This window comes from Cynocephalus volans, chromosome 10, assembly GCF_027409185.1.
Source record: "Cynocephalus volans isolate mCynVol1 chromosome 10, mCynVol1.pri, whole genome shotgun sequence".
NCBI lineage: Eukaryota > Metazoa > Chordata > Mammalia > Dermoptera > Cynocephalidae > Cynocephalus > Cynocephalus volans.
In genome coordinates this window covers 107391529-107461696 of record NC_084469.1, presented here as the reverse complement: position 1 = coordinate 107461696, position 70168 = coordinate 107391529, and the positions used below count along the sequence as shown (strand labels likewise).

At 48.9% G+C, this 70168-nt stretch overlaps 3 protein-coding genes and 1 pseudogene across 7 annotated transcripts; 1 reads left to right on the top strand and 3 right to left on the bottom strand.

Annotated features, from left to right (window-relative positions):
- Positions 1-27816: 27816 nt before the first annotated feature.
- Positions 27817-37237, top strand: ILVBL (ilvB acetolactate synthase like). Of its 4 annotated transcripts, none has more exons than XM_063109741.1 (16): positions 27817-28116; positions 28400-28544; positions 30067-30154; positions 30370-30497; positions 30584-30722; positions 30823-30934; positions 32591-32690; positions 32831-32928; positions 33046-33182; positions 34305-34439; positions 35484-35598; positions 35686-35855; positions 35932-36002; positions 36084-36155; positions 36322-36427; positions 36556-37237. In XM_063109741.1, exons 2-16 carry the CDS (start codon positions 28410-28412, stop codon positions 36732-36734), a joined length of 1785 nt encoding a protein of 594 aa, XP_062965811.1. In that variant the 5' UTR covers positions 27817-28116; positions 28400-28409; the 3' UTR covers positions 36735-37237. The 4 variants fall into 4 exon arrangements, with proteins under 4 accessions (XP_062965811.1, XP_062965810.1, XP_062965808.1 ...); XM_063109740.1 differs by having other exon boundaries at positions 30067-30268; positions 30376-30497; XM_063109738.1 differs by having other exon boundaries at positions 30067-30268.
- On the bottom strand, positions 37038-43884 carry SYDE1 (synapse defective Rho GTPase homolog 1). 2 transcript variants are annotated; one of them, XM_063109737.1, is made up of 8 exons: positions 43786-43884; positions 41828-41978; positions 41080-41724; positions 40694-40908; positions 39937-40063; positions 39538-39698; positions 38737-38962; positions 37038-38381 (listed from the first exon to the last, which is right to left on the bottom strand). In XM_063109737.1, the coding sequence occupies exons 1-8, from the start codon at positions 43882-43884 to the stop codon at positions 37984-37986; spliced, it is 2022 nt and encodes a 673-aa protein (XP_062965807.1). In that variant the 3' UTR covers positions 37038-37983. The 2 variants fall into 2 exon arrangements, with proteins under 2 accessions (XP_062965807.1, XP_062965806.1); XM_063109736.1 differs by having other exon boundaries at positions 41828-42169; positions 43797-43884.
- An 8525-nt stretch (positions 43885-52409) lies between these two features.
- LOC134387651 (olfactory receptor 1I1) lies at positions 52410-54752 on the bottom strand. The gene is given in 5 exon segments (XM_063110053.1): positions 52410-52515; positions 53685-53730; positions 53733-53823; positions 53825-54595; positions 54597-54752. Coding segments are annotated over 5 exon segments (1170 nt in total).
- An 8345-nt stretch (positions 54753-63097) lies between these two features.
- LOC134387650 (elongation factor 1-delta-like) lies at positions 63098-64584 on the bottom strand (annotated as a pseudogene).
- Positions 64585-70168: the final 5584 nt, after the last annotated feature.

The window sequence follows — 70168 nt, the reverse complement described above, 5'->3', positions numbered from 1 at the left end:
GCATTTTAACCAGAAGTCTAGATTCGTACTGGGATAGCTTATATTCTCTTTGGTAAATGCCAAAAGAGAGATAGATGTAAGATGTGTAGATCTAGTTCTAGGTATGGATACATATAAATATACACATCCTTAGACATATCTACAACACATTTTGCTGATTTTATTCCCCAAAATTCACAAATAGACTTGCTGTGCAAGCCACATCATACCAAGAAAAAAGCATTTGAATGAATGGCATGTTGTTTCTGGCTAACTTTATCCAAGGGACTTTTTATTATATTTCAATTCCCAAAGTGGCTGTACTATAATCATGCAAATTGCATGGAAAACTACCTTTAATTATACTTCAGAGCTTGCTGGTGCAATTTTTCACATCAATAGGAGCATTATATTCAAAGATTAAAAAAAAAAGGCTGGGGAGGAGGGAAGTTTTGTGATATTAGGTATTGGCTTATTCTTTAGAAAGCAAAGGGACATTTAAATTTATCATCACAGTCCAGGATACCATGTCCATTCTAGTTTTCTACGAGATTTCTGGGCCTTTTATAATCTTCTATGCCTTTTTAAGGGCAGAAGAATGAGACATGATTGTGTGTATGTGTGTATAATAATTTTTAAAAATTGCACTGAAAGAATAAAGTTTTAGTGAATTTTGATGGATAAAAGGTAGATGAAAAATGCCATTGGGTACCAGATCATGTTTTAAAAGCTTCAGTTTACAAATAAATCAAACAGAAAATCACTAGTATACACTATGAGAATAAAAATGAATTATGAAAGAACAGCAAAGGACATAGTGAGAAACTCCAAACATAATGTATGCATGGAGTAGAAGATGCTTCCAAAGCAAGAACAGGGAGGGCACAGAAGCAAATTAGCTTTGCTAAAAAGTCCTTTATCTTCCAGTTAAGTGTAAGGGCTGAAACTTCATGTAAGGGTTGAAACTTCTCTAACTGATAAACAAGTAATTGGTACATTAAGCAAATAGATTTATATACTAGAGAGACATCTAAGTCAACCTTAGGTAGTTTTATTAGTGAGTACTGAATTTTGTTTTAAATAGTTAAACGTTGTCCACGTGGAGCAATCAGGGGTTATTTACCTTCGTTAGCAGAAAAAACACAAAGCAAAATCACTGGGTTGAAATCTCCCCCCTCCACCCCCATGAACTTCATGACGAGAATTACCCGGGGAAATCAACTTGACCAAGGAATTCAGACTGTGAGGTAGTACCACTGACTATCATCTATCTCTTTTTTTCCTCTTAATTTTTAAGAAATCTGTGAACAATTTAGGCTTATTTGGTTATCTGTTGCTTATTTATAATTAGTTGTGGAAATGAGCCGTGTTGGGGGAGGGATCCTGCAGATTCCAGGAACCTCTGGAAGTGACTTGAGATCAACTGAAGGAATGACTCCTCTGGATACCCACTGTGGTGCTTAGCAATAGACATTTCCAAGGCTCCTTCTTTTGTTCATAAAAGCTCCTCACAAGGAAGTCTTTGGGGAGCCACACATTATTGCTTAGAAAGTAGTTACCTTTGGGAGACAATGTCTTTGGGAGACATCACATCAGAAAATCATTATGTATATGACCCCATCTTTCATCATGATTCAATTTTATGAATTATTTTATTCTGATACAGTTCCTTTGAGGTTTTTGCAACCTGAGCACAGACCCTATTTATGGTAACTGCAATTATTTCTGAGTCCTCTTTCTTCTCTCCAGTCATTAATTCTTTCTTCTCCCTCCCGATCCGATATTAACAATTACAGTTCTGCCTAGGTCTTTGCTGTAGCACTTATTAGCATCTGATGTTCTCTGAAAGAGGCTGTTAACCTGCCTCATACGTTTAGTCTTTGTACAAGCATTTCCCAGTCTTTCTGGGATCCTTTCAGAGATTGGAACCCTACTGTGAAACCTCTATCCAAGGGCTGGGATCTTGCTACTCACAAACCTATCACCTTGCATCCAGTTCCCCAATTGCCAAGTATTCTTTTCCTCTCCCCCATTCCAGTTCCCTGATATTTTATTTTTAATCCTTACATTGCTTACCTGAGTCTAGGCTGCAACCACCTATTGCCTGCGTATGTTGACTACCCCTTTGCACATGAGTTTTAACCATCTCCCAAATGGAAATGCCTCTCTCAGTCCTGTGCAAATCTGTGCCAGATCTCACCCACCCCCTGTCTTCTCTGTCATCAAATTCCTAATGGTTATTGTCATGCAAATGATGTCAGAGGAAGGGTCTGGAGGACTGGTAGTTAGCCTCAACCCACCGTGTTCTCTTACCAGTTTCTCGACTCTGCCACAAGAAAGAATTCAAGAGCAGAGTCACGGTAGAAGATGAGAACATGTTTAATAAAACGAGTAAGAGATACAGATTTCACAGAGAGAGAGTGTGGCATTAAATCCAGAGACTGAGCAGGTCCCACATCAAGTTTAATAGAAAGTAACAAATATATAAAGTTTAGTACAGAGTGCAGGCTGTCTCAAGAGAGTGAGCAGCTGCTTGGTGAAAGTGAGTTTGATACCAAGACAAAGAAATACCCACTCCACAGGCAGAGTACAGGCTGGCTCTAGGAGAGTGAGCAACAGCCTGCCTTCTGCTGGGATTTGGCTTTTATAGTTTTGCTATCTAATGAATATTCAGTTAAGGGGGTGGTTCCCAGTTATGTGACATAGTCTTGCACATGCTCAGTTGGTCTCTTTCTGGAGCATGTTCGTTGGTCAGATCCCATCACATGCACCAGACATATTCAAGAACATTCTGTGCTTTTTAACACCCCTAGTGGAAGATCATTCAGCTACCAGAATTATATAGCCCTTCTCTACTGCGCATGCCCAGACGCTGGATTTACATAAGCCAGCCTCTTGTGGTCTCATTTTCCCCATGTTGGTGGCGAAAATAGGTCTAACTAGCAACAGTAAATTTCCTCCAGTGGAGGGCCTAGAGGAGATGCCTTGGGGAATGGCTTGTGACCCAGAGGTGTGTCCTGTAACCCAAGCCTGGGGAAATTGAGCACCTCCTATCTCATAAATATATAGTTTATTGAGAGAAAGTACAAGAAGAGAAGCAGTCAAGTGCACAAATTTCCACAGGATCTTAGCTTTGGTCGAGCATAGCCAGTCAGCTGACACCACAGCCAAGATTCCAGGAGAGAGGTGCCTGCAATTGTAATGCTCTACATAATTATAGAGGCAGGAGCCAGAAAAGTTGCCTTGTTAGAAAAGGGGAGCCACTGGAATCCAGCTCCCCACATTGTGTTTGCTCAGACCTGCTGAGCCAAGGTTGGAAAAAATGAGGCTCAAGGGCCATCCAGATGTGTCCCTCATCTAATCCTGAGGTCTTGATGATGACTATGACAATAGATAGTGGCTATTGAATGCTTACACTGTGCTTGTCACTGTGCTAAATTCTTTGTATTAATTATCTTGCTTAAGGCTCTGATAACCTTGTAAGTTAGGTACTATTGAGAAACCTTCTTTCCAACTTATTTATATCAATTCTTCTAGTGACTCAAGTTCAAAACGTTGAGAAAAATCAAATTTTGTTCTCCATCTTTGTCTGGCACAAATAATGATTTAATAATTATCACTATTTCTTTTGAAGTGCCTTACCCATCCATTGTCTCTGAATCTAATGTAGAAACTCATTGCTCAGAAAGATAATCAAGGCCATCTCAATTGCCACAAAAAATGTTTCTTTTCAATCATTGACCTATTTATCATGGTATAGTAGTTATGAGTGTGGGCTCTGGAGCTAGATTGCCCAATGGCTGATGCTGATTGAGTTCTTTCTCAGTTCCAGTCACTGTTAAAACAAAGATAATGTGCACAAATGTATCAAGTCATTTAATTCTCTCAACGATTCCCCAGGATAAAGGCCATTATCATCTGCATTTTATAGATGAAGGAACAGAGGCATAGAGATGTGTCACTTACCTGGGCTTCTATGGTGATATCCAACCCTTCTAAAATTTTAAATCACTCTCATTGTTTTCAATTGTTTGACGTTATGTATTATATTCAGACATATGACTACTGTATTTGAAAATGCTTAATCTCCTAAAGCTTTTTAAGGACAATAATCCTGCTCTCACTTTTGCCTGTTTACTTCTGAGCCTAGCACAAAGTCTTACATGTGGCATGTTTCCAATATCCAGTTGATTTGTTTTAATCAGCTGATACCAAGATGTTATAAACTGCAACTATATAATTCCACTGTCTTCATCAGTTTGTACAAACTGAATTCATTATGAAATGAGAGTAGCAAATGTCTCAGAGGAAATAATCCCTTAACTGTGGGAGGCTAAAGTGTGTGAAATTGATCAAGACCTCAGTTTTGATTTGATACCTTTACAGTAAGAAGAATTGTTTTTTTAAGATATTGAACCCTAGAGCTGTAGTAGGTAAACTATTTTATAAATAAAATAAAATCATATATACATTTGCTGAAAAATTCATTCTCTGGAGCATGACATGAAGTAAAACCATAAAATTAGTCATATTCCGTTTGTATATATTTCTTTCACATGGAATACAAAAATAGAAATGGGCACGATTAAAATTAATTTAGCTTTATTCTCTTTGTCAGGCTTGGGAATGCATTTGACATGATAACTCCAGGGAAAAATAAAGGAATCAACTTTTTTTCTTCCTTCTACTTAAGGCCTCCGATCTCTAGTCAGTTCTATGCTTGGTTAAAATACAGACTGTCCATTTACTGTAGAAGCCTAATCTGACTTTCTTCTTCAAGAGAAATGATGTCTGGGTGATGAAGTCATGTTGTCTCTGACTTCCTCTATTTGGTAACTCCAGCAATAACATTATTGTTTAGGTAACTAAACAATAAAACACGAACCTCAGAGTAACTTCATAGGAGACAATCTATATAGAATTGGTGGAGTAAATCTTACCTTCGCTGTTCTTCTATCCCAACCCCAGCACGTTTATCCTCTGTTTATATAAGACCATCCAGCAAATACTACACTTCCAGCACACTTCATTTAGCTATGGCACTGTTAAAGTCAAATAAAAGTATAGAGACAAATCTCTAAAGAAAACATTTTATTTGGGAAAAGAATTGCAATTTGGGGGTATACACACAGACTGGCATAGCCTCTGATATGTCCAAAATACCAAGAAAGGATTGTAAGTTTTATTAGAGAGGAAAATGCTACCTGTTGTATTGAAAGAAAGCTCATTGGCACTGTGAAATTGGCAAGCTCTGATTGATGAGTGACAACAGTAGGTAAAACTAGTTGTAGAGTCATAACAGGTGGTTTCAGCAGCTACTAGGTAAAACTAGTCTTAGGGGTACAGAAAGCCATTATTTTAGGAGTTAGGCTCACAGAAGATTCTTGCAGCAGGTGCCCTTAGTCTTTTTCCCCCCAGCCCCTCGACTTTAATTTAATTTGGGTATGACAAGAATGACCCATTTTTTTATAACCAACTTTCACAGTGGGAAGAACAGAGCTTAAAATTCTCTGCTTTTCTACACATTATTTATAATACAATGCTATGTAAAGAAATATGAAATCTGGATCATATATTTTAGATCTATTGGCAGGTAAGTTTCCAACTTTTTCTACCCAAAAAGCTACTAGACCCTATTTTATGCAGGAAAATCAATGCCAAAGGCATACACAGCAAATGGTTTGTTCATAAAAAACTTGATGAGAGAAATAAACCCTTGATAGTCTCTATAAGAAATATTTCCCATAGGAAACTGAAAGTAAAAGAGGATGCTCTGTATCTATTGTTTTACTGCCTGGAGCAGTTTTGTAATACACAATACAATTTATTACATAGAACAGCCAATAGTCATCACTATTGAAAAGAACTAATGAATGTGAGCTCTGTTACTGTGAATGAATGTGTCCCCCAGCAACATTACATGACTGATAAGTATTGTGTGAGTGGGTGTGTGTAAGTGTCTGTGCATTCTTTAAAAAAAAAAAAACTTTAATCTTTAATGAAGTCAAAATCTTAAAATTCAATAATTCTATTTCTGATCAAGTGCTATAATGTCCCCGTTTGCCATGTTTGAATGATTTAGAGTGGAAAACAATGAGTTGGTAAGATGATATGACATTTAAACAAGTCAGAATTATAGCTCACGCAGAACTTGTATAAACCATTTGGTTTCTTTCATTTTCTTTTCTCAAAGGTTTGAGCATTTACTATTAAGCAACAAGAAGTAACATTTCCTAGCTTTTGTAATTTCTTTTTTTCCTCTTAATGAATCTATGGTAAGTAACACAGGGAAGTGGGGAGAGGAGATCTTGAGGGACACATTCTCTAAAGCAGTGGTTCTCAATGAGGAAATCCCTTTTAGGTCCAATTATAGTTTTTCTCCTCTGTATCATTTTGCTCTATGTTGTTATAGTTTCCTTTTTCCCTTTCCCAACATGTATCTTTGAAAAACCCCAGATGCCTCCCCTTTTTTTTCACTTTTGCTTTCTTTGTGGAACCTTTGCACTTGGAAATAATGAAGAGACATTGTCGATCCTTCTCTGGTGTGGTCAGAACTAACCGTGCAAAGAGGTAAGAACTCTTGTGCACTATTCTAAACCATACTTTGCTCTTTTTTTCCTACAGACCCCAAACCCTATTTTTTCTAAATATCTGGCCTTTCTAGTACCTTGCTTCACTACAACCTGTGCCTGCTGTCTTTACCAGTAATGGGAGCAAACATAAGTGATGTGTCTGTGTGTGAGCTTGGCGTGAGGCATTAGGTAATTATCTCAATGGTCAAAAGAGTTGATTGTCAATATTAGATTCAGGTGTTCTGAACATGTCATTAACGATGTTCATGGTAAGAGAAAGATAGAATTTTAGGGCAGAAAAGAGCCTCAACTAGCATCTATCAGTTTGCAGTGTGTTCCTCAGAGCTCTAAGTGGAAAGACAAAAAAAGGTAGCTGAGACGTGAAGCAGAAAGTGGGAGGGTGGGTGCGGAATACCTTTGTGCCTCTGCAGCACAGCTTTTTTCTTATACTCCTTACTTCTCTCTACACCTCTCAGCCTCACCCCCACCTCCGTCCTTCCTTTTCCTCTAGTGCCCCTGACCAGTAGAAGATGTTCTGAGAGTCAGCTGGGGATGCGGCAAATAAGAGGGGTCTGCTGGGTGCAGGAAATATTCTGGGAAGGTTTGATTGCTGGTGCCTCATCACCTGCTGTACTATGGGGGGTGGTATCTTCTGGCTTGTCAATGCTACTGTTGTCTTCCATGTCCTGAGTAGAGTCCCCAACATTTCTTAGGAAAGACGATATTTGGTTTAATGGGGCTCTTATCAATCTGTAACTTGGGAACAGAGATATCTGTATTGCAAGGGGGGGGGGGCTGAAGAGTTGCTGTTGGGGCACAGGTTGTTCCTTGTGTTTGGGATGAGGGAGGGGTCACCGTGGAGGAAGTCATCTCATTTTGAGAAAGATTTGAGGATTTACATCTGGCTTCCCTCCTCATTTGTATTGAGAGCATTGCTTGCTGATGCTTCTGTCAACTCTTATTTTGGGATAATGGGAACAGAAGAGAGAGTTTTCTGGGGATCTCTTTGTCACTTTTGTTACAGAGTGTTACACTTCGGTTGCCTGTTGAGATTCTGATCATTGCTTGTCTTAGTGTGTAATTGCTGGAGGTACTTAAAAAAGAATGGAAAGACAAGGGATGCAAGTTGGGATTTGTGTTGGGTGCCCACATGGGGGTGCCTCTGATGGTAGCTGTCACTCCCCATTCCAGGCTGCTGTGACTCAGAGCTGTACCCTCCTGAGCGTGTGAGCAGCATGAAGGGGCTGGTCAGAGATGAGGTGGACTTGGGAGATAATGCACAGCATGGCTCAGGGCTCAGGGCAGGAGACCACTCACTGGCTGCCTCTTCCCAGGGTACTACGATGAAGGGCTCAACGCCATCATCGTCTTTGCCACCTGCTTTCATCTCCTGGACAGCAGCTCCCCTGATTACCACTACCTGCAAGTGGTGGAGAAGTTCTTCCTGTAAGTTGCTCGCCCACTGTGGGAAGCCTGGGCCCAGCCACCGACAGCTCTGGGGTGTCCGGGCTGGTGGAGGTACCAGGCTGCAAGAACCATGCCAAAGGAATACTTATTTTCTAGGATATGCTTTTTGATTTCCCTAGAGTTGGTAAACGCCTGGAGTTTTTGTGTCTGCGACTCCTTTTCCCCCACAGCCTGTCCAGCAGAACTGACTTCTCCACTCCTGTGGCTGCTGCCACCCAGCTGTGGTCTTGGCCTCTCTCTTCTTCAGTCCATGGGGATTCCTGGGATGTAGTTCCTATTTCTTGGGTCCAGGTTTCCCTGTTTCTTGGTTTACTCCCTTTTTGGGGGGGGGAATGTGTGCCCCCTAGGGTTTCCAGAGAAAGTGTTTTCCTCCTACCCTCCTGTGTAAAATTGGTGGTTTGGCTGAGAACAGTATTCTGGGAGGTGGATAATTTCCTTTGCCCTATGTCTTTCAGCTTCCAGTCTTGGGCAGCTGAATGTTCTGAAACTGTCCAGCTCTCTCATCCTCTGCTTGTCACATGTTCTCTCTCTCTCTCTCTCTGGAAGCTTGTAGAATCTTCTTACCCACAGCCTACAGTCTCATGGTCTTGGGCTTTGTATGGGGCTATTTTCACCCACTGCTTGGGCACTTGGTGGGCTCTGTCATGTGTTCTCTTCCTGGCAAACTTCTTTGAATGATATAATTGGTGATTTTTCCACTTTGGTTTCTATGTTCTCTCTTTCTGGAACACTTTCTTGTCATATGTTGCATTTCCTGGGTGGAGACTCTCATTTTCTTGCTTTTTTCCCCTTCCCTTTTGTCGTTTTGGGAAATTTCCTTTACTTTTTCTTCCAACCCTTCTGTTGACATTTTGACCATCAGATTTTTGGTTTCCAAGGGCTTGCTCTGGTTCTTTGATTGTTCCTCTTTAAAAGGCCAACCTATACTTGCTTCCTGGCTGTTGTATCTTCTATTATCTCTTTGAAGATAATACACATAAGAGTTATTTTTTTTTTTCTGAAACTGTTCTCTCTTCTCCAAGTTATTTTTATTTTCTCTTTGTGGGTTTTGGTCTCTTTGTTGGCTAACATTTATGAGTGGAGTGCTACAGAGGTGACAGAAAGCTCCTCAGCTCGGGGGCAGCTCCCCTCTGGGGGCATTATGGGGGAGCCGGCCACTGTAGAGGAATCCCCAAACACCAACAGCCTCTGTAGGTTTTTTCTCATAGCCTGGTGGCCAGTGTTCTGGAAGTAAAGAGAAGGATGACATCTGAGGTCACCATTCTGTGTATGCCTTTCATTTCATTTTTATTTTATTTTATTGTTTTGGTGACTGGCTAGCACAGGGATCCTCTAACCGAGTGAGCTAACCAGCCAGCCCATGACTATTATCAGGTGGTGAGTGTTTGCTGATTTTCTATTGAACACATTTCAACATTCTCAATGGGATAAATATAGAAACCCCATGAGTGATGGCCCAGGACACAACATAGGTGTTCAATAAGCATATGTTGAATGAATGAGAAGATGAAAGAGAGGTTGAGAAGACATCCCAGAAAGAAACCTAACTGTTAAACTCATATCCATGTGCAGAAAAGCATTTTTAAAATGAGCACAGTCCTAACCTGGGAGCAGAGAATAAGGGCCCTTCATTTGCAATGACAGGGAAACTGGCAAAGCTCATTTGGAAGGCAATTTATTGCATGTAAGTTTCACACGCCTTAATATGTTCATGCCCTTTGGTCAAGAAATTCCATTCTTGGGCATCTATTGGAGTGACAGAATCCCAACTGCTTAGGAACAGTCTGTTGTGGTGTAATTTATAATACAAAAACAATCTAAATGTCCACTAGTAGGGGAATAGTTAAGCAATGTTCCCCAGAACATTCATTTGATGGAATATTATGCAGCTATCAAAAATTCTATCTCTTGATAATAGCTGAAAAGTGGAAACAACTCAAGTGTCCACCAACTCATGAATGGGTAAACACAATGTGGAATATTACTCAGCCGTGAAAAGGAGTGAGGCTCTGACACATGCTACAGTGTAGATGAAACTTGAATATGTCATGCTCAGTGACAGATGCCAGACACAAAAGGCCACACAGTGTATGATTCCATTTATATGAAATGTCCAGAACAGCCCAATCCACAGAGACAGACAGTGGATTTGTGGTTGCTGGGGGCTGAGGGAGGGGCTGAGGAGCAATTGCTGATGGGGACAGGGCTTCCTTTTGGGGTGATAGAATGTTCTGGAATTAGATAGTGATGGTTACAAAGCATTGTGAATGTACTGACAGTGAATTATGCACTTTGAAATGGTCGAAGTGGTGAATTTTATGTGTATTTTACCACTTTAAAAAAATGATGTCTCATAAGGTTGTCAAAAGAATTAAATTAGATCAAGTATAAATGTAAAGCACACAGTAAACAGGTGATAAATCAAAGTTGTTATAATGTCAAGTGGAGAAAAGCAGGAATACAAATGGTATAAACGGTCCACCCATAACCGAGGGTGCATTTTAAAACAAACAAACAAAGAAACAGCTGGAGGGAGATAGAGCGTTAATAGCAGTTGACTGTTTTGTTTTCCTTTTTTTATTTTTCTGAATTTTCCAAGTTTTTTATAAGGGGAAAAACCAGTACATCAAAAGAAGTTTATCGTGGTAAAAAGCATGTAACATAAAATTCACCTTCTCAGCCACGTTTAGTGCACAGCTCAGTGGCTTTAAGCACATTCACACTATTGTGCAACCATCACCACCATCATCTCCAGAACTTTCTCATCTTCCCAAACTGAAACTCTGTCCCCATTAAACACTCACTGCCCATCTGTCCCCAAACCCTGACAGCCCCCATTCTACTTTCTGTCTCTATGGATCTGATGACTCTAGGGACCTCCTGTGAGTGGAATCATACAGTGTTTGTCCTTTTGTGTCTGGCCTCTGTCACTGAGCACAATGTCCTCAAAGTCCACCCATGTTGTAGTGTGTGTCAGAGCTTCCTTCCTTTTCAAGGCTGAGTAGTATTCCAGTGTGCAATGGACATGTTGTGTTTGTCCATCCACTGAGGGACACTTGGGTTGTTCCAGCTTTTAACTAGTGTGAATCATGCTGCTGTGAACATGGATGTACAAATATCTGTTTCCCAATACATTTCATTTTTAAAACTGGGGCAGACATGAACAGGAAGGCACCCCCAGATGCCTCCTCCACCTTAGTGAGAAACATGGGTCCTCTGGCTTGTTCACTCAGCAGAGCCACAATCTGGTTTCCTGAGACATCTTTCAGCCCCAGAAGCTCAGCTAAGGAGCCCACTAGGGAGACGATGGAGCCAACACTTCCCCTAGCAAGCCGCGGAACCATCCGAGCCTTGAAGATGCTCCCTGAACCGCCGATTGGGACCTGCTGGGGCTGGGGCATGCGGTGCATCTTGGTGGCTATCCTTCCATGCTATCAGTGACCTTGCAGATGCAGGTGACAGATCTGCCCTTCCCTTCCATCTCTCCTGCCAGATTCAGCTCCAGCCCTGCCCGCACGGCCACGTCACCCCTCCCAAACTCACCAACGTCTCCTAGGAACTGGCTTGCCGCCTGCATTCCACAGCCTGAGGTCCCCGCTCATTCGGGTTCTCTGGGGCGGCTTCTCCACCCGAGCAGTCTGGTGTCTTCCTGCCACCACCGGCCAGCGCTTGGGTCTGCTGCCTGGTGGGACGAGGGCTGTGGTGGGGTGGGTGGGAGGGAGACAGCCAGAGTGACTGCTCTTTAGGCCTTTAGTGCGTGGCACTGCCCACAAGGCCCACTAATCTGGACCAGATCTTTCCTAACCAGCTGCTTGGTTTTGCTGTTGCGTCGCTGGAACTTGGCATTTTGGAGTTGCTAGGAGGGCTGACTTAACTCTTTGTCACTTAGTTGGTTTTCAGTCACCTGGTGGGGAGGGAGAATGTCTGCCCTCCCTGGGAGCCCAGGACAGGAACATAGACAGGGGTGGGAAGGCTTTCGAGAGCTGCCCCGCCAGGATGCGAGGGAGGGAACCAGTTTGCAAATGTGGCCAGTGGTTCTGCTACACCTGCCATGTCCCTCTCCTTGTCACCAAGGCGAGCCCCTCCTCCCTTCCCTTTCCCTTCTCCCCACCGTCCTAGCTGGAGTCTCTCTCCCACATTGAGATGGAAACAAACAGTGTCCTCTTCACTGCTGGGAAGGGACTCTCTAGGTGTCAGAGCAGGGCTCGAAGCATCAAACCAAGATGTGACCAGCTGCCAGTGTGTGCCTGGCCTGTTCCAAAACTGCAGATACAGTGGTGAGCAAGGCAGACACGCTTCCTGCCTGTGCAGAAGTCATGTTCTCAAGAGGAAGGCAGATAAGCCATTTTAATTGGTGATATGTGGTATAACGACAGCAAATAGGATTCATGACAGGCTGAGGCAGTCAGGGAGCCCTCTCTGGGGAGGTGACCTTTGAGCTGAGACCTGAAGGAGGGGAGGAGGAGTAGGCCACCAGGTCAGAGGAAGAGCTCACCAAGCAGAGGGAGCTGCATGTGCAAAGGCCCTGGGGTAGCTCAGCAGAGACAGTGAGTCTGAAGTGGAGAGGTCAAGGGAAAGGGCGGCAGATGGACTCTGTATTTTTTTTGTTGTTGTTGTTGTTTTTAAATATCTGTACCTCTCCAGTCAACATTTTATTTATCATTATTATTTTTGTGCCTGGCCAGTACAGGGACAGAACCTTGGACTTTGGTGTTATCAGCACCATGCTCTAACCACCTTACAACCAGCGAGCCCACAGATTGGTTCTTGTGGGGGCCTTGTTTGGATCTGGGGTCTTACACGCAGTGCAGTGTGGCCTCTCAAGGGTGTAAGAAGCAATTGCTGCTGGGGATGGAGAGACTAGAAGGAAGCGATAGGATTTCTAGATGAGACCCTGGGAAGGAGGCAGAGGGCTTGGCATCCAGGGTCACCTGCCCCCCGAGTGAAGGAGTGAATGGCCTATACCAGAGGACAAGTAGATCTCCTTTATTCCCCACCCCTCCATTTCCAGGTAGCTATACAAAAACATCCAGATGCTGGCCACACATGGGTGTCCTTGAAACATGTAGAAATGGAACAGAATGAATCAAATGACCACAGACCATGTCTGTCCAAGGATGGACTTTTCTTTGTCAAAGAAACTCCTCACAAAGGGAGAGATTAGGGCGAGGTGGGACTGTGGCTGGGCAGGGGTCCCCCACATCCACCTGTGCCAGGAGGTGCCTGCCCACCCTGAACCCTGCTCCCATGAGGGGGAGCACTGGGACCCCCTGCCCCAGCATGGCCAAGACCTATGTCAGGGAGGGAGGGAGAGAGGTAGAGAGGGAAGGCGGATGACAGAATCTAGGCCTCAATGACAGTCACAGAGCAGCTCCTCTCTGTAGAAAGCATTCAGTAGTATGGGGTGGGGTGGGGCAGGGTGGGAAGCTCTTGGGTCAGGGTCAGACTGTGGGGTCACAGATGATTCAAAGGGGGGACTTAGCAGTGTCCTGGGGGGGACACTGGCCCTGTGGCCCTCCCCAGGCTTTGGAGCTTCAGGTTGGTGGGGGTCTGTTTGGAGCAAGCTGGGTTTGGGGTCTGGGGACCCAGGCCCGGGTGCTCCCTTGGGCTTGTCTGCACACCAGGGGGGGATGGGGACGTGATGCTGGCCCCCTTACTCCACCCAGCTCCCAACACCCCACCCTCCTTGGCCTGCCTCCTGTGGCCTCCTCCTGAATCTCTGACATAGGGCTCACATCATTTCAAATCCACCCAGCACAGGGGCATCCCAAGGAAGCAGTGTAAACACCCAAACCCTCCATGCACCATAGGGTGAGTTAAAGCTCTCAGGAAATACCACAGTTTGGGATATTGTCTTACACTGTCTGCCTGGCCAGCCATGGGGGACCAGGGCCTGCTGTGGTGGTGGTGGTGGAGCTGCTCCGAGGCGCTCATGGTGCTGGGTGGTGAGATTCTATGAACAAGTCAAGTGCAAGTGTTTTAAAGAATCCTACAGAACATTACTCAAAAGGAAAACACCATTGTCCAATGCTGGGGGCGGGGAAGGTCACAGCAGCTCATCAACATGCACCTGTGCAGGTGTGCAGATGTGCAGATGTGCAGGTGTGCAGAGTGTGCAGGCCCATGGGGAAGCATCAGCTCACGTGAGCTCCTCTCCACCCCAGCGGCACCTTTTGCTCTCCCCAGTGACCTCCTCAGCCTTGTCCCCCTCCTCCTGCCTCTTCTGGAAGTGGGCCTCAGGCCTGCTCCAGGGCAGCAGCAGGGGGCCCATGCCCAGGATCCTTTTGGATCTGCTGGAAGGCCAGGATGCTCAGGGCATGCTGCAGGAGACAAGGCCATCAGCACCCCCCTCCCTGCCACTCCCTAGGATACCAAGGACCCAAGAAGGCTTGTGAATGGGGTTGCACATGGTCCAGCTGGGCCTGTTCTGGGCCCTTTGGGACAACCCTTCTTGCAAATGCTGAACTCCAGTCACCACAGGGCAAGAGGAATTTCACTGGGAGTCCCTTGGTGCCCTGATGCTTCTCAGAGCACCAGCTTTTCCTGCCTCACTAGAGGGACCCAGATTCTGCAGTGCATGCAATTTGACTTTTCCCATTAAAGGCAATTCACAAATGTCAGACCCAATGTGATTTGATTTTTGTACCGCTGGAAGACTTCTTATCCACAAATTTGCAGACAAGGAACCCACAGGGGGCCCTGGCCGTGCCCCGCCCGGGTGTTTGAGGCTGGCCATGCCAGGTATTTATGGACCACAGTGAAGGGTGGAGGGGCTCCCAGGACAGTCCCAGCCAGTGAAACCCTCTGAGATGGCCCTGAGCTGTCAGTCCAAGGCCTGGTCCTGCTACCCACAGTCACTCTCCTGTCCCCTCTGCAAGGAGGGAAGGGGAGCCCTAGACCACTTCAGGAGAAGCTGCTCATCTGCAAACAGAGTTTGGGACCTGGGTGCAACCCCTGCCTGGAGTTGGGCTGCCTTGGGGGGCCTGGCCTTCCTATCTGGGCTCTGGCTGTCACATCATCCCACTCCTGGAGGGTCATGGGCTTGAGGGCATCCATCTGGTCTCTCTCACAGGGATCCTGGAGCCTGGGCCCTTTGTCATGGGGGGAAGTGGAGGCAGCAAAGAACGAGAGAACACCCTCGTGAGAAAATGCCAATGACACGGTCACTCTGCCATGCCGGGGGACCCCAGGGGGGTCTGCCCCTGTGCCCATGGCACCCCTGATCCACAGGCCATACTGGGCTAGCCCACCCTCAGCCGGCACAAGGTCCCACCTGGGGGCATGCGGGAGTTCCCCATGGCCCCACCAGACATGCTGGGCAGGGCTCCTCCTGGCTGTGTGTGCATGTGCCCATTTGTGCAAGAGCACACCTGTGTGTATGCATAGATACATGGCTCCTGCAAGGGGCCCAATGCTTTATCTTCCTTTTTCACTTAATGTCATCCCGTGTCACTAGCAATTACTGGAAAGTGCCATTTTGATTGTGTGACTTCCACCTGCCCCGAGTGCACTGTGATGCTCTCTCTTCCTTCTGCTGTTGTGACGAGACACACCGTGTTGACCAGCTGTGCACACGCCCATCATTTGAGTTTCTGGCTATTTCCTTTGCATGTTCTTGGGAAGGTGCTCACCTGAGCAGCTCTGGGTGGCCGCAGCGGGAGCGGCCATCTAGAACAACCTGCTGTGCTCACAGACAGAGGGCAGATCCCCTTCCTGCTATGACTGGCTGTTTTACTCCGTTTTGTGTTGCTATAATAGAAATAACAGAGACTGGGTAATTTATAAAGGAAAGAGGTTTATTTGGCTTACGATTCTGGGGCAGCTGCATCTGGTACAGGCCTCAAGCTGCTTCTACTCATGGCAGAAAAGCGGCAGGGAGCCAGCGGGTACAAGCAGATCACATGGCGAGAGGAAAGCAAGAGAGAGAGAGAGAGAGAGAGAGAGAGAGAAAGAGGAGGTGCCAGGGTCCTTTAAACAATCAGCTCTCATGGGAACTAATAGAGCGAGAACTCACTCATTAATCCCCCCTCCCCGAGGGAGAGCATTAATCCATTCATGAGGAATCTGCCCCATGACTCAATCAGTTTCCACCACTGCCACATTGGGGATCAGATTTCCACATGAGTTTTGGAGGGGACAACACATCCAAACTCCATCACTGGCCTTCCTCTGCCCTCCCTAGTGTGAATGTGTCCCAGTGCCACCACACATCTGCTTTTCATGTGTGAGGCCCATGCCTGGCATGGGGAACCGTCTTCTCGAGTGTCCATGACGGTGGCCCTCTGTGTACCATGGCTACCATCCTGGGCCTCTGTGAGTTGCTGCCAACATGCCAGGTTCTCCTTCCACAGTGACTGATCTGTCAGGAGCATCCCTGTGGTCACACACTCCAGGACATGACTCATGGCATCCCCAGGGCTCAGGGGCCCAGTCGTGCTGCTCAGGGCCTTCACCACCAGCAGCTCCATGGCCTGGGCAGTGGGGCACAGAGTAGATGTGGTGCTTTTGGGGAGGCCACGGCCAGTCCCCTCCCTCTGGAAGTGACTCTACTGTGGCTCAGCCTGGGGAGGGTTTGGGGGCCCTGGGACAGGAGGCCCTTCCCAGCTCTTTCCCTAACCATTTGAACTTCCACAGAGGAGGGTGACCACGGGGCTTCTGTGGAATGTGGCTGTGACCTGGCATGGCTGTGGGCAGGTTTCTTCACCTCTGTAAGCCTCCATTTCCCCACCTGTGCCCCACGGGACATCTAGTTGAGGTCACACCCCCTCAGCCACAGTGTGCCAACATTTCCTCTGGACACGGACATTTCCCCTTGACACTGGGCAGACACTGAGGCCCGGGTTGTGGATAACGTCAAGGGTAGGCCGGCCAGGATGTGTGGGGGCTGTGTGTATGAGAACTGGGCTCTGGCGGGAGAGGGGCCTCCAGCCCCCACTGCGTGCAGCCTCCAGACCTTCCTTCCTTCTCATGCTGGGCCTCAGCCGCCTGCCCCAGAGTGGACGCCAGGGTTAAGTGGCTTACAGACCTACACGCAGTGTCATGTTCTGGACTGAGCAGGGTGTGTGTGTGAATGATCAGAAAAGAGATTGGTAAGGGGCGCAGGGACAAGATGCAATCCCTCGACAGATGGGGACCCTGGGAGCAGGGAGGAGACCGAGCAGGGGTGGCTGGTATGGCTGGTGGGAAGGTGTGGGGGTCAGGCAGGGACTTGGGGGTGTCACTTGGGGGCATGGGGGCTGCTCCATGAGCCTCTCGGGGGTCCTCGCATCCTCTCTTCTCTCCTCTTTCCATAGGGATGGGCTCAGGAGCCTATCAAATGGGGGGTGTTAGGGCCACAGAGCAGGTGGGTCCAGGCCAGGCCTCCCAGAAGTCACTTGGCTCCCTGCCCTCTGTCTTGCCCCCCCCACCCCTCTCTGGTGTCAACAGGTCTCGGCAAACACCGCACATTCCCATGGACACGCATTTGCATGTGATCCTGGCTTCTTCTGCCAGCTTTGGGATTTCCAGTAATGACAGGCAAATGGGGCCCCAGTAGAGGCCTGGTCCCCTCCCACGGGGCTCCATGATTCCCCACCCTTGTTGCCCTCTCTTGGGCTAAAGCATATTCTGGCCCCTTCATGCAGAGCTGCACTCAGGAGGGAGGGCATTTTTCTCTAGGCCATTGGGGCTGCAGAGCCCCTCAGGGATGGTAGAAGGGACCAGCCACCATAAGCTGCCTTACCCAGGCCGGCAGGACCCCCCAGGTGGGCACATGCTGGCAGAGGTCCCAGAGGACCCTGAGGACAGTCACACATGGCTGCAGGCTGCTGGTTTGTGCCTTTGTGGGGGAAGCACACTGTTAGTGCTTGGGCACCGTGACCCACAGAACCCAGGTAACGTGGCCACAGGCGGGAAGAAGGCTGACTCACGGGGCAGCAGACTCCGATGCAGGGGAAGGCCAGGGAGGGACACAGGGACCCGGCCTGGCTGGCCTCGAGGGCAGTGGGTGTAAGTGGAGTACACTTCCCCACGAGCACAACTGAACTAGTGCCAGGCCAGGTGCTGGCCATCTGGTGGCCGCAGGATGCAGTGTCTCCACCTGAAGAGCAGCAGTCCCTCCTTCCAAGTTTCCTGACCCGATCAGCCAAGCACTAAGTGGGTTAGTGCTCAGCAGGAACAAGCGGGCTGAGCAACGAGGAGCCGAGGAGTCGCCCAGGGACGCCCTGTCTGTGCTCAGAGCCCATGCAGCTGCGGGTGCAGTGCAGGTGGCACTAGTGTCTCTGAGCTCCGTTCAGGGACGTCGCCCCTCCACCCCACACCTGGAACCACTTGGCACAGCAGAGGGCAGCCAGGACTCAAGGCACTTCTCCAGGCTCAGGACATCTCTGGGGTCTGGCTGAGATTCCTCCATTCCTTTTAGAAGAAACAAGAGTGACCAGGGAAACCATTCCTGCAAAAACCTCATGTCCCATGGAGTCCCCTGCTCCAATGAGAAAGGCCTTTACTGATTGCTACTGAGTTCAGCACCCACTCTCTTGGTCAGCAATTAAGGTAAAGAGGTAAAACTGTGCATGAAGCCAGATTTCCAGAAACTTCCAAATGCATCACGACGAGGGAGAAAGTGGATCAGATTTCAGCACGCCCTGTCACTGATGACAAAGGCCCCAGTGTCAGGAGCAGTGCAGGTGTATTTTCCTTTTCTTCTCATCACTGCTTCGAGAACATTCTTCCCATTTCATTATAGAAAGTATGACAACAGGCCCTGGTTTATTTGGGGCATGTGACGTCACTATAATCCATAAATACCCTTGTTGATCTCTGTCCATCTGTCCGTCCGTCTGTCCATCATGGGCAATTTCCTCCTCAGGGACGAGATGGAAGTGGGGTGTACATATGGGAGGGGGTCGCAAAAGCTGACCCTGCCACGCTGGGTTGGGGAGAGGAAACCTAGGGAAAAAGTAGCTGACAGGAAGTGTGGTTTCCTGGTGGGCCCACCTGTCACCTATCAAAGACTGGTCCTCACAGAAGGGTTTCCAGTCTCTCAATCCATCTGGCCAGGCCAGGACCGAGCCTCCTCTAGTGGCCGCTAGTCTTAACGCCCGGACAGTCCCTGGCTCCTCCCCGTGTGCTGTTTCAGGGCCTTCAGCTATAATCCAGCAGCTTTCCACTTATGGTTCAAAAGCTTTTTTTTTTTTAAAAAAAAACTTAAGTTAAAGAAATGAATTTAATTAAAGAAAAACCTTAGCCATTCATGGCCCTCAGGGATGACCAAAAAAGTCAGGAAGGGGGTTCAAGAATAACTGGAGTTTGGGAAGTAGTGCTAGAGACTGTTCCAGGAGGTTCCACAGTGGCTGATACTCCAGGGAGTGCAGGCACGCAGGGTGTTTCTGGCACCAGCCCTCGCCGCCCTCTGGCCTCCCGCACCCTCTCTACTCTCCCAGATGCTGCAAATCTGGCTTCAAGTCCTCCCTGAACCCCCATATCTGAAACAAGCGGCATTGGGACCAGCAGGGTCTGCGGTGGCCCCCTGTGACGGATGGACAAAGTCAAATCGAGTTTCTGCTGTGACTTTTAGAAACTGCTCAGACCTGTCCCTTCCTGCCATGTTCCCGCCAGGTGTCACTGTCAGGGGAAGCAGGGGCCCAGTGCTGGTTTGGTGGTCAGAGAGGGCAGAGCCCGCAGCCCGGGCTCTGAGCCCATCTGACCCTCTGTCACTGACTCATTTACTGTGCTGCCCCAAGACCCAGCTCTTGTGTGGCCCACGGCATCCGGTGGGGGGGGGATGGAAGTACTGGAAGGCTGTGGCCATGGCCTTCCTTGCCCAGAACAGAGGTGGACGCTGCTCCAGGCCTGAGCATCAGCAGCACCCTGGGGGATGGGGGTTAAGGACAGAAGGGCTTGGCCGCACCTTGGTCCATGGAGGGGTCCTCCCGCATCAGGGGCGAGGTGACGGACACAGTGACCTGCATCCTGGGCTCCTCACAGGAGGAGATGACAATGTTGGCTTCAGGGTCAGAGGAGACTTTGTACTTGTCTTCGGTCACCGTCTAGGAGGTGTGAATACAACATGAGGCCACATTACTCCAGCCAAGAGTCATGTGTGAACAAGCCATGACACAGCTGGTGTGTCCCTGTTCATCCCGTTGGCCTTCACGTACTCGCTGCTTTTGTGCCAGGCCCTGAACCAGGCATGCAGAGTTTCCAAGTGACTAAGACACAGCCTCAGCCCTCCAGGAGTGCACATGTATAGAAATATGAAAAGACAACAGAACCTTCATATGTAAAGAGCAATGCTGAATTTACGAAGAAGACACTGCTCTGGGAAGACTGTTTTTTAACCTAAGATGATGAATTTATTTATTTACTTTTTGGTGGCTGGCTGGTATGAGGATCCAAACCCTTGACCTTTGTGTTATAAAACCACACTGTAACCAAGTGAGCTAACTGGCCAGCCCTTATTTACCCTTTTTAATGGCAGGTTACAGTTCTGTTGGGTGGATGTCAAATGAATTGTCATTCCTCAGTGGAAGGACATTTAGATTATTTTCAAGTCTTTTTTTTTTTGGCAGCTGGCTGATACGGGGATCTGAACCCATGACCTTGGACTTATAAGGCCGCATGTTTTTAAGTCTCAAACTGAACTTGCTTCATAAAGGGACCCTAAGGTTGCTAGCCCTCTCTCTTTGCAACTGTAAACTCTGGTTGGTTTCTAAAACTGATGTGTCTTATTTCTTAAACTTGTGTAGAAACAAAGTTAGCCCTGTCTAGGAGCCCGAGGGGCTCTTGGGAGCGGTTCGTGGCCAGACGCCAAGGGGACCTTACCGGGAGCTGCAGGACCAGCTGCTTGGCAATCCTCCAGAGCAGAGCGTGCGTTGCCTTCTGGGAGCACAGCAGAGCCAGGTGCACATTACTGTCCTCTTACAGCAGGAGGCCTTTTGCCAGGATGCCGACCCGCCTGACACCCTTCAGGATCTGGGCCAAGAGGGCAATTCCCCTGTCAAGACAAAGCCATCAGGGAAGGGGTGCTGGGTACTTCTAAAATATATATAGATATGTATATCTATATCTTTATCCACATATATATATTTAGACATACAGAAAAGCTACAATTATAGTAAGAGACTTTCTATCTACCCTTCACCCAGCTTCCCTGAATGTTAACATCCTATATAACCATGATACATTTGCTGAAACTAAAAGATTAACTTTGGCCCATTACTATAAACTCAACTGCAGACTTTATTTTGCTTTTCCCAGTTTTTCCAGGATTGTCCTTTTCTTAGTTCCTGGATCCAATCCAGGGTACTATATTGAATTTAGTTGCCACGTCTTTTTAGTCTCCTCTGGTCTGTGGCAGTTTCTCAGTCTTTGTTTTTCATGATCTTGACAGCTTTGAAGTGGTCTGGCTGGTATTTCGTAGAATGTTCCTCAAATGGGCTTTCTTTTGTTCGCTACTTTATATATAAAACATTATATCATTGTTATATATTATACTGTATTATATAATTATAATTATTAATGTAATATATAAATATTACATATTTTATATATAACTATGTATATTATACATGCACACACATATTTATACACACACTCATATTGAAGTAACCTCCTGGTACTTCAAAATGTTCATGGAAAGATTTGTATTATCTTTTTTTTTTTTATTTTTTAAAGATGACCGGTAAGGGGATCTTAACCCTCGACTTGGTGTTGTCAGCACCACGCTCTCCCAAGTGAGCTAACCGGCCATCCCTATATGGGATCTGAACTTGCAGCCTTGGTGTTATCAGCACCACACTCTCCCAAGTGAGCCACGGGCCAGCCTTAGGATTTGTATTAATCTTTTAATTCTACTTTTCCAAGAGCTTTTTGGAGTACCCTTGTATATTATTTATTTATAGTGTGGTAAAATATAGATAACATAAAATTTACCATTTTAAGCATTTTAAGTGTACCATTCAGTGGCATTAAGTACATTCACATTGTCGTGCAACCATTGCCACCATCCATCTCCAGAACTCTTTTCATATTGCAGAACTGAAACTCTGTCCACATTGAACACTCACTCCTCACCTTCCTCCCCCAGCCCCTGGTAATCTGTATGCTACTTGTGTCTCTATGAATTGGGTGACTCTAGTCCTTGACTGCTTCTGTTCCATGTAAGTGGAATCATTCAATATTTGTCCTTTGTGTCTGGCTTAGGCTCGCTCCTTCTTTTCCTTAATATATATATATATATATATATATATATATATACTTTAAAGATGACCGGTAAGGGGAAAGGGGATCCCAACCCTTGACTTGGTGTTGTCAGCACCAGGCTCTCCCAAGTGAGCCACAGGCTGGCTCTCAATTTTTTTTTTAATCGTAGCAATATACACATAAGATTTACTGTCTTAACTGTTTTTAAGTGTCCAGTTCAGTGGCGTTAAGTACATTCAGAATGTTGTGCACCATCTCCAGATGGACGGTCCATCACTGTCCATCTTTTATATTTCTGTTACAGTACATTTTTAAAAAGGCTGCCTCTTTCAATGCCTAGAACGAGCAGAGAAAATTGCAGTTGGTTCTCATTGCTGGGTTTTTTTGTGGGGGGTGGAGGTAGGACCAGGGGTGGGATGGCTTCCTCTTCGGGAGCAGTGAGGAGGTTGTGTTCGTGGAACATGACCATGTGCACATTTGTGAATCCCACCCCTACTAAGACCAAGGGAGAGGAACCGTCAGAGCAGAGGTCTGAGAACTATGTGCTCAATATGAGTAACATGATCTCAGAAGAGAAAAAGGGAAGGTGGGAAAACCTGTTTGGAGGTTGTTGCATCTCGAGGTTCTAAAGCATATGTCTCTTTGCACCAGCCAGTCACCTTTTCTTGACATCATCCCAGCTGCACTTCTGGGGGAAGCCATCTATCTGGACTAGCTATTTCCAGTTAGCTTTGCCTCCTTGCAGCCTGCCCTCAACTCCTGCACCAGATTGGCTCCTGAGCCCTCTTGTCAAGACTACATCAAGGAGCTTGACCTGGGCTGTTTGTGTGCAAGGTGTAGAAACTCCCTTAGGCAGCCTCAAACTCCAGTAGGTGGAGGTTGCTACTCCCCCATCATTTTGGAGAGAACGCCTCCTTTTCTCTTGTGTCAGTTCCAACCAGCCCTTTGACAGTTTTCTCAAATGCCCTTTTTCCTGCCTCTTGGCTCCTGCTTCCTTGTAGCTTCTGTGCCTCATGTCTGAGCACCTTCTGTCTCTATGGATCTTTGCATCTCTCGCTGCTTCTAACTGACTGCCTCCCCCTTTCCCTCTCTGCTCCAGACTTCCGAGAGAGAATTTATAACATGACTACAGTGGGTAGAATAGTGTTCCCCCCAAATTCATGTCCACCTGGAATCTCAGACTGTGTGACTTTATTTTAAAAGATGACCGGTAAGGGGATCTTAACCCTTGACTTGGTGTTGTCAGCACCACACTCTCCTGACTGAGCCACGGGCCAGCCCTTGTGTGACCTTATTTAGATTTAGGGTTTTTGTAAATGTAATTTGGGTAAGGTTCTTGAGATCATCCTGGAACAGAGTGGTCCCTGAATCCAATGACAAGTGTCCTTATAAAAAACAGAAAAGGAGGAGACACAGAGACATGCAGAAGGGAGGGCCACGCAGAGGCAGAGACTGGAGTGATGTATTTACAAATCAGGGAATGCCAAGGATCCAGCAGCCACCAGAAGCCAGGAGAGAGGAATGGAATGGAGCACCCAGAAGGAAGCAAGCCTCTTGACATCTTGATATCTTGATTTGGGACTTCTGGTTTCCTGAACTGAGAGAGAATGAATTTCTGTTGTTTTAAGCCACTCAGTAGTTATGGTAGCCTTGGGAAATTAACACATGAACATTGGATTTTGTGTAGACTTTTCTATGGCAGGCCCACAGAAGGCGGTCAACCAAGCACAGGTTTGTGAACGTAGGCAGCAACCAGTGAAAGCATTTTGCAAACTGTAGGGTGCTACTGTCAGGAGATTTTCCCAAGGCCCTCAGCTTAGCTCTGTGCATTGAAACTTTCAGGAAGGGTACATGCTGGCAGCTTTCAAAAGTGTGAAATGCATCTCATCTATTATTTGAGTCTAGAAAGATGCATGCTGTTTGTTTTAACAGTGATATATTTAATTTAAAGTGTATTAGGAAATGCATAACAAACAGATCAATGTGACTTCATGAATAATATTGCTTAGGAGGAAACTGAAAAAGAGCTTCTCTTCTCTTCCAAGAAATGACATAGTGTAGTAAATAAGAATACAGACTTTGGAACTGGACTTTGTGTGTTTACATCACAGATCCACAACTTCCTGATTTTTATGACTTTGCTGCGGCTGTCAAACTCTATTTTTTCCTATCAGAGAAATATGGTTATCTACTTCATAGAGTCGTTATGAGGATCAAGCGAATAGACACTTTTAAAATAGTGGCTGGCTCATGCTGCTTCAGCAATAGAAAATCAAAGTAGAAGTGACTATAAATGCAACGTAGGATCCTGGGACAGAGAAAAGGACTTACTGCAAGAACTAGTCACATTTGAATAAAGCCTGGAATTTTAGTTAACGTTGGTTTCTTATTTCTTTTCCATTGTTCCACCCTCATTTTGTAAGATGTTAACCATGGGGTAAGCTGAGTGAAGCTGTTGGAGTGAGCAGGACTGAAAGCCATGTTGGGACATAAAACTGCCTGGGCTGTAGGAAGATTTAAAAGTCACTGTTTTTTTCTCTTAGCATGCATTTCTCTGAGTTTCCTCTTTTCCTCTGGTTATTGGATAATTTGAACCTTGGTTAAGGGAAAGATGACATTATTTACATAAATGTAAAGTGGTCTTCCAGTCAGCCTGGAGCTGCAAACTTGCCAAAAGTCACATACTACTCAGACCCTGAGAAACCCAGGAAGACATCCATAAAGCTATGCTGATCCCACCCTCCAGCAGGACCCTGAGATAACACCAAGGGTGAGAACAGAAACCAGATGGAGGCTTGGTGAGACCTTGCACCTGGCTGCTTGCACAGAGCCCCCACAGCCCCTCCCTTCTGCTTTTCACTTTCCACGTTCCACTCCCTCAATCTCCTCTTTAAAAACTCCTCAGTAAGTCTGAGTTAGGGAGATGGTTTTGGTCCGTCCATTCTCTTTCAAATTTACTGAAAAGATGGGTTAGCCTAACATCTCTCCCCAGGTCACCGGTATTCCTGAATAAAAATTGACTTCCATTTTCACCAACATTTGACTTTTGAGTGGTTTATTTTTGTTCGGGGCCGGCAGCAGGACTTGGTTTTGGTAACAAGATTTTGACAAGCCTAAACCAGGAGCTGAATGTCCTGGGGTAATGGATTTTGGCAAGCCAGGCCAGGGTTTTTGTTTGGGGCAGGCAGCCAGACTTGGGCCCAGTAATGATGGGTTTATGCCTTTTCTGTAAATCCAAAAGTATTCTAAAATAAAAAGCTTATTTAAAAAAACTGAGAGAGAGAGATGATGCACTGATATGGTCAAGGTTGTGAATGTGAAGTTGTTAAGGCCGACCTGATTGGCTCCAGGGTGGTAGAAATGAGTTCTGAAATGAAATGGGTTTCAGGTAAACATGAATCTGAGAGACTCATGCCAAGTTGGGCGAAATTCACCAACCCTTTCCTTGAATCAAAGAATTTTGCTGGAGAAACACCAGTTGTTCTAAAGCCAATTCTCTGGTTAGCCAGCAGCGCGACTGTGCCAGAGGACAGCTAGAAGGTTTTTCATTTACATCTTTCTCTTGCCACGTTCTAGACAACACTCATTTCTATTCATGTGGGAGAGCAATGACTCATCTGTTAGGCAGAACTCTATGAATATACCTTTGTACCAAACTCTAGGTCTTAGATTGAGTCTCCCAGAAGTAGACTGAACAGGTAGTTTGTTTGAGAAGTTTAATAGATGATCCGAGGAAACTATAGCGGGGAAGTGAGGAAGAGTTGGGGTAGGGAAGGTGGCCAGTGAAGGATGTGTTATCGAGGAAGGTACCACTGTGGGCAACTTAATTGCACTGGGAAAGTCTGGGAGTGAGTGTAGGAACACACCTGTTAGTTGTCCTATCCAGGAAGTGAGAGAGCTGGGGTATTTACTTACCAATGTCCTCCAGTCATTGATTATGGGCTGCTTGAGGGGAGGGAGGTGTTAATTCCTCAGCTCTTCTAGCCTGCTGCACAGCTAAGTAACATGAGGTTTGGTGGCCAGAGAAATCCTCAGGCAAAGAGCTGCTGGTGCTGCAGCTGGTGGTAAGGGCAAGGAGATCTGTGTGGGCTCCAAATACCACACCGTGTGAAAGGCATGGGAAGCCAGATGAGGTTAAACACATCCTTGAGTCACTCCCAGTCTGGGGGCCCAGGTGGGAATGCACGATTTCCCATTCTGTCTCTACCACTTGCAAGCTGGGTGACCTTGGGCAAGTTCCTTAACCTCTCTGTGCTTCAGTTTCCTCACATGCAAAATGGGGATAACGATAATAAACCTGCCTTACAGGCTGTTGTGAGGATCAAATGAGTTCATGTGTGAAAGGTGCATGGAACAGCACCTCTCACACAATCAGTACTTGACAAAAAGGTAATGACCACTATTTCATTATTGGCTCTGGGAGTCTAACTGGGCCTAGAAGGCCCTTCTAGTAAGTTTGCATATTATCCTGTTCAATATTATGGGTCCTCACTAAAGAGTGCCAGGCAAGGGGTAACTCCCTTGCATTGTCCCTGTTGAGGCTGGGGAGAGGGAGTTTGAATGAGAAACCGGAGGGACAGCGACCAATTTGGAAACTCTTGTTATATCCAGAACAGTTGTGGGCGAGGAGGGGAGAGCCTGTTTGGCTTGGGCTCAAGAGAGAGTAGGAGTCGCGCTCTGTGAAGTCAGCAAGTATAGATAACTCATTAGAAGAATTTTGCTAAACAGAGGAGCAAAGAGGCAGTGTAACAGGTGTAATGTAGCACCAGCGGAGGTGAGGCTTTTTTTTTTTTTTTTTTTTTTTTTTATGGGTGATATTAAAACATAGGCATCATTCAGTAGAAGGTAAGATTAACGATGGGGGAGAATCCTCAGAGGGAAATCCCAGAAGTTGGCAGGGCACGGCAGCCAGTATAAAAATGGTAGGATGTGTCTTAGAAGAAGGGAGCTCGGTACCATAATGACTCCCCCTTTACTGATGGGGAGATCGTCTTCCAGAGGCCGGTGGCTGGAAGGTGGTGGAACGCGGGCTGGAACCGGCGACCAGGGAGATTCGGAGCGTCAGCTCCTCTGCGGGCGAAGCGGAGAAACTCCGTGGTCCGGGAAGGGGGAGGGGCTACCAGAAGGGGCGGGGCTTGGTTCTTGGACGGGGCAGGGCCTGCTTGGGAAAAGGCCCCAACCGGTAGGTCTCTCGGAAGCGGACCCGTGATTGCCCACTCCTAGCTAACGTTAAGGCGCGTAGGGCATGGCTAGTGTAGAAAGCTGGCTCCGCCCGGAGAGCCCAAAATCTATGGGCCTGCAGTGTGGGGCCAACGGAAGGCTGAGTAAAGTGAACTCTCGAGGGTCTTGGCTAATGCAAGACTCTGAGGGGCGTGATCTCTTCGTTAAAAAAAAAAAGGGGGGCATGTGAGGACTGCGGTGCGGGCCAATGACAGGCGAGGGGAGGAGAAGTCTGTGCGCGAGGCTGCCATTAGGAAGAGAGAAGCTTACGAGCGGCCCCCATAGCGCGGCTCCCAGTCTGCGCACGCGCAGCAGGCCAGAGTACGGGGCGCTGCTGAGCCAAGTGGGAGGAAGAGGTACGGCCGCGCTCAGGTCACGTGACACGGAGGGTGCTGAATTCTGCTGGAGTCAGCGCCATTTCCTGCGGTGAAGGTAGAAGGGCCCCGGCGTCCAGCCGGGGTCAGAGAAGTGTCCTGACGGGATTTTACCTCGACCCGTGGCTGGGGGTCGGGGGTCGTGCTCGGGCGTTCTCTAAGGAGAAGAGGCGTAGCTTGAGCGGAGAGTCGCGCTGTTAATCTGGGGGGCGTGGCCTCGGCCCTGTGTGTGACGTAGACGTGGGGCGGGTTTACCTCTGGGGCTGAGATTTGGGTCCTGTTGTGAGAGAGGCGCGGCTTCCCGCCGATCCACTGACAGATAGGTAAGTGAGGAGATAACTGTTTTGATGCGACTGTCGCTGCACTCGCCTGTGGTAGCGTAGGTTGGGTGGTGGTGGTGATGACGTAAGGGGCTGAGGCTGGAGTCGCGAGAGGCGTGGTCTGGCCTCTGGAAGGCGTGGTCTTGCCCCGTGCCTATCTGTGTAAGGGGCGTGGCCCATTGGGGTTGTGGGCGTGGCCCGAGATCCGGGCTGGGAGGGTGGTCACGCCTCCTTCCGGGTAAGGTCAGAAGCGCTCAAGGTCCTGGCAGTGCTCTTTTTATCTTAGGTGCAATCTCATGGAGAACCTCGCGGCCACCGGCTCTGCCAGGAACTTCCTCCCCTCCTTCCTGCTCCTGGCCTGCGGGACGCTGGTGGCCGCCCTACTGTGCGCCGCGCACCGCCTGGGGCTCTTCTATCAGCTGATGCACAAGGTGTGAGGGCACGGACGGGAGGCGGAATGGGGGCAGCCAGCGCAGGAGGGACCTCGTGGCTCTCCTTCCAGCTCATCCATTTTACAAGCGTGAAAAGCGAGGCTCGACTAATGGAGAGGGGCTGGTCGGGAGATTCCGTCCAGGGCCCTGTCCTCATTGCCAAGCTGCATATGGGGCCCCGGACTTTGCCACTAGTAAGAGATAATCGGGAAGCTACTGCTGCCCGGGCAATCACACCCGCCAATCTCCTTCCCCAGGAGAGCTCTTTACACAGAGCAGACGGACACCACTAGGATTATGCTTCCCTAAACCCGGTGCGACCAGTGGGCTGAGGACAGGCACCAAAGGGGGTGTTGGTGACAGTTTTGTGACAGTTGCTTTCTGCTGAGCTTAACGCTTTAGAGGGATTTTCTCACGTATCCCTTACCATGTCCCTGAAAGTTGGTGCTGTTGTTTCTGCCTTCATCTTCCACAAGGAGAAACTGAGACTCAGAGAGGTTGTGTGGTAGTTTGCCCTAGGTGACCAGATTGGGAAGAGTGAACCCCACAGGCCTCACTTTGTTTCTCTTATAAATTTACCCTTTCCCCAGGTCCACTCCCCAATCCTTCCTCTCCTACCTAGGACCAGCTTTGACACCCTCCCTCCTCAACCCCCTCTCCCGTTGGGGCAGTAAGGAAGGTGGGGCTGGAAGGCCTCAGCATGGTCTATGTCAGCAGGCCGCTCCCATGCCAGGCACATGGTGATTGGCAGCCTGTCAGCCCGGCCTACTCCTGCTTGGTATTGAGTGGGAGGGAGTCAGGTAGGCTGGGTTCAGCATTGTGACCCTGCGGGGATACCAGAGGGCAGATAGGAGTCACAGCACATGCCTCACTGCCTCACCCTCCTGGCCATACTCCCTTGGGTTATATAAATCCACCTTCTGTCTCCTCTGTCCCTGATTGCCCCACCATCCCTGAAGAAGAAAGTCTGTCAGGGTGGGGTGCTTAAGAGCGTGGATTCTCTCATTGGTGGGAGCTAAAAATTAATATATAAATTCACACACACACACACACACACACACACAAAAAAAAAAAAACCGAGGCGGGGGAGAAGATATAACAACCACAATTACTTGAAGTTGATACGACAAGCAAACAGAATGGCCATTGTTGGGGGGTAGGGAGGAGAGGGAGGAGGGAGGGAGGTTTTGATAAGGGGCAACAATAATCAACCACAATGTATATCGACAAAATAAAAGTTAAAAAAAAAAAAAAAAGAGCGTGGGTTCTCTCAGACTTTAAATCTTACTTCGGCAAGCCTTGATGTCTTTAGCTGTAAGATGGATACAGTGACAAGAAGCTCTGACAAGATAATGTGCCCTGCAATGAGCCTGATGTATGGTATAATCAGTGTCTAACCCATACCAAGGGTCTCCTGACCTCCGACCCTGCTGCTGCATTCTCTACCTTGGGGAAGGGGATTGTCCCTTCTTCACAGGTGCTTTTACCCTTGACAATCTTGCTCTTCCCTCCCCTGGTCCAGGTGGACAAAGCGAGTGTCCGGCACGGTGGGGAGAACGTGGCAGCTGTGCTGAAAGCCCATGGCGTACGGTTCCTCTTCACGCTGGTTGGTGGGCACATTTCCCCGCTGTTGGTGGCCTCTGAGAAACTGGGCATTCGTGTGGTGGACACACGGCACGAGGTCACGGCTGTCTTTGCTGCCGATGCTGTGGCCCGCCTGACTGGTGAGGGTGGTGCAGGGAGGGCTGGGGGCTGGCGGGACTGTGGGATAGGGTGTTGGTGAGAGGCAGGAGTGGGCATGGCCATGATGGAGTCTGTGTTCCAGGGACAGTGGGTGTGGCAGCAGTGACTGCGGGTCCTGGCCTCACCAACACAGTGACTGCAATGAAGAACGCCCAGATAGCCCAGTCTCCAGTCCTGCTTCTGGGTGGGGCTGCTGGCACCCTGCTACAGGTGCCCAGGCCTCGGGGGCTGGCGGGAGCCCCAGGGAGCCTCCAAGGGCTCACATGGTAACTCTGCGCCACCCCTGTCTCTGCCAGAACCGGGGCGCACTCCAAGCCATTGATCAGATATCTCTGTTCCGGCCGATCTGCAAGTTCTGTGCATCTGTGCGGAGGGTGCGGGACATTGTGCCCACCCTGAGGGCTGCAATGGCTGCCGCCCAATCGGGCACCCCAGGTAGGTAGGGGGCAGGGGGTGGTACTGGGCAGTGGTCAGGCCCTGGGGCTCAGGGGCTGGGGGAGATGCTGCAGGCTCGGCATCCTCCCTGCCCCCGTAGGTCCGGTGTTTGTGGAGCTGCCCATTGATGTGCTATACCCCTACTTCATGGTCCAGAAGGAGATGGTGCCAGCCAAGTCACCTAAGGGCCTCATCGGTCGAGTGGTCTCCTGGTGAATAGCCTTACTCCCATCCTCGTCCGTCCCCTGCCCCCTCCCCTAGCCTCTTGCCACTACCTATTGTCCTTTGGCTCATTCACATGGACTGACTGAGAGGAGTCAGTGTGGGAAGAGCATTCGAGGTAGTGGGAACAGCACATGCAAAGGTCCTGAGGCAGGAGGGAACTTGGTGGGTTGGGAAAGCAAGGTGGCCCAGGTAGCAGCTGTAGGTGAGCAGAGAGGAGATGGGCAGTGACTGAGCTCAGAGCTACCAGCAAGGGTCACTGGGAGGATTTGGGATTTTGTTTGTTTGGAGTTTTGTTTTTAATTGGAAGTGGATTGAGGAGCATTAAGCAGAGGGGTAGGTTTTCATCCCATTCCCCCTGGCTCCTATTTGAGAATGGACTGTGGGGTCAGGGTGGAAGCTGGGAAGCCAGGAAGGAAGTATGGTGGTCAGTGGGTAAGAGACGGTGTGGTTGTGGGTCAGGTGTTGGTGCCTAGACCTTCATTAGGCCAGGATAAGGGGGTCAGGGGGTCCCTGAAGGCTGTGACTCTGGGACCACTGGCTTTGAGCAGGAAGTAGCCAGGAGCTTGGAGAGACTGGGGCAGGGGGCTGGTCTGGGACAAACTTAAAAGTCTTCCTGGAAGAGCTGAAGATCTGTGGGGGGTCTTTTTTCAGTTGATAGAGGAGGTTCCAGGTAGGGGGCACAGCCAGAGCAGGAGTTTGCAGAAGGGGTCAATTTTGGGTCACGACTTAGGTGGGCCTGGCTGAAATGGGCCACAGGACAGAGGTTTGATTCTTCTGCTTCTCTTCCCCCCCCGCCACCCCTACCTCCCCCTCTCCCCCTTCCATTCCGCCTCCTATTCTTCCCCTTCCCCTCTGTCCATTCCTTTTGCCTATCCTTGTCCCTCCCTTTCCAAATATTTAGCAAGCACCAGCCAGGGGCCAGGCACCAGGACAGGCATGGGGCCACATTGATGGACAAGACAGTCAGGTCCTGGCTCTCTGGGCATGTGAGAAGTGCCTGGCTCCAGCCATAGCAATTTTGTTCTGTGGCTGCGACCTTATTCTTAATGTTCTTTACCCCTGGCCTCCTGGTCACGCCCCTCCCCTTATGTCTCTGTCTGTCTCTCTCTGGGTCTCTCTCTCGGGCTGCCCCTGGTAAGACTGGCTATTCCCTTGCCTTTTTTTTAAATGTTGGGGTTTCCCACGCTTCCATCCTTGGTCTCTTCTCCTGCTCTGCAATCTTGACCCCTTCTTATCAGGGAAAACTGAGCTCCAGCTGCTTCTTGCCAATGCCCACATGTCTCTCTTTGGCTGGGTTGAGTGTTCCTTGAGGGCAGCTACTGGCAGAATTTATCCTTGTGGCTTCATACAGGGAAAGTTGGGGCCCTAGGGCCCAGTGAGTAAGGAGACAGAGAAGGCGTCCAGAGTGGGAGAGGGCGATGTTAGTAACTCCCACAATGGAGCATTCTGCAGAGTGCCTTACAACCTAAATGGATAGATTGTTGAACCTTGGGAAGGGAGGATCCTCTTACATTTTATAAAGAAAGAAACTCAGAAAGGTGAAGTCACTTGCCCAAAGAGGCAAAGCCTGGAAGTAGCAGAGCTGGGACTCAGGCCCATGCCTGTCTGACCCACAGCCACGGCCCCTTTCTCTCCCCTTGCAGGTACTTGGAGAATCACCTGGCCAACCTCTTTGCGGGGGCCTGGGAACCTCAGCCCGAGGGGCCCCTGCCCCTGGACATCCCCCAGGCATCCCCCCAGCAGGTGAATCGCTGCTCTTCCCCAGCTGGGCCCCCGTCAGGCAGGGCCCTGCAGACACTCTCTCTGAGTTAGGATCAGGGCCTTGATCTTGGGGGCTGACGGTCATGCAGGGACAGCCCTTTGAGCTCTACCTCTTGCCCCAGGTTCAACGCTGTGTGGAGATCCTGAGCAGGGCCAGGAGGCCCCTGATGGTGTTGGGGAGTCAGGCCCTGCTGCCCCCAACCCCTCCTGACAGGCTGCGGTGAGGAGCCCCAGCCCTGCCGTTGCTATCACATTCTTGGGCCCTGGTCCTCTGCTGTCCCGTAGGGAGGGGGCAGGCCCTTGGCTGTACTGATCTTTGCTTTGCCTGGACCCTCAGAGCTGCGGTGGAGACCCTGGGTGTCCCCTGCTTCCTGGGAGGGATGGCGCGGGGCCTGCTGGGCCGGAACCACCCCCTCCACATCCGGCAGAACCGCAGCAGCGCCCTGAAGAAGGCAGATGTCGTCATCCTGGCAGGTGGGGCTCAGCCTACACCCCTCCCTCCAGACACCCCCTCCCCATATCACCCTGCCCCTCCACCTCAGCTACTCACTGCCCTCCTCCCCCTACTCACTGTCTTAACTCTGGCTCCACCCCTTCCCCTTTCAAGGGTTTTGAACAACCCTGAATCTGAAAGTCAAGTTCATGCTTGCCAAGCTGCAGTTGTGTGTGCCGACCCAGCTTCATGCAAAGGAAGGTGAACACCTAGTGGGCACCTACTGTGTTCTATACACATCTTCACACAGAGTGCTTTGAATCCTGCCAGATGTGCAATAGGTGTATCAGCTACTGTAGTGTAAGAGCCATCCCCAAACTCAGTGGATTAACATGCATGTTTGATTTCCCAAGACCCCCCTGCAGGGTAGGTGGTAGTTCTGGTGCCAGCTGGGCTTGTTGGTGAGTCTGCAGTCAGGTAGGCAGGTAGGCAACTGCTGATCCAAGCTGGGCTCATCAGCAGTCATGCATGGCTCAATGATTGGGAAATATTCTGAGAAATGTGTCGTCTGGCAATTTTGTCATGAGAACAGCCTGGAGTGTACTTACACAAACCTGGATGGCAAAGCCTACTCCACACCTAGGTTGTATGGTACAGCTATCCTAATCTTATGGGACCACCATTATATGTGTGGTCTGTCATTGACCAAATGTCTGTGTGTGGAGTGTGACTATATTTGGGGGTTGCTGGCTCTATAGGTGGTCTGAGATGGCCTCAGCTGGGATAACTGAGTTCACCAGCCCATGTTCCTTCCCTCTGGCAGGTTAGCCTGGGCTGGCACACCTGGTGGATGATGAGAAACGTGGGGCTGGGGGAGCACAGTTATTTGAGAGACAGAGTGGAAGCTGTGAGGCTTCTGGAAGCCTGGTTTCAGGACAGTATGCCATCACTTCTGCCACATTCTGTTGGCCAAAGCACATCCCAGGGCCAGTCTCAATTCAAGGGGTGGGGAGCAGCAGAGTCATTGCAGATGGCAGGGGCACAGGGAGAGGTGAAGAACAGGGGCCCCCTTGCATTCACTCTGCCACAGTGGGTCAGGTACAGTAGTGGGTGTCCCCCAGGACACTGCCCTCTGTCCACTGAGACCCTGTCCCCCACCCCAGGAGTCGTATGTGACTTCCGGCTATCCTATGGCCGTGTCCTCAGCCACAGCAGCAAGATCATCACCGTCAATCGTAACTGGAAAGAGATGTTGCTCAACTCAGACATCTTCTGGAAGCCCCAGGAGGCAGTGCAGGGTGAGCCCCCCAAAGCCCCTTACACGTACGTGCTCCTCCCAGTCCCTCTCCTCCTGGCCTCTGCTGCACCTGGCTTGAACTGGGTGCTGGTGATCGAGGCCTGGACCCTGCCCCAGGGGGCACCTGGTCAGCCAGAGACATGTATTTGGCTCTCAGACTGATGGGTGCTTCTTTCGGAACAAATGTCGGTGTGGGCAAAGAGGGAGGATTGGAAAGGTGGTTATTTTCCTGGCAGACTCTCACATGCTGCCCGGTGCCTGCCCTGCTTGGTCCTTGAGCCTCTCTCTTGTCCTGCCATAGTCCCCTCACCCCAATTCCAGTCTCCTTTCCGTGCCTTACTTTGCCCATCATTCTAAGGATGCTGACTCCCCCCTGTGGCGTTGGTGACAGGGCACTCCTGTGTTAAGCAGAGTGACACTGTTGCATTTGTGTTTGGGGAGGTCCATCCTGGCAGCTGGTGGGCAGTAGGCTGGAAGCGGGCCAGGCGGAGGCTGGGGGGACTGTTAAAAAGGACCAGGACAGGAATGAGTAGGCCTGGAGTGGGGATGGATGGGGCAAGAGGCTCCACTTCTAAGTTTCATTTGACCATTTCTGAAATGGAGATGGTGACAAGTTTGTCCCTGGGCCATTTGGTCATTCACTCCACCAATGCTTGCCTTGAGCTTCTGCATGCCAGGTTTGAGAGGAATGCCTGGTGGGTGGCGCTGCTTTTATCCACATGTTTCAGAGGCAGTACCAACAGGCCATGGTGATCTGGGGTGGGCGCAGGAGTGAGGTGATGAAGCTGGCTTGGGTTTGTAACCTGCTCGGTGCTCCCTAAACCTTGTTTCTCAAGCCTTTCCCTCCCTCACCCGGGTTGCCCTCCCCTGGTTCTGGCAAGCTCTGGGGTATGTTAAACTTGTTTTGCTCTGGGAGCGCCCCTGCCTGCTTCCAAGCCTCCTGCTGGGATGCTGCTGGTGGTTTCCTGCTGACTTTGGGTGTCTGTGGTGCTGGAAGGGCAGGAGGAAGCCACCTCCCCGCAGCTGCGACCTCTTCCGTCTCCAGGAGATGTGGGCTCCTTTGTGCTGAAGCTGGTGGAAGGCCTTCAGGGCCAGACGTGGGCCCCAGACTGGGTAGAGGAGCTGCAGGAAGCCGACCGGCAGAAGGAGCAGACCTTTCGGTAGGGGCTGGGGGGGAGTGGGCACGGGAGGGAGAATCCCCGCAAGCTCTGTTGCAAACCCTGCTGACCTTGACTGCCCTGTTGCAGGGAGAAAGCAGCAATGCCCGTAGCCCAGCACCTGAACCCAGTGCAGGTGCTGCAGCTGGTGGAGGAAACTCTGCCAGACAACTCCATTCTGGTGGTGGATGGCGGGGACTTTGTGGGCACTGCCGCCCACCTGGTACAGCCCCGTGGCCCCCTGTGCTGGCTTGATCCTGGTAAGGAAGGGCCCATGCCTGGGGCAGCTTCCACCATCTGGACCCCTACCCACCCACCTGCTCTTGGTCTTCCTAGGGGCCTTTGGGACTCTGGGAGTTGGTGCAGGATTTGCCCTTGGGGCCAAGTTGTGCCATCCGGATGCTGAGGTAAGGCACTGGAGGCGGGAGACTTGCTGCTTTCTGGGCCATAAGCCATACTGACTGTCTGGGGTCTCCCCCTCCTCCTAGGTCTGGTGCCTGTTTGGGGATGGAGCCTTTGGCTATAGCCTCATTGAGTTTGATACGTTCGTCAGACACAAGGTGACCAGGGGGAGCTTAGAGCCTGGGGTTCTGGGAGAAGTCATCAGGGCTGGGCTGAGGTGGGGAGGGGGCCTCCTCTGTCTGCCAAGGCCCTGTCCCTTTCTCTGTGCTCTGTCTAGCCAAACCTTGAGGCTGATGGTGGTGGCCTGGCTGCGTCTTCCTGCAGATCCCGGTGATGGCTTTGGTAGGCAACGATGCAGGCTGGACCCAGATTTCTCGGGAGCAGGTGCCCTGTCTGGGCAGCAATGTGGCCTGTGGACTGGCCTACACAGGTGAGGGGTCTTGGCAAGGTGGGGAGGATGGGAGCTGTTGAAGCCCAGCTGGGCTTGTGTTCCTGTCCTGGGCTGGCTGCATGGTAGTCCGGGTCCCTGTCACCATCTGACTTGATCTCCTCTTTTAGATTATCACAAGGCAGCCATGGGTCTGGGGGCCCAGGGCTTGCTGCTGTCACGGGATAATGAGGATCAGGTGGTCAAGGTACTGCGTGATGCCCAGCAGCAGTGCCGAGATGGCCACCCGGTTGTGGTCAATATCCTCATTGGGAGGACAGACTTCCGTGACGGCTCCATTGCTGTATAGGGCCTTGAGGGTCAGTACACTTGGCTCCCTTCCTGCCCCTGGACTGTGCAGAGCCAGTTTGGAGTCTCATCCTTGCCTTCCCTGGGCCTATCCCATGAGGCCCAGTGACTCCACCACTCTCCATGAGGAGGGGACGGAGGCGTCAAAGCTCAGAGAGCGCTCTTGGGACTCCTCCACGGGCCTAGCTGTGTCCTTTCTCCCCACCTCTCTCATAGACTGAATAAACCACGTCTGGCTCATGTGCACCCAAGTACTCAGTCCCAGAATCTGTGCATATTGATTTATTGTCCACAAAGATGGAGGTGATGGAAAGTGGAGACGGGAGGGGACCCTATTCTCCCACTGGAACTCTGGGGCCCACTGAGGCACCATGACTGGGTGGGATTTCAGGGTGCCTGGGCATTTCAAATTTTTCCCCCCTGTGGTCCCTGAAAGAGCCCCACACGCCTGCTGCAGACATGTCCATGCACACTGTTCCTCACACACAGACACACACATGCACGGAGGCAATAAATATGTTCCGTACCAAAGTGCCCCCAGCCTGATGCTTCAGGTGGGGCCCCTCCAAGAGGGAGGGGTTAAGTGCTCAATTGTTTTAGGGGTGAGAAAGGGGAAATTGGGGAGGGGAAGAGCCAGACTCTGTTACCCCCGTTTGCTGGTTGGAGGCCAGTCATGGGGTCTTCCTTGGAAAAGAGGGTGGGGAAACAAGCTGTTTTTCTGTAAGCCCCAGGCTGCCCCTATCCAGCTGGAGCCCAGGATAGGGGCTGCCCCCTCTCCCCAAAACAGCACCTCATGATAGTCCTTGGGTCCTCCAAGGGAGGGAGAAACAGTGCAGCGCTCAAAGCTAATACTGATTTGGTTGGCAGCAGCAAGAGGACTGAGTAGGGGGTCTCAGCACCCCCCCCCTCCGGGTGATGCTCACTATAACTGGTTTCCCCAGCCAAGGGGAGACGAGGGATGCCAGCCTAGCAAGCGGGAGAACTGCCTTTTGGCCACAATAGGAGAAGTCCTTGGTGCTCAAGAAACATAACCACACAGCTGGTCCCCAAAATCCCCCGTCCCCGGCCTTTGCAACCAGTGCCCAAATACTGGGCGCTGGAAACTGGGAATGATTCTCAGTAACGGGTGGCTAGTCTCTTGGCAACTCCCTAGCAACCAGGAGCTCGGGTTGAGCAACAGGTCTGGTCCTCCTCGGTCGTTAGGGCCTCGCCTTAGCAACCGGGAGCCCGTCCGCGGTGGCACCCGCGGCTCAGAGGCACACGTTGATCTGCTTGGAGAGCTCCCTCTCCAGGTCCAGGATGAGGGCGTCAAAGTCTTTCAGATTCAGGTGCGGATTGAAGGGCGCATCAAAGTCGTCCTCGAAGTGGGCGGCGCCCCTCGGCTCGCCCGCCTCGTCGTCCTCGCTGTCACTGCCCGTCACGTGGTCGTAGTCCGGGCCGGACAGGAATTCCCGCCCGCAGGGCAGAAAGTCCCGCCCGCACACGCTCCAGTCGCCAGCGTAGCGGTTGCTCGGGGGGCTCTCAGGGCCACCCCTGCCGCGGGGCCGAGTCACCACTTCGGGGCCTGCCAGCGGCAAGCGCAGAACCGGCTGTCGTCTGGGCAGCATGCACGGGGCCACGCCCGAAGCCTCCTGGAGCCGCTGCGGATCTGAGCGGGGAGAGGCAGGGCTTGTGATGACATCACGCACAGTGGCGGCAGCCAGACTTCTGATTGGCTGTTTAGGTACCCAGGCCCCTGATTGGCCTGTGGAAAGGGCAGGCCTTCGACCGCAGCAGGATTTTATTGGCAGAGCTAGAACTGGTTGCTTAGGTAACCGGCCCTCTGATTGGCTGTAAAAGGCAGGGCCTCTAACCGCATCAAAGATGGATTGGTCGGATCTGAACTGGTTGCCGAAGCAACCAAGTACGCCTACCCTGAAGAGGGCGTGACCTACCCCAAGTCTCTTTGATTGGCCGCAGGCGGCCGGGCCTGGATTGGCAGCGCCGGACGGGGGCGGGCTCACCTGGCCAAGACTGCAGCAGGTAGTGCAGCACCTCGATGTGGCGCTTGAAGTCCACTGCGCTGGAGAGACCTGGGCCGGAGCCGCGGGCGCGAGGCCGGGCGGGCGCCTGGCGGGACGGAAGCAGGACGGGTCCGAAACACACGGCCAGGTTCTGCGGGGTCATGCGGTTGTGGGCGTGGAAAGAGGAGACGAGGCGCAGGTGGTCCAAGAGGAGCGTCAGCGTGGCCTGGGGAGAGGGTTCGGAGGACATGAGGCGGGCAAAATCGAACCCCTGCGTACCTGCGGGCGACTGAGGCAACTCAGTGTGGAAACAGGTTCAAGGTCTCATAGCTGGAAAGTGTCTGAGTTAAGACTTAACAATTCGATATTAGTATTATGATCCCATTTTGCTGGAGTGGAGACTGAGGCCAAGGGCACCTTAGCTTTGGAATGGCAGAGCTTGGACTCGAACCTAATTCTTTGTGTGTTAGGCGGAGCTGGTATGAACGCCACTCTACAGATGAAGGCACAGAGAGGGACTTGTCCGGGATCTCACAGCCAGGAATCTCCCTTGTGGTAGGTTGACAGACCTGTGTTCAGAGTTTGCGTTTTCCACACATCCTGGCTGTGCGGCCTTGGGCCACTCATTCAACTGCTCTTAGCCTTGGTTTCCAAATCTATGAAATGGGATACTAATAGCACCTACTTTGTGGGGATGTGATGCCACAAGCCGATGCCCATCGCAGGCCTAAGACTGGGTGAAGCACTCTCTTGGTATCAGCCCATTCCATGTCCAGCCCACTCCCACCAGGCCCAACTCACCCTTTCCACATCTGGCAAACAACTGAGGAGCCCTCGGGTGCCATCAGGGCTGGGGGGGGGCCTGCTTGGGGGACTTTGGGCCATGGCCTCCAGCACCACCTGATAGAGGGGCTGGGTGATGAGCGGTGTGGGCAACTCTCGAAGATAATCCTTGAGGATGCCTGTGGACACAGGGACCCCTCTGTTCAGGGCACTCTTGGCTTCTGAGGCCAGAGGGGTCAGTTGGGACTGGGACGGGGAGGAAAAGGTGGAAGACAGGTGCAGGAGCGTGAAAACAAGGTCAGACCCTTGTTGCGAGAGGCCAGGGGGAGAGGTGAGGTCACAGAGGGGCCGCATGGCCATCCCTGAGTTGAAGGGTGAATGAGGGGGTGAGCAGGCAGGGGATGGGGGCATGCTGACCAGTGATAACATTGATATCAGGGTACAGGTCCTCGGAGAGGCAGACAGCTGCACTGTCACGCTCAAAGGCATCCCGAAGCTCTTTCTTCACTGCTGCTGAGCCGCATAGACGGTATAGCCCCACTACCTGGGGGTTGCAACAAAGAGAAGATGTCTTCTTGCTGGGACCACAAACTGATCAGAGTCCAGTGGAGTGGGGGCTGGAGGCCTGGGCCAGGGTGGGAGTGGACACTGAGCTGTGAGATTGGTGACTGACTGTAGCCCTGCTGGCTGCCTCTGCTCCTCTGACACCTGTCACCTGACTTGCTGCCTGGCTGTGTGGACAACCTGGCCTCATAAATTCTCTGCTTGGATCACTCCTCCTAGCCCACCTTCTCTGACTCCTCCTCAGCTCACGTGTCACGTCCTCCACCAGGAAGCCTTCCCTGACTACCCCAACCAAGTCAGGTCCTGCTTTAAGCTTTCCCAGGGTTCTCCCCTTTCTAACTGTTGTCCGAGCTGCAGCTTTACACTTGGGAGTTATTAGAGTCATGTCTTTTCCCCCATCTGACTCTGAGCTCCAGGAAGGCTGGGATCTTGTTAAATGCCCAGATAACCCATGGGTTCAGGATTGAGTGCTGTGGTCTGGGAGAGCCTCCTGCCCCTGTCTAGGCTGGGATTGGAGTTAAGAGTGGCTCAGACTGGGGGGAGGGGTCTGGCGTCCATACACCTTGTGTCTTGGGGAGTGTCTGAGGTCTGGGGACCGGCGGGGGCTCACCCGCAGCCCTCGGCGCTCGATCTGCGCAACACACTTCTGGATGATGAGGGGCACCTGGCCTGGGGACTGTTCCCGCTCCACCAGCAGCGGCAAGGGTAGCCCGAAGACGCGGGGCTCAGCTGTGGCTGGGGCTTCCTTCTGCTCCGACAGGGTCAGCTTGGCATACAGCAGGCCCTGGGGCTCGAGGCGCACGGCCAGCTGCTGGGCCTGGCACCCTGAGGACACAAGGGGCCTGAGTCGGGTCTGCCCCACTTGTACCTATATCTTGGTCCCACCCACTGCAAACCGCACCCCGTACTGGAGCCCCGCCCCCGGGCGCTGTGGGGGAGGGGCTCTGAGCCAGGCCTTGTGCCCTGCCCCTCCTCCCCAGTAGCCATGTGTCCTACCTCGGAAGACTGTGGGCAGCAGCACGGTGCCCTGGGCACAGGGACGGTGCCGTCTCACTCCAGGGTCCCAGGCTAGCACTAGGGCGCGCAGTAGCCGGGCAGCCTCGAGCTCCAGGTGGAAGGTGTGGTCCAGCCGCAGGAAGTCCGGCCCCCCCCGCAGTGGCCCTGTTCGGGCCCGGGCCACCCCATCCACTTGCAGCAAGCAGCAGAGGTCTCTCGGGGTGGCCCCCGGCGCTGGCCGCAGCTCCCCGAGCCCGTACAGGTGCAGGCTGAGGCGACCCCAGAGAGCGGCGGGGGGCGCCCGGGCTGCCGCGCCCACCTCGTAGGGCCGGAAGGCGGTGGGCGACGGGGGTCCTGCTGGGCGCTCGGGCGAGTCGCCGTCACTGAGGTAACCGGCCCTCGGGTTCCGCGTGCTCCCGGTCCCTGCCGCCCGCCCGGGGGCCCCCACGCTGCTGTCCAGGTGGTAGCGGCTGATGACGGAGCCTGCCGGGGCGGCCCTCTCGCGCTCCCGACCAGCCCGGGGACCTCGCAGGCTGAGGCGGCGCCGCAGCTCCGGCAGCTTCTTCATCTTCATGGACAGGCGCCTGGCGGGGCCCGGGGACTTGGTGCGGGAGGCTTTGGTCGGGGGGCTGGCTGGGGCTGTACCTGTGGGGAGAGCAGACCTCAGGGGCCAGGAACCTGGGCTTGGGGCAGGGGAGTCAGGTTTGTGCCCACCCGGGGTGGGGAGGGGTGTGAGGTTTGTGCTCACCTTGGGGGACTGGGCCCTCTGGCTCAGCTGAGCCTGGTTGTGTCCCTGGGGACTCAGGTGCTGGGGGTCTGGGGTCTTCCTCAGGGATGGGGTTGTACCAGATCTCGCCGGCAGGCTCTCCACTGCCGGGTGCCCCGGGACCCAAAGCAGCCTCCTCAGGTGGCTTGGTACCGCCCAGCACCCATCGGCGGCTGCTGGGCTCCAGGCTTTGCAGGTAGGCCCCCCGTGCAGGGCTCCGCGATGCCTCCGGGCTGGGGAGCTCCTCCGCTCCAGCTTGAGACCCTTCGGGGGCCTGGGGTTCTGGCTCTGGAAGAGTGGGCTCTGGGTGCTGGGCTGGGCGGCCTGGTAGACAGCAAGGGGACTGAGACCCAGCCCCCCACCGTCCCCAGAGCAGCCTCAGCCCAGCGATCTTCTCCCAACAGGAGCTGGAACTGCGGTCTGCTAGGCACTGGCCCTCACTCCATACAATTGGTTTGTATAGACAGAATGCCATGTCCAGCCCTGGCCAGGCCCCTGATAAGTCACTGCTCCAAGGGGTCTGTTGTTTTGTTTGGAATGGGCGACCCTAGGCTAGCAGTCTTTTCAGTTACCAGCTTAGAGCCCACCCCCTTGCAGTCCCTGGCATTCCAAAGGGGTCTCAGGCCCTCCAAGTTGGGCTTCCTGGGGCTCTCAGGGCCTGCGTTCCAGTCTCCACTTCCCCACTGCTCTCACGAATCCTGGTGTGGAGTCCTGAGCCTGTCCCTTTTCAGTGGGTGGCCTTGGGCAAGTCACTTCCTTTCTCTGAGCCTCAGTGTCCTCTTGTGAAATGGGGAGATGCAATGCCCATCTCCAGCGAGGCTTCAGAGAGCATTCCTAGGCATCGTGTCATGGTCAAGCACACAGTGACACTGGCTTACTTGCTCTGGAGACAGGAGCTGGTTTCTCTCTTCCCTGCAGCATGTCACCTCTAGACCTCTGTCCATCCCCACGTCCCCTTTTCCAAACTCAGCCTCCACTCTGGGGTGGGCCGTTCCTCAGTACAGGCAAGATCCCTCACCCCTCCATGGTCAATGCCTTGGGGCCTCCCCTTTCCTCCCTCCTCTCCTCTCTGACATCCTGGGCTGTTTCCTGTGTGTGTTTTTGTGTGGGCCCTGGGAACCTTGGGAATCTTTGGGAAGGAGTGGGGGGCTGGGTGGTGGGGGTGGAGTGGGGAGCGGTGGGACGGGAGAGGTCAGGTTCATGGAATAGTCTGGCTTCCCTCCTTTAACTCCTTCCTTCCTGGGATCCCCCATTCCACGAAGCTCCCGTTTCTCTAAGCTGGCTGACTCCCTTCCTCTTGTCACCTCCGATTTCCACCTCCCAGGACCTTGTCTCTGGGGTCTCTATTAATAGTACAATCCAAAGAGCTGTTTAAGTCACTTCACTGGCCCTGAGCAAATTACCCAACTGCTTCGTGCCTCAGTTTCCCCATCTGTATAAAGGGGAAAGTTAGCCAGGCGCAGCTGCAGTTACTGCTTAATAAGCGAGAGGGGAACAGGGGTGGCTATTGAGTGATGCGCGGTCTCTCTCTTTTGCAGGAATACCCTCCTCTCCATCCTGCGCCTCCAGGGCTCCCGATGCCCCCTGCCCGGCCTGACCGGGGGCCCCAGCGTCCCAGCCTCCCAGTCCCCCGTCCCCTCCGCCCTCCAGGCGCTCCGTCGCGGCCCCATTTCCTGTCAGGGGCGAGGCCCCCTCCCGGGCCTCCCAAGGAGCCCGCAGCGCTGGCGTCCCGGGCCAGCCTCACATAACGGTCCGCGCCCCGCTCCCTCCCAGCCCCCTCCTTCCAGGACCCCTGCCCGCCTCCGGTTCCAGGCGTCCGGGCCGGCAGGGGGCTCCACGGGGCTCTCCCTGTCCCCCCCAGCCGTCCCTCCTCGGGGCCCCGGGACCCCCTCCCGGGCCGGGCGGGGCTCGGAGCCCCCACGTCCCCCACCGCCCCCCACCCCCCGCTCACCGCGCTCCTTCGCGTCCGACTTTTTCCGGGGAAGTTTCTCCCGGCCCCGCAGGCGGGAGAAGGTTTTCCTGAGCAGCGGCTCGGCCATGCTGGGGCCCGGGCCGGGCCGAGTGCGCGCCCCGGGCTCAGGCCGCGCCGCCCCCCGCCCCGCCCGGGCCTCCCCGCCCGCCCCCTGCCCCGCGCCAGCAGGAAGCGCATTCCGGGAATGCTTGGCCCAAAGTTTTTTTTTTTTTTTTTTTTTTTTCCCTTCCCGCGGCCCGAGCGGGCGATGCTGGGAGATGTAGTCGCCCGGGGCCGGGAGGGGAGGGGATGGGGGCTGTGGCGCAGGGCCGAGCCCTCGTCTCCCCTCTTACCTACCCTTCCCTAGGTGATGACAGCCGACAATTCCTCTTGGCTCTACTTCCAAAATGCATCCTGAGTGTATTCCTTCTGCCTCTTACTCAGCTGCTTCAACCTGGGGCAAGACGGAGTCTCGTTCATTTCAGTGACCGCCCCCCTCCCCCCACATCCCCCAACCTCTTCCCTGGTCTCCCCGATGCCACTCCTGCCCCTCCCTCCCCCAATTCTCCCTCCTCCCCAACTGCAGTTACGACTGCTGTTTAACAAACCATCCCACAGTTTAGTGGCGGGCAAAAGCCCTTTTATCATGCGCACAGGAGTCTGGACAGGGCAGAGCTGACATGGTATCTGCTCAGCTGAGGAGACTCCAAGGTTAGGGGTGACTCAGAAATGGGTGGCCCAGAACCATCTGGAGGCAGCTTCACTCACAGGTCTTGCAATCGATGCCAGTTCTGTGCTGGGACCTCTGCTGGGGTTGGGGACTAGGGCCCCAAGTCAGGCCTCTCCATGTGCTCTGGGTTTCCTACCAGTATGGCAGCCTTGGGGTAGTTGAACTTCTCAGAGGCCACTCAGGGCTCCAAAAGTGAACAACGCAGAACTGCATTATCTTTCCTGACCCAGCCTCAGGTGTCCCAATGTGTCATTTCGGCACCAGATTCAAGAGGGGACATAGACCCCCACCTCTCTCGATAGAGGCATGTCAAGGTGACCTTGTACAAGGGAATGTGGATGGGAGATAATGTTGTGGCCATGTTAAAAAATATAACCTGCCTCATTCCTACGTTCCATTCTCCATATAGCATCCAGAGTGGACGCAAAACTGGAATCAGATTATGGTATAATCCTGCTGAGCAGTCTCCCCATGACTGCTCACCCCACCTAGGATAAAATCAGATTCCTGCCATGGCCTAGCAGGACTTCTGGCCTCATCTCTTTTGCTGAGCTATCTGCTCACCATGTCTCCTTTCTGGTTCTCCTTCACATCAAACTGTTCCTGTCCCAATCCCTTTGCACACATGGTTCCTTCTGTCTGGGAAGCCCTGGTTCTTCTGAGGCTACTTTTCTCTCATCCTTTAAGTCCAATGGCATCTCCTCTGAAGGTCTTTGCTGTTCACTACTGCTGTCCAGTCATTATTGCATCATTCTGTTTCCTTTCTTCTAACACTTGCCACAACTTGAATTTAACAGTTCCAGTGGATTGTTCTGGTTATCTGCCTCCTCACTCAGACTGGGGCCTCTCCAGGTGGTGCTTGTCTAATTTGCTCACTATTGAATGTTCAGGTAGGAGATCAGGTACCACATGGTAGAAGCTTGGATAGGAAGGTATTTCCAAGAGGCCTGGACAGAGGAGATTGTGTGTGTTTGGTTATAATGTGTCTTGTTGTGGATCTCTATGTGTTTATCATATTTGGAGTTTGTTGATTTCTGTGGATATGTAGATTCATGTCTTTCATCAACTTTGGGAAGTTTCTGGCCATTATTTCTTTAATTATTCTTTCTGCTTTTTTCTCTTCTCTCTTCTTGGGACTCCAATTATGCATATTTTGGTACACTTGGTGGTGTCCTACACCTCTCTTAGGCTCTGTTAACTTATATTGGATGTGAGTGTTTGGGAGGAGTTAGTCTGGAGAAGGGTGGGGGGCACTCTTATTCTTATCAGATCCCTGCCCAGATACTTCTGAGGCAGCTGCTGACAGTGGAGAGGGAGGTTGGGGGTCAAGACAACCCTTCTTTAAAAGTCCAGGGCAGGGGCCACAGGACTAGAGGTCCCATTTGGGTACCCTAGGGCCTCAGAAAGTCTGGAGGCTGACATGGGGATGAAAGAAGCTCCTAGCCCCACCCACATCATGCCCACATGCCACATAAATATTTATTATTATTTTTTGTAAATCCTTTTGACAGGGTTTCTATACTTTTTCCTGTTGCATTTATTTGCCTATATTGTAACTCATTTAATTCACCATTGGTTATGATTCTCTGAGTGGAAAAAAACAAACTTTCTTCCCTCTGCTATCACACCACAACAATCAACACAGAAGACTTCTGTGACCAAATATATGGAACCCTCCGCCCCCATCCCAAGTCACCAATCAATTCTGCAGCAGACATCAGCTGGGTGTCCCCTAATTCAATTCAGTTCTGACTATCTACCTGGAGATAGTGTCAGATTCCACAGGTTGAGGGATCAGTCCCCAAGACTGGCCTCTCCTCTACTTCTGATGCCAGTTGCAAGCCTCAGGTGTTTTACCTGGGCTTCTGACTGACTAGCTGTAAATCAGAGTTCCCATGACCCTCTCCTTGGATTTGATTAATTTGTTAGAGCAGCTCACAGAACTCAGGGAAACACATTTTCCAGTTTATTACAAAGGATACAGATGAAGAGACGCATATGGTGAGGTATGACGAAGGGACACAAAGTTTTCATACCTCCCTTGGTGCATCAACCTCCAGGAACCTCCATGTGTTCAGCTATCTGGAAATTCTACAGACCCTGCCCTTTGGGGTTTTATGGGGACTTTATTACGTAGGTATGATTGATTAAATTATTGGCCATTGGTGATCAGTCCTTTAGTCCCTCTCACCTTCCCAGAGGTCAGGCTGAAAATCTCAACCCTCTGATCACAAGGCTGGTTTTCCTGAAAGCCAGCTTTCATCCTGAGGCTGTTCCAGAGCTTCCAGCCATCACATACTCATTAGCATACAACAGACATTTATCCCTTTGGGGATTCCAAGGATTTTGGGAGTTGTATGCCAGGAAACTGGACAAAGACCAACTGCATATTTCACAATATCACAGATTCTTTCTTAGCAATTAGGAATTCTTGATAAGTGAGAACAATCTGCAAATTATATATAATAAAATTGCCATGAATGCTAAGTTTCACACTTAATGAAGTTTGTACACTATTCTGGATTTTGCAAGTCACTGTACAGATTTTGGAGCCCATGTGTGTGTGTGTGTGTGTGTGTGTGTGTGCGTGTGTGTGTGTGTGTGTGTGTGTGTCTGTGTGTGTGTGTTTTCTTTCCACCAAATGTTCTCATTGGCTGCAGGCATGATTTGCTGTGCTTATGGTGCCTCATGGATTAACCAGCCCCTGGTGCACACAGGGATTTGTTAAAAGAACAAATGCAGGTGGGTGGGGCTGTTCAGGTTTGAGCAGAGCTCTGCACCTCTGTGGCAGACAAAGGGAGGTGGGGATAAACACCCCACTTCCCCCACCCCTCCTGTGGGATGACTGAGGTGTGTGCTGTACACTGACCCTTGGTGGTCCCCCACAGGACTGAGCTCCAGCTGCCCGCAGTGGAAACCTGTTTATCTATACCCTCTTTTTTCCCTTTTCTTCTGCTTTTTCTTTTTCTGTCAATACACTGTCTACTGACTTTGTTTCCTTTCCTGTCTCACTTTTCCACTCCACTTCCAGCATTTCCTGAATCACTTCCCAAATAAACTACTTGGACTTAAATCCTTGTTTCAGTGTTGCCTTCTGGGGGACCCCAAATAAAGACATTCTCTCCAGGCCTCAGTTTCCTTATCTGTCCAAAGGGAAGAATAAATCCTGATGTTATCAAGGCTATGGGGGTGCGGCACATGTCTGTGGGGCTTAGTCCCTCATCCTGCTAGCTCCCTGGGGGTCCTTAGTTCCTGGGGAATAGAAGCCAGAGAAAGTTGTGGGAGCAGGCCCCAGGCTTTCTCCACATCCTGCTGTTATCCTCAAGCATCTATATACCTGAGGCTCACACATCTAGCACCTTTCAGGGTGAGGAGGGGAGTGTCGCAGCCTGTACAGGCCTCGCGGGTCAGGAGTCAGATCTCAGAGGAGACAGGGAAGAGGTGGTTGCCCAGAGAAGTACATCAGGGCACCACTGAGGAGCTGGTGGGTGAGAGGATGGTTGAGCTTCCTGGGGTGGGACATAGTCTCACCTGGATGGTAGCCATGCAGTGTTGCTTGGCCAAGGCCTCCTGGTGGCCTTTGGAAAAGCCCAGCCAGGAAGCTGTAGAGCTGAAGCTGAGGTGCAGTGGGGTCCTTGGTCACTCCCTATGTCCCCTCACAGTGTCCCCGTTTATGAGCTGCAGACCTGCTGGGCTCTCCTGCTGGCTGGGCCCCTGCATAGACCCTGGGACACACTCAGCAACTGGCCACATGCAGCCATGCCAAGAGCTGCTCTGGTGTCCAACTTGCAGGGCCTGGGGTGCTGGTGTGGTCACCAGGGCCTCATAGAAACTGCAGGCTGGTTGTATCAGAGGAGAGGGGTGGCCTGATAGATGGGGACAAGTGCCGGGGGTGGGCAAGGCCTTGACAGAAATCCCATGTCATCTTTAGCTCCCTCTCTCCTTCCTCCCAGGTTTCTCGACTCTCCTGCACATTCCAAAGGAAGGTCTGACCCTTGGCTGGCTCCTGCAAGAAAGCCTCTAAGCCTGTGTAGTATTCTTCCTGATAAGAGTCTCTCTGTATACCTGGGGGCCACACCAGATAGTTTATGTCAACAGTGTGATTTGTGGTGGGGGCTTTGGGCCACACTATTTGACCTCTGGAGGGGCTGGAGGCTGAGCATCTAAGGTTAGCCACATGGATGATCAGTCATGTTGGTGTGGTTGTTGTGGGCTGAAGTGTGTCCCCCCCTCCCCAATTCATATGTTCATATCCTAATGGGGGTACCTCAGAATGTGACTGCATTTGGAGATAGGGTCTTTACAGAGGCAATTACATTAAAATGAGGTGTTTAGGGTGGGCCCCAATCTAATATGACTGGTATCTTTATGAAAGGAGGAAATTTGGACACAGACATGTATGGAGGAAAGACCATGTGAAGACACGGGAAGAAGAAGATGGCCATCTATAAACCATGGAGAGACGACTCAGAAGAAACAACCCTGACACCCTGATCTTGGACTTTTGGCCTCCAGGACTTTGAGAAAACAAATTTCTGCTGTGTAAGCCACTCTGTCTGTGATACTTTGTTATGGCAGCCTTAGGAAATGAATACAGGGGTTAACTCCCAATAAAAACCCTGGACCCCAAGGCTTGGGTGAGCTTCCCTGGCTCACAACGCTCCACACATGTTTTTATGCATCATTGTTACAAGAATTAAGCACTGTCTGTACAACTCCACTGGGAGAGGACAATGAGAGGCTCATGCCTGGTGTCTCCTAGACTCTGCCCTATGTGCCTTTTACCTTTGCAGATTTTAATTTGTATCCTTAGCTGTAGTAAACCATGATTATAACAACTGTGCTGAGTTCCATGAGTCCTTCTAGTGAATCACTGAACCTGCGGGTGGTCTTGGGGACCCCAACCATAGAGGTTCAGAGATGAAAGTACCCCCTCCCCCCACCAAGTTACTAGCAAGTGGACATTTGGGAGTAAGAGCTGCCCCTCTGGGACCTCTGGCTGGAGCCTTAGTGAATTCTTCTCATGCTTTGCTGGAAGCACCTTTCTGGCTACTCCCACCAGCTTGTCCACTTTTCGTCCCCCAGAGCCCACACAGGTCTGCTCCCTCCTTCCAGGGGCAGACCTTGACCTGTTCCAAGCTTCAGCATGGCCTTGGGCAAGTTACCCACCTGGGAGACCATCTAGCATCACAGTGGAGGGTAGTGTCAAGTTTTGGGGTCATGCCAGCCTGGGTTGGATTCCCCCTCTCTGCCCCTGACATGGTGTGTGGCCTCAGGACGGTCACATTTCCTCTCTGAGCCTCAGTGCCTGAATTCCCCAAATCGTTTTGAATCACCTGATAAAATCCTGCATGGAATAAAGAGTGTTCTTGTACTCTAGTACTGGCCAGGGTCACTCTGATCCTTCCAAATCTAGATAAGACTTGCTCAAACCCCTCCCAATACCCTTGCTGAGATTTTGGAGAATCCAAATTATTTCTTCATAGTCTCCTGGTATTGCTGAATTAAATAATTCCACTTTGAATCTCTGGTCTGCTCCATAGGACAAGGCACTTGGCCTCTCCTTGATTTCAGCAGAAACCCACTAGTTTCTGGAAAAAAAAAAGAGCTTTAAATCCATTTTGTGAAATGGCGCTATCGCCACCTGGTGGCCACTTCCTTTAATTTTAACTTCAATTGTTTCAGGGCTTTTAGAGTTTGGAAGTACTTTCCAGACCGTGCCATTGCAAGGGCCAGAAAGGGGCCCCAGAACAGGTTCTTCTACATCGCTGAACCTAAAGCCTAGTTGAGCCCCAGTTTTCTACAGGAAGGTTATCTAGTCCGATGATCTTCAGACTTTAAGGATCACAGGAATCCCACGGGGATGTTAAAATTATGTTCTATCGCTCTTGGAGTTTGATCTTCATTCCTAAAAGCTCCCCACGATGATGCTTCTGGTTCATGGACAACTTTGAGTAGCAGGCTCTACTTTGTCTGTAGAAAAGGGGCCCAAACTTCTTGGGCAAAAGGCCAGATAGCAAATGTTTTAGACTTTTATGTTCCATACGGTCTTTGCTGAGATTACAGTAGTTTTCCTTTATCTGCAAGGGATATGTTCCAAGACCTCCAGTGGATGCCTGAAACTGAACCCTATTTATATTGGTTTTTTCCTATACATATATAACTATGGTAAAGTTTAATTTAGAACTTAGGCATGGTAGTAGATTAACGACAATAACTGATTATAAAATAGAGGAATTATAACAATATACTGTAATAAAAGTTACGTGAATGTGGTCTTTCTCTCAACATATCATATTGTACTGTGTTCACCCTTCTTCTTGTGATCTGTCAATCTGATAATTGAGACGGCTACTAAGTGACTAATGGGCGGGTATTGTATACAGCGTGGATGTGCTGAAAAAAATGATAATTCATGTCCCAGATGGAATGGAGTGGGACAGCACAAGATTTCATCACACTGCTCAGAATGGCACACAAGTTAAAACTTATGAGTTATTTATTCCTGGAATTTCCCATTTCATGTTTTCAGGTTGCCGTCAATCGTGGGTAATTGAAAGCTCAGAAAGCTAAACTGCGAATACGGGGGATTACTGTACTGTGCTCTGCGCTTGCAGTGTGAAATCAGCCGTAGATTATACGTAAATCAGTGGGTGTGGCTGGGTTCCAGTACAACTTTATTCATGGGCACTAGAATTAGAATTTTATGTAATTTTAGTGTGTCATGGAATATTTTTTGTCTTTTAGTTTTTCCCAACTATTAAAAAAAAAATCTAAAAACCATTCTTAGCTTGAGGGTCATATGAAAGCAGATTTCAGGCTCTAGTTTGCAGATCCTGATCTAGACATGAAATTCTAGACAATATCATGTCCTTGTTAAGATCTGGGGCTCTGGGATGAGTCCTCTTTTTGAACTTTGGCTACCACTTGTTAGCAGTTTCACTTTTCAAGCCTCAGTTTCCCCATGTGTAAAAAAAGAGGGGGTTATATTCCTTACCTTGTAGGGAGGTTGTTTAAAATTTAATAAGATAGTGCATAGAAAGAGCTTAGCATGGTGCTAAAAATAAATTTCAGCTGTCAGCATCATTACTACCACTGTACTGATACCCAGCAAATGAACCCATGCAATTTAAATTCATCACATTTCCCTCCAGTTTGTAGTCCATAGTCCCTTAACCAGAACACATGGTTGGTCATGAACTCGAGAAGATATATCTGGGCATGGTCTTTGCAGGAGGCTACCCGTTCCTAAACTAACTGTATTTGTTTTGTGGGGATGCCATAACAGAGTACCACAAACTAAGTGGCTTAAACAACAGAAATTTACTGTCTTATAGTTTTGGAGGCTGGGAGTCTGAGATCAAGGCGTGGGCAGTGTTGGTTCCTTCTGAGGGCCATGAGGGAGAATTGTTCCATGCCTCTCCCCGAGCTTGTGGTGGTTGCTGGTAATCTCTGGCATCACTTGGCTTGTAGAAGCATCACCCCATTCTCTGCCTCCATCCTCACAGGGTGCTCTCCTTGCATACATGTCAATCGTACCAGATTAGACCTCACCCGAATCACCTCATTTTACCTTGATGACCTCTGTAAAGACCCTATCTCCAAATATGGTCACATTCTGAGGTATTAGGGGTTAGGACTGCACCCTATCTTTTTTGGGGGGACACGATTCAATTCATAGCACTAACTTTCCATGCACTCCAGTGCACCCAGTCCACTTGTTGCTGATCATGCCTGTGGAACCATATTGGGTTCACAGTCGGGTGGTGGATGTCCCAGCAAATACATGGACTTCGATGCTAGACCAGAGCCTGTGTCTACAAACTGTGGTCTATGGATTTCATGAGTCAGAGCCACCTGGAGAGCTTGTCAAAAAGGCAGATTCACTGAATCAAATCTGCATGAGCCAAGCACCAGAATCTTCTATCACCAAAGGTGGCGGGGGGCGGGGCGAGGGATGGGAAGCCTGTCGATGGCAGCAATTGCCACCTAAAATCAGAGCCAAAGTGACGGCCTCAAGGTTACCTGGGTGGCTGGGGCTGGTGGCTCCCTAAAAGAATAGCAAAAGTCAGGTGCTTTTGAAGTTCTTCCTCAACTTAGGGAGCACAGCGATATAAGTGGCTAATGCACGGACTGTCTTTGTCAATATTAAAATGAGTGTAGCCACATCTTTCATTCTATTAGTGTTATCCACATAGCAATCCTATAAGCCTGGTACCCCAGAGAGGCTGAGTTAAAGCCACCTTGAAATCTTGCCTGCTACTCTCATTTTCATGGAGAAGATAAATCATAGGGAAAATGCACATCTTCCCTTTGGGTTTTACTGCCCTTCATTTATCTCTTTATAACACATTTACCATGTTGTACTGTAAGGATTTATTTACAGGCTGCTGTAGATTGATTGAATTGTGTCTCCCAAAGTCCGTGTATGAGAAGCTGAATTCCACTATAACTCCTGAAGGTGGGAAATCCTATTATGGTGAGGGAAAGGTGGGGCCTTGAAGAGGTGATTAGACTGTAGGACCCTGCAGTAGTGAATGGATTAGTAATGGTGGTCAGGGGTGTGGTTCTGAGGGCTTTAAAGGGAAGGTACCTGAGAGTCTTTCTCTCTCTCTGTTCCACCATCTTCTGCCATGTGAGACCCCTGGGCCACTGTCACCACCACCAAGACCCTCACCAGATGTGTTCCCTGGACTTTGGACTTCCCAGCCTCTGAAACTGTAAGCAATAAATTGCATTTTCTTATACATCACCCAGGTCCAGATATTTTGTTATAAACAACAGAAATGGACTAATACACAGGCGTACCTCAGAGATATTGCTGTTTTATTCCAGACCACCCCAATAAAGCAATTATTGCAATAAAGTGAGTTACATGAATTTTTTGGTTTCCCGGCGCATATAGAAATTATGTTTATACTATATTTTAGTCTATTCAGTGTGCAGTAGCATTATTTTTTAAAAAACAATGAGCGTACCTTAATTAAAAATACTTTATTGCTAACATATGTTGGAAAAATGCTGCGAATAGATGGGCTCGATGCAGGGTTGCCACAAACTTCCAACTGGTAAAATAATGCAGTATCTAAATAATAATAATAATAATAATAATAATAATAATAATAATAATAAAGCAAGTACAATAAAACGAGGTATGCCTGTATGTGTCTTTCTTCCCCACTAGACTCTGAATTCCTAAAGGTCATGAACGGAATGCATCTATGTGTCCCCAGCGCCCAACTGTTGTCCTGGAGCTCTGTAGGCACCCAACAACTGTTCTGCCCTAGAACTGGGAGGAGGCTGCTTTGCTGACGAGCTTCCTCAAGGCTGCCTTCATGTCCTTGTTCCTTAGACTGTAGATGAAGGGGTTTAGCATGGGGATGACCACCCCACACATCAGGGCAGCCACCTTGTCTTTCTGGGAGGAGGTGGGGGATGTGGGCTGTAAGTACTCAGTGAAGATGGTCCCGTAAAACAGCAACACGACAGTGAGGTGGGAGCCACAAGTGGAGAAAGCTTTCCACTTGCCCTCTGCAGAAGGGATCTTCAAGACCTCCCGGAAAATGCAGATGTAAGAGAGGAGGATGCAGGAGAGCCGGCTGATGCCCATGACGATACCAAAAGCAAAGACCAGCAGCTCGTTGGTGTGCGTCTCCAAGCAGGCGAGCTTCAGCACGGGCACGAGGTCGCAGAAGAGCTGGGGGATTTCAGAGCCAGCACAGAAAGTAAGTTGAGCCATGAGGCAGGTGTGCACGAGAGACTGGACATTGGTGATCACCCACGGTCGCCCCACCAGCAGCCCACGGACTCGGGGGCTCATGAGGACAGAGTAGAGCAGCAGGTGGACAATGGCCGTGAACCGGTCGATGGCCATCACGGCCAGGGGGAAGCTGTCCATGGTTGCGAACAGGTGGAAGGCGTACATCTGGGCAAGGCAGCCCACAAAGGGGATGGCCGTGCTCTGGGTCTCTATGTTCACCAGCATCTTGGGGGTGGTGGTGGAGGTGAGGAAGACGTCAGTGAGGGACAGGTTGGAGAGGAAGAAGTACATGGGCGTGTGGAGGTGGGGGGTCCATGAGGATGGCCAGGACGACGAGCAGGTTCCCAAAGGTGGTGACCAGGTACATGGACAGGAACAGCCCAAAGAGGAGGGCCTGATGCTCTGGCTTTTCTGAGAGTCCCAGGAGCAGGAATTCTGAGACCACTGTTTGGTTTTCTGGTTCCATGTGCAGCCTGTGTCTACTGGGAAGGAACAGAAAGCTGGAATCAGAGGTGGGGCTCCCGTCGCAGCTTCCCACGCAGACCTATGGGTCTCCTTCTGTGAAAACCTATCGAATCTTTACTGTAAATTCCTCTGTGCTAAGCTGCCTTCAGTGGGTTTCTGTTTCTCCCCAAACCGAGCCTCCATTCTTAAGATAGTCAATGTCTCCAACACCCGGCTTAGTTTTTCATAGTCAACTTGGGTGTTGTCTATAAACACTTGTGTTTCACTTCAGTGGAGGAAAGCTTCATAGGAAACAAAATTGAGCAGAATCAAGCCTAGACCCAAACCCTATACAGTAAGGGAATCTGATTATCTCCTTCCTTCCTTCTTTTTCCTCCCCTCCCTTTCTCCCACCTGCTGTTTTCTTTCCTCTCTTCCTCTCTTTCATCTTTCCGCCAATGAGATGTAATTTTAGCATCAATTGAGTGTCAATTGATGGTTGATTGGTAAAGAAAATGTGGTATATAAGCACAGTGGAATATTACTCAGCCTTAAAAAAGAAGGAAATCCTGTCGTTTGTGACAACATGGATGGACCTAGATGACATTATGTTAAGTGAAATAAGCCAGGTCTTGAAGAAAGCATTCATAGTCAGAGGCAATTGTTGAACTCTCCTTTGCTTTGATTTCAGCAGTTTGGGACTTAAAGGCAGCTTCACACCAGAGGCTCCACAGAAAGCAACCCTTTATTGTACCCATGCAAGACCACCAAAGCCTGGCTGTACTTGCTTTTCTCAGTGCTCATCTCCTGGTGGGCATATTTATCCTTTACTTCACGTAAGGAACATTTATGAAGAATGTGTTAGATGCTAGGCTGTATCCATTTCTTTTATGATAAATAGATGACATAGAAAACAAAACAAAACACCATAGCATGACTCACCAAGTCCTTAATATTGTGTCTTTTCATCAAGGAGAGGATTTTCCTTGCTCAGTTCACTTTTTACCTGGTTAATTCCCCATCTTTTTTTTTTTTTTTTTTTTTTGCTGGCTGGCCGGAACAGGGATGGAACTCTGGACCTTGGTGCTCCCAGCACCATGCTCTAACCAACTGAGCTAACAGGCCAGCCAGGTCTCCATCTTTTAAACCCGATTGCTTACAAGAACATACCAGAGGAATTTAATGACATTATCTGTAATGGGTTAAACCCTCTTAGGAGCTGGGTTCTTTATGAGTAGAACTCACAACAACTTCAACAGGGAGCTGGTATTAGCTATAATTTACAACGAGAGGACTGAGTCTGAGACAGCTGTTAGGGGCACCCAGTTTGCAAGTGCCTGATCTCTCTTTTGAACTTAGATTTATTTTCATTCTCTAATACTCCAATGCCTTTCTAAGTATGGCCACTCTCAATCCTTTATGAGGTAAGACATTTCAAAGCTGGACTTTGTGTTGTCGACACGTGCTAGGAAAAAGAATATTCAATTACAAGCATTTAAAATTCTTATCTCCCTGCCTTCCAAGGAGCATTGGTCTCCAGAAAGATTTAAGGTTTGCTGCAGTGGAATCAGACTGTAAACGAGAGAGCATCGTACGCAAATAGATAGGTCTGTATAAGAAAGAATACGGGTGACCTCGAGGTATTGTGAGAATGAGGGAGAGATTAAAACAGCTGCTGTGAGGAGTGGGACCATCAGAGGTGGAAGAGGTGTCGGAAGGGCGCTTTTAGGAAAGTTAGCAGCGTCACCTTCCTGTTGCCCTGAGACACCGCCAGAAAAGCCTTATATTACTTTTCAAAGCTTCTCAGAGTTGGGTTTGAGGTTTTTTGTAATGCAACACTGGGGTTCTCTGGGCTGCATGTAGCACGGTGACTCCCTTCCCGGTGACCCATTTGCAACAGCCCTCAATTGTTGACTTGGATTGCACTAGAGCAGCGGTTCTCAGCCTCCAGTGCATCAGAGCCACCTGGAGGGCTTGTTAAAACACAGAGAGTGGACCCTCCCAGCAGAGTGTCTAGGGTGGGACTCGAGAATCAGCACTTTTAGAAAGTTCCCAGGGGATGCTGGTGCTGCTGACCCAGGGACCCCACTTGGAGAACCACTGTGTTGGAGAACCCTGTGTCTCTCCTCTTTGTCCACGTGTCCCCAGCTGCAAACCCTAAATGCTTTTGCTCCATGGAGAGTCTGCCTTCTGTGTCCTTTGTCCATCTAGAGAGTCTAGAATTGGTTCCAATCCCTTCTGTCTCTCTGAGCACCCAGAAACAGGTTCCTCCCCCCCAGTCCCCTCCAGCTCCGTCTCTCACTTGCTCACCAGGATGGCATCACCAAAGGGAGGGTCTCAGCAAGCCTTCTTCACTGCCACCAGAGGATGCTGAGGTCAGTGCTAAGCCCCAGGAAGGGCAGGGGATCCACTCAACTGTGTGAGCTGGGGTGAGCCTGATGTCTATGGAAGGAACTTGTATGTCCCCCGCCCTCCGCTTGGGGAAGGGGAGTGGGGGCCAGGTGCACAGCACGATATTTATAATTTGGGGGCTCTTGGGGACTCTACTCCCTGACTCCTTGTTAGGGAAGAGAATGCTAATTATTTTGTTTTTACTCTTGCTCTGTGTGACTTGTTCTCTGGGTGTGTGTGCGTTTTGGGTTGATGGGGTGGGTGACGAGATGGAGAAGCCTCTAGGGATTCATTCTTACTAGGACACCTCGCTAGTGTCCCCTCCCAGCCCGGACTGAGCCTCATGGCAGTTCTTGGGCAGGGTGGTCTGGCGGGGGAAGGTCCCAGCCCTCAACAGGGCACCGGGATACCTGAATCGAAGATGTCTCTTTGTTCATTCCATCATGATGGAAACTCCATGAGGGAAGGAGATTTATACTGTTCAGTTCATCAAGGAGAGCTTCTGGAAAGCCATAAACAATCAATAAATATATATTGAATGAATGAACTTATCAAACACTTCTTGGTCACCCACCATAGGTCTGGCACTGTGCTTGGTCCTACGTTTCAAACCATGTCCTTGCTAAAAATGCCTCCTGTCAGCCACACAGAGGGCTCCCTCTGCACTAGCCTGTTGTCCCTACAAAGCTCACTTGGGGTGGGGATTAAGAAATCTCTCCTCTGTCCTTGCTCGCCAACAATTTTGGTGGGCCTTTGTTTTTCATTCTTGGGCTGCCCACCCCCATTTCTGTTTCCCCAGGGAACCTCTCTGTCTTCTGGAAACCTTTTATTTTTACTCTTTCTTCCATTGGACTTTTGATTTAGCTAAAAAACTTAAGTTTTTAAATGAGCAATACAGTGCTAACCTTTTTTAAAGAAAGTAGTTATTCAATGAAATAATGAAATGCTTTCCCTCAACACAGGCTCCTGTCATCCAGTTCTTAACAAGCACCCTCTATGGATAACTCCTGCTAATGGTTTCCTGTGTGATCTTCTAGTTTCTTTATACACACCCACACCCACACCCACACACAGCATTTATTCTCCCCCTTTTTTTGTACATAAAATTAGCATACTATAATACTGCTCTGCACCTTGCATTTCTCAATTTATTTTGGTGATGTTTTCATATCCTCCACTCCTTATTTGCCATTGAATGCATGGTGTCATAATTTATAAAACCAATTTTTTATTGATGGGTGTTTCCCATCTTTTAAATGAATGCTTTGTACACATATAATTTCACGGCCGTGAGTGTATCTGTAGCATGAGTTCTGGAAATGAAGCTGATGGGCCAAAGGTTGCCTTTTGATAGACTTTACCAAGTTTTCCTCCACAGAGTTGTGCTAATTTACAGTCTCCTTAGAGATGTGTAAGGGCCTTTTCCCTCACATCCTCACTTCAGTATGATTTAAAAATCATTAATGGAGTTTATTGTTTTAGTACAGTTTAGGTTTACAGAATCATCAAGCAGATAGCACATAGAGTGCCATATACCCACCCTCTCTCCCCATCCCTGCATGCAGTTTCCCCTGTTATTAAATTCCTGCATTAGTGTGGTGCATTTGTTACAATGAGTGAACCAATACTGATACATTACTCAGTATGGTTTTACTTTGCATCTGATTATGAATGAGATGTAGCATTTTAAAAAACATTTAAAGGACGTTTGTGTTTTCTTTTCTGTGAACTCTCTCTTCAGCTCCTTTTCTCTTTCTGTTTGTTGGTGTTTTCTTATCAATTTCTAGTAGTTTATATTAGTCAAGGTTCTCCAGAGAAACAGAACCAATAGGAAATACACACACACACACACACACACACACACACAAGTATATGTGTGTATATATATGCATATATATTCGTATATTTATATGTATATAAATATATACATATAACTGTGTATGTATACACACACACACACACACACGCAGCTGGCTTTCTGTATCCACAGGTTCTGCATCTGCAGATTCGACCAACTGCAAATAAAATTTTTTTTTAATATGGAAGATTTTTGTTTTTATTATAAAAAATTTCAAAAACAAAAGCAGAGAGAGTAGCTCAGTGAATCCCTATGTACCCATCACCCAGCCTTAATAATTATCAACTCGTGGCTAGTACTGTTCCATCTGTATCTCACTCCACTTCCTCTACTCCCCTATTATTTTATTATTATTATTTTTTTGCAATTCAAAAATATTTGAAAGAAAACAATAAAAATAAGAATACAAGAATAACAAATAATACAAATAAAAATACAGCATAAAAGCTGCATAGCATTTATTTACATCATATTAGGAATTATAAGTAATCTAGAGATGATTTAAAGTATACGGGAAGATGTGTGTAGATTATATGCAAATACTACATCATTTACTATAAGGAACTTGAAATCCTGGAACCTATCTCCCTTGGATACTGAAGGAACAAGTGTATGAGGGTCCTACAAAAAGTTTGTGGAAAAAATAGAATTAAAAGATATTGTGAAGCTTTTCATAAATTTTTGAGGTACCATTGAGTGTGTATCTCTCTCTCTCTCTCCATATATATAGGCATGTTGTGTGTGTGTGTGTGTGTGTGTGTGTGTGTGTGTGTGTGTGTAAAATAAGGAACTGGCTCCTAAGCTATGGAGGCTGAGAAGTACTACCATCTGCTGCAAGCTAGAGGCCCAGGAATGCCAGTGTCATAATTCTGGTCCGAGTCCGAAGGCTTGAGAACCAGGGCAGCTGGTGATGTAAATACACCAATCTGAGGAGAGGAGAAGATGAGATGAGATGTCTCAGCTTGAGGAGTGAGGCAGGAAAAAAAGGGTGAATTCTTTTTTCCTTGGCTTTTTGTTGTATCTGAGCCCTCAACAGATTGGATGCTGCTGCTCCTGGAAAGGGCCATCTGCTTTACTGAGTCCACCGACTCAAATTCTTTTTTTTGTGTGTTTTATTTTATTTTATTTTATTTTATTTTGTCGATATACATTGTGGCTGATTATTGCTCCCCATCACCAAAACCTCCCTCCCTTCTCCCTCCCCCCCTCCCCCCCAACAATGTCCTTTCTGTTTGCTTGTCGTATCAACTTCAAATAATTGTGGTTGTTATATCTTCTTCCCCCGCCCCCCGGTTTGTGTGTGTGTGTGAGTGTGTGTGTGTGAATTTATATATTAATTTTTAGCTCCCACCAATAAGTGAGAACATGTGGTATTTCTCTTTCTGTGCCTGACTTGTTTCACTTAATATAATTCTCTCAAGGTCCATCCATGTTGTTGCAAATGGCAGTATTTCATTCGTTTTTATAGCTGAGTAGTATTCCATTGTGTAGATGTACCACATTTTCCGTATCCACTCATCTGATGATGGGCATTTGGGCTGGTTCCAACTCTTGGCTATTGTAAAGACGGCTGCGATGAACATTGGGAAACAGGTATACCTTCGACTTGATGATTTGCATTCCTCTGGGTATATTCCCAACAGTGGGATAGCTGGGTCGTATGGTAGATCTATCTGCAATTGTTTGAGGAACCTCCATACCATTTTCCATAGAGGCTGCACCATTTTGCAGTCCCACCAACAATGTATGAGAGTTCCTTTTTCTCCGCAGCCTCGCCAGCATTTATCGTTCATAGTCTTTTGGATTTTAGCCATCCTAACTGGGGTTAGATGGTATCTCAATGTGGTTTTGATTTGCATTTCTCGGATGCTGAGTGATGTTGAGCATTTTTTCATATGTCTGTTGGCCATTTGTATATCTTCCTTAGAGAAATGCCTACTTAGCTCTTTTGCCCATTTTTTAATTGGGTTGCTTGTTTTCTTCTTGTACAGTTGTTTGACACCGACTCAAATTCTTATCTTGCCTGGAAGACACCCTCACAGACACACCAAGACAACGTTTAATCTGGGCACCCCATGGCCCAGTCAAGTTGACACATGAAATTAACCATCACAGAGCTCTTTATATACAAAGCAGCGGTGGTGGTCGTGGTGGTGGGGGATCAGCCATTTGTCTATGATATAATTTGCAAGTGTCTTATTCCTGAAATTCTTCTTAGGACTTTCTTCTTTTTGTCTTTATTCCTTCTGTATTTTCAGTCATTTTGTATCCCTGGGCTGCCTAACTTGCTGAGCAATAATAAAACTCTCTTTCTTCACACAGTTTTTATTTTGAATTTATTTGAATCTGTAATTTAAGACTTATTTATAAGAGATGGCAAAAATATTACAGAGAGGTCATGTGGACATTTTAACCACTTTTCCTACTGAGAGCATATGACATATTCATAGTACCTTATCAAACTTAGAAAATTAACATTGGTAAAAATATTGGGAACTAAATGAAAGAGCATATTTAGGTGTCACCAGTTTTTACATATCCTCATAATTTTTGTTGATATAATATGAAATCCGATCACATGTATGAATTCATATAACCTTCACTGTACACCAAAATCAAGATATAGAACCATTTCATTACCACAAAGAATTTCTCTCATGCCACTTTTTTATAGTCAGATTCTCCCCACAATGTTCTTTAGCACTATAGCTTTGCTACTTCCAGAATGTTATATTAACGAAATTGCTTGGTATGAAGCTTTTCTTTTCTTTTCAAAAATTGACATGCAATAATTCTACATATTTTGGGGGTACAGAGTTATATTTCAGTACATGAATACAATGTGTACTGAACCAATCTGAGTAATTAGCATATCCATATTGCAAAAATGTATCATTTCTTTGTGATGAGAGCATTTGAGCTCCTCTCTTCTAGCCATTTGAAAACATACAATAAATAATTGTTAATTATAGACACGGTATGAAGCCTTCTGCACCTGGCTTTTTACACTCAGTGCAATATCCTTGAGATTCAGCTGAGTTGTTACGTGCATCAGTAGATCAAAAGTTTGTTCCTTTTAATGGCTGAGCAGTACCTGTGGTATGAGTGGACCACAGGGTATTTATTCATTCATCCATTGAAGGTTGTTCCCAGTTTTGGCTATGACAGGTAAAGCTGCCGTATATCAAACCATCATGTTGTACATCTTCAATGTATGTAATTTGTACTTGTCAACCATAGCCAGATAAATCTGGGAAAAAAGTTACAGCAGCAGAGATAGCTCCACTGCTATCACGTCTTGACAGACACAAGTGTGCTCATTTCTCACATCTTCTTGCCTGGCTGATCTCAGCAGGAGGAACGATGAAGCTCTTACCAATGTTCCTTTGGGGCTTTGCTCTGCTCTGGGATCTCATCACCTGACTATGGGGTCGGCTTGGCTCTGAATCAGCCTCTTAGAATTCCCAGTGCCTGGTGCCCACGAGCAACTCCTGGGGCAAGAGAATCCAGTGACCTGTGCAGGCTGGGATTGTGAAGAGTTTTGGGGAAGCTTGAAGAGAAAGGAGAAATATTTAAGAGGTAGCCATGGGGAGTATGACGTACATATCTTTCTCTGTTTCTTTCATCAGATTTAAACATAAAGTGCCCAACAGTTGGATTGAATTGACCAATTTTACTCCTTATTTCATGGTTCACTTTCTCTATCAGCCCAGAGGTGACGTTTACTTTTTGGTCTATATTCCATTTCCATTTCCTCCCATTCAGGTGTGCTCATATTGTGTGTTCATCCAATTGACCGTTTAAATATTTATATGCACATTTGTATATCCATGAGTATAATTTTGTTTTTAAAAAGATACATATAAATAATATTGTGCACATGTTTCCTTCTGTCCCCTGCTTTCTGTCTCTCGATGTTAGGTTTTCAAGATCTATCCATATTTACATATGTAGACTTGGTTCATTTTAATATGTATATATTATTACATTGTATTTGTGTCACAGTTATTTTTTATCCCAGAGTCTTTATGTGGCATGAAATCTTTCTTTTTTATTTTTGGCCAGAGTCTCAGTTTTTAATCACTACAGGGTCTCATGCACACACTCACACTCGGGCTTCAGATCCTGTTGAAAGTGGCAATGTCCACCCTGCACGTACTCCTCAAACTTGGCGAGCTCCTCTTGCTGCAAGTCGATCCCCACCTTGCTGTCCCCCAGCACATACTGGATCTGCAGCTTTTGGATGCTGGAGCCCATGGGCACCAGCTTGGAGGCTCCCTGGACCAGCCTGTCCAGCTGGATGGAGTGCACGCAGGTCCCCAGCCGGGCCATATCTGTCTCATCCTCCCAAAGTTTGACGTCCAGGAGGATGGAGGACTTGGCCACCAGTGCAGGCTTCCTGGTCTTCTCCTCTGTGTCCTGCCACAGCCTCTCCTCCCGCAGCCACCTCGTTGTCCTCTTCCTCCTTGTCACTGCCAAACAGGTTGATGTCATTGTTGCCTCATCCTTTGCTGGCGTGGCTGCCTCATCGGCCGGGGGTTCCATTTGGCACATGGGAGACACACACTGGGTCTTGGTGCTGGGGCTGTGGTGGGTGAGCTCTTCTCCAGCAGGCTCAGCTGGGCCTCCGGCTTGGAGGTGGTCTGCTGCAGGTCCTGCCCCACAGCCCGCAGATTCTGGTTCTCCACTTCTGGGCTGGCGATCCGGATGACAAGCTTGCTGTGGTCTCTGTCGGGCCCACTGGAGGCCCCAGGCCTTGAGCTTCCAGCAGGGACTTCTGGATGGTCTCTCTGGCTCTCGCAGTGTCGCCGAAGATCACGCTGGTGCCATTCTCCTGGCCTGGTCAGCTGCTCATTGAGTTTCCTTTCGGCATTGTCATATTTGAACTTGTCGAATCAGATCTTCTCATGTACTAGGAAGTTGATTAGCCATTTGTCTGACACCAGCCAAGGGTGCTGGGACTGAGAAAGAGAGAATAGCGCTGTGGGAAAGGGCCTGGCTCCAAGTCTTGTACCCAGAAAGCATCAGCGAACAGTGGGAGGGAGGAAGGAAGGAAGGGATGTTTTAGCTCATTTTATCCTCTCTGTGACCAAGGTCCACATTTCTTCTCTTGGAGTCTTGTGCTTCCACCACTCTCCACTACTTTGTCCAAGCACAGATGCTTTTTTATCTAACACCTAAAAATAGGGAGCTCCTCGTGTTCTTCCTTGATTAGAAACTAGGAGAGCTAGTAGTCTCTGAATTTCTGGGAGTCCAGGGCTCCTGGTGTGACAGAGGCCAAGTGCCCGATCTGGGCTCAAAGCAGGCTGTAATCATGAAGTGCTTGGGTGCAGGTGGTTTATTTGGCTGTTGGTCCCAGGAGCAGGAAAAGTGAAGCAGAAAACAGTGTGTGTTAATGAGCAAATTCTCTCTGTGGGCAACAGGGCTTTATCCCTCTGGGGACCCTCAGAGGTCTCACCTTCAGAATTATTCCACCAAGGGAAGGGGTACTTGGGTATTTCCCATTGACTCCCATATCTCCTTTGTCGAGGGTGGTGACTGGGGGTGTTAAATCCCCTGCTATATAGGCTGCTCTGCACTGCAAACTGCCAGAGCAAAGTCCCATGGAGCTGGAGATGATCTCCAGGCAGTGAAGACAGAGGCACAGGGGCTCGCACCTGCACGTGTGGAACTAAGTATTCTTACCACGGCTGCAGTAAGGTGACCTCAGAGGGGAGGCAAGGGATATCTTCAATCTCTGCTGAACCCGCTCTCAGCTGAGGAAAAGGGTAGGTGGTTTCTTTTTCTTTTTTAAAATTGTGGTAAGAACACTTAACATGAGATGTACCCTCTTAACAAAATTTTAAGTGCACAATACAGTATTGTTAATTACAGGCACAATGTTGTACCACCGATCTCTAAAACTTATTCATCTTATATAACTAGAACTTTATACCCATTGAGCAGATCCCCACTTCTTCCTCCCCCGAGCCCCGAGCCACCATTCTACTCTCTGCTTCTCGATTCCACATATAAGTGAGATCATACAGTATCTGTCCTTCTGTGACTGACTTATTTCAATTAGCATGTACTTCAGGTTCATCCATGTTGTTGCATTACTGCAGGATTCCCCCCCACCCCCTTTTTAAAAAAGTCTGAACAATATTACACATCACATTTTCTTTATTCATTTACCCATCAACACACACTTCGATTATTTCTATATCTTGGCTATTTTGAATAATACTGCAATGAACATGGAAATACAGATATCTGGTTGAGATCCTGATTTCTTCTTTTTTAAAATTCTTTTTTCAATTTATTATTTCCTTATTGGCACATTACTTGTACATATTTATGAGATACGATGTGATGTTTCCATATACACATACATTGCATAGTGATCAAATCATGGTACTTACATATCCATCACCTTAAACCTTTATAGTTTCTTTGTTGTGAGAACAAACTCCTCTCTTCTAGCTATTGAAATACACAATGCATTACTGTTAGCTGTAGTCATTCTACTGTGCAATAGAGTACCAGAACTTATTTCTCCTGTCTAACTACGAAACTGTACCTGTTGTCCAACCTCTCTCCATCTTTCTCTCCCACCTCCCTGTTCTCCCCAGTCTCTTGTAACCACTATTCTACTCTCATCTTCTATGAGATCAATTTTTTAAGATTCCACATATGAGTGAGATCATGCAATATTTGTCTTTCTGTGTCTGGCTTATTTCACTTATCATAATGTCCTCCAGGCTCATCCATGTTATTACGAATGACAGGATATCATCCTTTTTATGGCTGAATCGTATTCCATTGTGTATATATACCACATTTCCCCCTCTTCATCTGTTGATGGATATTTAGGTTGATTCTATATCTAGACTATTGTGAGTAGTACTGCAATAAACATGGGAGTGCAGATGTCTATTTGACATACTGATTTCATTTCCTTTGGGTATATACCCAGTACAGGGATTGCTGGATCATATGGTAGATCTATTTTTAATTTTTTCAGGAAAAACTTCATACTGTTTTCCATGATGGATGAACTAATTTATATTTCCACAAACCGTGGATAAGAGTTCCCCTTTCTCCACATCCTCACCCTCATTTGTTATTTTTTTTGTCTTTTTGATAGTAGCCACTCTACCTGGGAGCAGGTGGTGAGATCCTGATTTCAATGCTTTTGGATGTATACCCACAAGTAGGATCACTGGATTTTATGGCAATTCTATTTTTAATTTTTTGAAGGTTTCAATATCTTCACATCCTCATCCACACTTGTTATCTTTTTTTTAAATAATAGCCATCCTAACTATTGTGAAGTGATATCTCATTGTGGTTTTGATTTGCATTTCCCCAATGATTAGTGATGTTGTACATTTTTTTTTTTTCATATACCCATTGGCCTTTTATATGTTTTTTTTTGGAGAAATGTCTATTCAAGTCCTTTACCCATTTTTAATCAAGTTTGTTTTATTTTTGGCTAGAGTTGTAGGAGTCCCTCATATATCTTGGATATTAACCCTTCATCAGATATGTGGTTTGCAAGGGGAGGGTGGTTTCTCCTTTCTCTACTCCCATACTCAATTAGGCTACCTTTTGGCACTTTGCCGCTTCAAGACTCTCTAGTTGAACATTATATTAGTTTCTTAGGTCTTTGATGGAGTTTGGATGTGTTGTCCCCTCCAAAACTCATGTGGAAATTTGAACTCCAATGTGGCAGTGCTGGAAACTGATTGAGTCATGGGGGCGGATCCCTCATGAATGGATTAATACTCTCCCTGGGGGAGGAGGGGTAGTGAGTGAGTTCTTGCTCTATTAGTTCCCGTGAGAGCTGATTGTTTAAAGGACCCTGGCACCTCCTCTCTCTTCTCTTGCTTCCTCTCGCCATGTGATCTGCTTGTACCCACTGGCTGTGGCTGCCTGCCACTTTCCCCTATGAGTAGAAGCAGCCTGAGGCCTGTGCCAGATGCAGCTGTCCCAGAATCATAAGCCAAATAAACCTCTTTTCCTTATAAATGACCCAGTCTCAGGCATTTCTGTTATAGCAACACAAAATGGGCTAAAACGGTCTTCATAAGTAAAATGTCACAAACTAGGTGGCTTAAAGTCGCGGGAACTTATTCTCTCCAAGTTCTAGAAGCCAGAATCTAAAATCAAGGTGTTGGTAGGGTTGTTTCTTCTGGAGGCTCTGAGGGACAATCTGTTCAAAGCCTCTTTCCTAGCTCCTGGTGGCTGTTGGCAATTCTGGTTTTCCTTGCAGATCACTCCTGTCTCTCCCTCTGCCTTCACATGACCTTCCTCTCTGTGTTTCTCTTCTTCTGTGTTTTCCCACCTTGTTATAATGACACTTGTCATTAGAATTAAGGCCCACCTGGTTAATCTAGGGTGATTTCATTTCAAGATCCTTAACGTAATTACATTTGCAAATACCCCTTTCCAAAATAAGGTCACATTCACAGGTACTAGGGGTGAGGACTTGGATATATTCTTTTGAGGGTTACTATTCAACCTACTACAGACCCTGTATTCTGTAAGTTTTTGGATCCAAGTTCTATAGTTTGGAATGATTTGCTCTGGACTGGAAAGGATTAGGGGCTGGAAGAGAAACCCAATTCTCAGTAGGGCTAGAGGTTCATTGGAGTGGGGTAGGTGTTCACTGGTCATGGGATACCAAGAGAGGGACGTGGGAGATCCAGGGTACCTGCCCACCTCCCCTGTGCTATAGATAGAGCTGGACATTTGTTTAAATCTGCACAGATTTTCCTCTACATTTCTTCTGATAAGACTGCCCTGATTTTTCTCGAAGTGACTTTTGTCCCCTAGTCTTAGTTAACGATATGCATGTGACCCAGGCCTGACCAGTGACAGCACTGCTTGGTCCTGGCCACAGGCATGTGGTTAGCAATGGTCATTTGGCCCATATGAGGTCAGAGAGCTTAGTTCTGGAACTATTATCAGAAGTTCTGGAAAAGAGAAGCTTTCTTCTGGACCTGAAGCCTGCTGGATATAAGACTGGAGACACCGGAAGCCGTGTAAAAAGATCCTTACTGAAAATGAGGACAGTATACAGTTGAAAAAGATACAGCCTTGAGGATCCTGGATTCAGCCTGGACTTTCCAGTTACACAAATCAGTAAATTCCCTCTTTTGCTGGTTTATGTTTATCACCATTAAAAGGATCCAGATTTACATTGTAGAGCTAGGGCTGGGTCTGGAGCTCACAGACCCCTTGAGACTGTTGTCCAGCTTGGGTCACAAACCATTCCCACGCAGGTCTGTGAGCTAGGTACTTGGAAAAAGGTCGTTGGAGGCTTGGTTGAAGAGATAATAAGCTTTATTCAGCACACACATGTCTAAGAGCTAGGCAGTCCAAAGAGAAACTGAGCAGCTGCCAGCAAAGTAAACATGCTCTATTTTGAGAGGTGAGCTCTTCCAGCTGCTGCTTTGCACACTGAAAAAGAACACACTAAAAATAGCAACAGGCTAAAAGATACACAGGCAAGCATGCACACTAACTCCACCCCCACACAACTTGTTTACAAAGAATATGCTGCACCACCCCCAACTGAACCTGAGGCAGGGGCCTGACTAAACTATTCTATTTTCCTGACATACATATATACCCTGATGATGCCTTTTGGCTCATGGACTAGAGATACTAGTCTTATAGGGGGGTCTGCAGAAAACAGAGAGAAGGATCTGTGTGTTATTAGTCAAGGTCCCAGCAGGAAAGAGAAAGTTCGCTAAATTACAAAGGGGTGGGGTGGGGAATGAGCAGTCTGATGAAGGTGCTATTTAATAAGGTATGAGCAGGGTTTCCAAAAGACATCAAAGGGTAATGAAACACCTATGAATGAGCAATAGCAAGGAGCTGTTACCACCCTTAGTCCTAAAAGGGCAAAGGAAAAAGCAATGTTTGGAATTCATAAAGGGTAGTTGTTTGAAGGGAGCCACTTGGCAGGTGGTGTGGCCCTTGGTGGTGGGATGCAGCCAAACCATGGTGATGGAGGATGGGCAGGGGGGACCAGGATAGTAAACATTCTGATCTCCCTCTCTTCCTACCTGTTGGCTTTCGGCTGCTGTTTCCTATTAACTGAACTCTTGGGGAATCCAGAAGGCAAGGGAGCAAGCTGACATAGACCACACATAGGCTGGCCACTCAGGGCCCAGAGCTGAATGGAGAAGGCGGAGAGTGGACCTCAGGACAGACAGAACAGCCATCACGGTCATTAGGATCCAAGATCATAGAACATTGATATCAGAACCATGACTGCAGTGAACAAATGGCTTGAATCACAGAGAGTGGCTCCAAGAAGGGAGGCTCCTGAGAAGGGATGAGGGCTTGTCAGTTCCCTCCAGCCAAAGACCACTTGCACCCTAGGAACACACCTGCATTGGACAAGTTGGGTTTATTGCTCACTGCAGAGGAGAAACCACACCATGTGGAACTGTGGTGTGTCTCAGTAAGAGGGTCTTGTAAGAACTTGTAGGATTTGTGTTATGTGATCAAAAATGGAGCGTGGTTTGCTTGGGATTGGATGCCGTCAGACGTAGGGTATCATGATTGGGTGTCTTAATTAATCTTACCTAGGATGAGGGAAAACTAGAGGGAGTTAAAGCTATAATTGATAAAGAAGCACCAGTCATTCAGATTTCCCCAAAATGATTCTTGTTGGTGCCTTTTGTGGCTTGGACAACGTTCCTGTTTTGTTTGTGTTCATACAAGATTATGGAGGGATATTGTTTTTATTTGGTCCCATCATGGTCAGAATGCCCTTGCCTGTGGTCAGTATTCTGAGGAATTGTTTATGTGCAGCAGGAGAACATCAAGGCCCAGCTGTGAGATGTCAAGGCTGCTTGTCTCTTTTCAGGGCTCGTCTTCGACATGAGAACCTGGTGTCTCCAGGAAGAGAAAGGCATAGGGGAGAGAGGACCAGAATGGCATGGACCCACTTTCAAACTCATTACAATGACTGGCTACTCTGGAGGTTGCACATGAATGTCTCAGGGGAAATTTAACATGTTATTAGTTTTCCAACAAGTCCCTCGATACTTGCAAATATACAGACAGAGAAGCAAATCCCTCACTGAGATAGTGGCATTGTTTAATGACAACAGTGTAATCCGGGATCACACACTCAGGCTAGGTGCCGGGCTTTGACGATGTAGGCTGGAACGTGCGTGTTCCTTGTGGCC

Coding starts and splice junctions, on each gene's coding strand:
- ILVBL (XM_063109738.1), top strand. CDS start 28,410: ATGGAGAACCTCGCGGCCACCGGCTCTGCCAGGAACTTCCTCCCCTCC. Junction 28,545..30,066: donor TCTATCAGCTGATGCACAAG/GTGTGAGGGCAC, acceptor CCCCTGGTCCAG/GTGGACAAAGCGAGTGTCCG. Junction 36,428..36,555: donor CTGTGGACTGGCCTACACAG/GTGAGGGGTCTT, acceptor CTCCTCTTTTAG/ATTATCACAAGGCAGCCATG.
- SYDE1 (XM_063109736.1), bottom strand. CDS start 43,884: ATGGCCGAGCCGCTGCTCAGGAAAACCTTCTCCCGCCTGCGGGGCCGG. Junction 40,909..41,079: donor GCTGCCCACAGTCTTCCGAG/GTAGGACACATG, acceptor TTGTGTCCTCAG/GGTGCCAGGCCCAGCAGCTG. Junction 38,382..38,736: donor CCTGCTGCAGTCTTGGCCAG/GTGAGCCCGCCC, acceptor CTCCCCGCTCAG/ATCCGCAGCGGCTCCAGGAG.